Here is a 72,089-nt window from a genome sequence, read left to right as displayed (position 1 = left end):
ATTCTATAGGTCCAATGTGGTGAACAGCGCCTTCTGTGATATCCCCCTACTTTTAGCTTTATCCTGCATATTTATGAGTTTCTTACTGTAGCTCAGCTTCTTGATCAAAGTCTTGGTTTCCATAATTTTCATCATTGTAGTCAACCTAATGATTTACTGAGCTGAGAAGAAACACAATGGCTTCTTTACCTGTCCATTATGTTTTACACCTGTCAACTATTTTTAATGGAGCACTACTTATTTAAGACCCAATTCCTATTATAGGTGATCTTGGAAAGGTAGAATCTGTCATTTACAACATGATCACACCCACGATGAACTGTATTGTCTACAGTTGAAGGAACCAAGAGATGCAATGATCACTGGACAAGGTTCTATGTAAGTTCTCATAACCTCAATAATGATTAAATGCAGTTCATTGTTTGCTTATCTACTTTTAGCTCTATTCATTAAAAATGAGAGGTCAGAACCTCCATGCAGCCCATTTAACTCACTCTGGTCTATGGCCACAAACCTTGTCTTTAGTTTCTTCAGTTATTTTAACTTACACTGTATCAGTAGTACTGTATCATGTCATACAAATTTTATAGCTCCAATTAAATAAAGCAGATAATGAAGATTCTTAGCTCCAAACTACTTAAGCATCACTCTGAATAATGCTCTTAAATGTTTGCAGTTTGTTTACTTTTATAACTGTGCCACTAGAGTCTCATTTTTGGAACTCAGAATATAGACTATTAAATTATTTGAGAAGGGCAGCTTAATTACACCCCTAAATGACAGACCTTCTTAGTAATCCATCAGCAATGTATGCCAGTCTTCTTGACAAAATGCAAATCTGGTATTTTTCAGGTAAATTTTTGTAAGATGAGCAGGTAGGGTCTCAGTATGGCTATACATTGATGATGGATTTTCTATTTCTTACCACTTTGTGGATTATCCATTGGTAAAATTTTAGGATCATTTGTAGCTTTTATTCATCATTATTTGGCATTTGACACATGGAAAGAAATTATATATGACTTAATGTATATGAACACTATATAGAGCCCTGGCTAGTGATTCTTATATAGGACCTCTTCTAGTAGTACGATTGAGAAAGACAGAAGTCAGTAAAACATACTTTTTTGACAGATACATACCAATTTGCACAGAGTAAAATGACATGTGTTTTGGCCATCCTTTCTTTTTAAACTGTGTCTTAATAACTGGATATCACTTTGGATAATTTGGATTCATGAACTCTATCATAAAAAAAGGATGGGCATCTGTTTACATACAGGTGGGTTAGTTTTATTGCAGAAAACTAAAAGTGGTTTCAATAGACATTGGCCCTGCTATCTAACTATCATCAGTGATAACGGCTTTAGATCATCTACCACAAAACTAAAACCATTATTTTTAGTAGTAGTTTTCCATTATTTATTTATCTTATGTATAGCAGCCTTATATAGCACAACATGTGTTTCATTACCTTGGAGGGCATTTAAAGATATATATAGGAAGATATAGATATAAAACAAGTCAGTCATAGGAAAATTAGATTGCCTTGCTTTTGCTTTAAACTGGGTATTTTATAGTTGCTTTGTTGAAGATTTTATGACTGTAATGGGCAATTAGTAACAACCTGCTTTGCAAATTTTCCATTCTAAAATAACTACAGATATGTTCTATAACGGTAGTTTTCAAATTGCATTACATTTTTAAATTAATATGCTATTTTAAAGAGAAGTCTTAGGTTTACAGAAAAATTGAGCAGAAAGTACAGAGATACCATATATTTCATCAACCCCCATTTTTCCTTGTTATTAATATATTACATTAGAATGATGTGTTCACTATAATTGATGAGCCATTATTAATATATTTTAAACTGAAGTCCTAATTACATTAGGGTTTGCTCTTAGTGTCTTGACAAATGTATAAGAACATGTATCTACAACTGCAGTATAATACAGAACAGTTTCATTGTGCTAAAAATCCCTTGTACTCCATCTATTTTTTACTCCCTCCACCCAAGTCTTGGCAACTATTGATCATGGTACTGTCTCCATCATTTTCCCATTCCCAGAATGTTATATAGTTGAACCAATACAGTGTGTAGCCTTTGCAGACTGACTTTTCTCACTTACAATATGCATCTAAGGTTCTTCTATGTCCTTTAGTGTCTTGATAGCTCATTTCTTTCTATTGTTATTCAGCAATAGAATATTGCTGTGGTATGTATGTACCACAGTTTATCCATTTACCTGTTAAAAGGCATCTTGGTTGCTTCCAAGTTTTGGCAATTTTGAATAAAGATGCTGTAAAGATTTGTGTGCAGGCTTTTGTGTGGACGTGTTTTCATCTCATATGGATAAATACTAAGGAGTACAACTTCCAGATTGTATGGTAAGAGTATACTTAAGTTTGTAAGAAACTGCCAAACTGTCTTCCAACTGGCTATGCCATTTTGCATTCCCATTAACAATGATATTGACCTATAGTTTCCTTTTCCTATATGTCTTTGTCTGACTTTGGTATTCAGGTAATGTTAGCCTCATAGAACGAGTTAGCAAGTATTCTCTCTGCTTCTATTTTTTGGAAGAGATTGTAGAGAATTGGTGTAATTTCTTCCTTAAATGTTTGCTAGAACTCACAAATAAACTTATTTGGGCCAGGTGTTTTAGAAAGTTATTAATTATTAGTTCAATTTCTTTAATGGGTATAGATCTATTTATATTACTCATTTCTTTTTGTGTGAGTTTTGGTAGATTGTGTCTTTCAAGAAATTCTTCCATTTTATCTAGGTTATCAACTTTGTGGGCATAGAATTGTTCATAATATTCCTTTATTATCCTTTGAATGTGCATGAGATTAGTAGTTATGGTTCTCTTTCATTTCTGATATTAGTAACTTGTGTCTTCCATCTTTTTTCTTAGTTAACCTGGATAGAGGTTTATCAATACTTTTGATCTTTTCAAATAACTTGCTCTTGGCTTCACTGATTTCCTCTGTTGATTTCTTGTTTTCAATTTCATTGATTTCTGCTGTAATTTTTTCTTTTATTCTGCTTACTTTGGATTTAACTTGCTCTTCTCTTTCTAATTTTCTAAGGTGCAAGTTTAAATGATTGATTCTTAGATCTTACTTCTTTTCTAAGATATACATTCAGTGCTGTAAATTTCCTTCTAAACACTCTTTTTGTTGCATCCCACAAATTTTGATGTAGTTTTATTTTCATTTAGTTATAAATACTTAAGTTTTTCCTTGAGATTTCTTTTTTACCCTTGTGTTATTTAAAAGTATGTTTTTAAATTTCCAACTTTGGGGTTTTTCCAGCTGTCTTTCTGTTATTGATCTCTAGTTTAATTCCACTGTGGTCGGACAACATACGTTGCATGATTTCTGCTTTTAAATTTGTTGAGATGTGTTTTATGTCCCAGAATGTGTTCAATCTTGGTGAATGTTCCCAGTGAGCTTGAGAAGAATGTATATTCTGTTGTTGCTGTGTGAAATATTTTATAGATGTCAATTGTATCTGGTGATTGGTGTTGTTGTTGAGTTAAACTGTGTCCTTATTGACCTTCTGTATGCTGAATCTCTCAGTCACTGATACAGGGGTCTCCAACTGTAATACTGGATTCATCTATTTCTCTTTGTAATTCAGTACACCTTTGCCTCATGTATTTTGATGCTCTGTTGCTAGGCACATACACATTAAAGATGGTTATATCTTCCTGAGGAATTGACAATTTTTATCATTATGTAATGACCTTCTTTTTCCCTGTCCTGAAGTCTGCTTTGTATGAAGTTAATATAGTTTTTTCTTGGTTTGAAGTCTACTTTGTCTGAAATGAATACAGCTACTCTAGCTTTCTTTTGATTAGTGTTAGCATGGTTTATGTTTCTCTGCTACTCTACTTTTAACTTTTCTGTGTCTTTACATTTAAAGTAGGCATCTAATGTGAACTTACAGAAGTAGGAAAATGGTGGTTGCCTGTGGTGGGAGTGTGGGGGAAATAAGATGTTGGTCAAAGGCTACTAACTCCCAGATATATGATGAATAAGTTCTAGGGATAATGTAAAGAATGGTGACTATAATTAACTATACTGTATTAAAGGCTTTAGAGTTAAGAAAATAAACTTTAAATGCTATAATCACATACACAAACAAATGGTAATAATGTCAGGGGATAGAGGTACTAACTAACCTTATTGTGGTTATCATTTTGCAACTTATACATGCATGAAATTATCACATTGATACCTTAAATTTGCACATGTTATATGTTACTAATACCTCAATAAAACTGGAAAAAAACATAATGGGTTTTAGTACACAACATAAAGGTGGATCTTGTTTTTTATCTACTCTGACAGTTTTGTCTTTGAATTGGTACATATAAACCATTTTTGTTTAAAATAATTATTGACATACTTGGATTAATATCTATCATATATGTTACTATTTTCTGTTCTTTATTTTCTTTTTTGGTCTTTTTTTTGTCTTTCACTCTTTTTCTGCTTTTAATTGAGCTTTTGATATTATTCTACTTTTCCTTATTTCTTGGCACATCAAATATAATTCTTTTTTAAAAAAATTAGTGGTTGTCTTTGAGTTTGCAGTATACATTGTATACAACTAATCCATGTCCTCCTTTAAATAATGCTATATCACTTCACAGAGAGTGCAGGTACTATATAACAAATTAGTTCTGATTCCTTCTTCCCATCCTTTCACTTTCCATAAGCTATAAACAGTGAATATATTATTGCTGTAATTATTTTGAACACATTGTTATCTCTTAGATCAAATAAGAAAATGAAACAATATTATGTTATTTTCACTTATTTCTTCCATAGCACCCTTCCTTTCTTCATGTAGATTCAAATTTCTGATGTATATCATAGTCCTTTCTGAAAAATTTGTTTTAACATTTCTTACAAGGCAGGTATACTGGCAAAAAATTCCCTCAATTTTCGTTTTTCTGAGTATTTATTTTTCTTAACTTTTGAAGGATAATTTTGTTGAATTCTAGGAGTTTTTTTTTCTTTCAATACTTTAAATGTTTTACTGGACTCTCTTCTAGCTTGTATGGTCTCTGAAAAGAAATCCAATATAATTTTTATCCTGCCTCCTCTATAGTAAGGGGGTTTTCCCACTGTTTCTCTGGCTTCTTTCACGATTTTGTCTTTGATCTTCTGGGAGTAAATATGATATGTCTAGTTGCTGTTTTTTGACTTTATCATATTTGGTGTTCTCTGAGCCTACTGGATGTGTGATTTAGTGTCTAACATTAATTTGGAAAAATTATTAGTTATTATTCCTTCAAAGAATTACTTCATTCCTTTGACTCTTCTGTTTTTCCCCATTAAACATATATTACATGTTTTGTAATTGTCCCACACTTCTTGGATAATCTGTTATGTCTTTTTCTTTCTTTAAATTTCAGTTTTGGATGTTTCTATTATCATTTCTTTAAGCTCATTGATTTTTTCCTTGACCATGTCTATCCTATTGATGAACCAATTGAAGATATTCTTTATTTCTGATATAGCATTTTTTATTTCTAGCATTTCCTTTGACTTCTAAGAGTTTCCATCACTCTTCTTACATTACCCATCTATTCTCAAATGTTGTCTGCTTTTCCCATTAGAGTACTTATTAATCATAGTTGTTTTAAATTTCCTGTCTGATACTTTCAACATCTCTGCCATATTTGAATCTAATTCTGATGCTTGCTTTGTTTCTTCAACTTGTATTTTTTGTCTTTTAGTACACCTAGTGTTTCTTTGTTGAAAGCTGGATATGACATACTGGATAAAGGAACTAAGGTAAATGGGCTGTATATTTCTTTGGTTCTGAAATAATTATCTCGTAGGCAGCATATAGATGGGTCTTGTTTCTTTATCCATTCTGCCACTCCATGTCTTTTGATTGGTGCATTCAGTCCCTTTTTATTTAAGGTCATTATTAATAGGTATGTTCTTCTTGCCATTTTATTAATTGCCTTCTGGTTGTTTTTATAGCTCCTCTCTGTTCCTTTCTTCCTCTCATACTACTGTCTTGTTATTTGATGGTTTTCTTTAGTATTCTGATTAGATTTCTCTTAAAAAATTTTTTGTGTATCTACTGTAGGTTTTAGTTTTTGTGGTTACCAAAGGTTCAAGGATAGCTTTCTTATTATATAACAGTCTATATTAAGTTGTTGATTGCTGTATTTCAAACACAATCTAAAGGTACTTTTTCCACCTTCTTCTTCCTCCTCCACACTTTATGTATTAGATGTCATTATCTGCATTTTTTGTGTATCCCTTGACTGATTTTGTGTATAGTTGAGTTTGCTTCTTTTGATTTGTTTTAATTCCATACATGCTTGGTAACTCATTGGTCTCTTACCTTTACTGTTTGTTATTTTGCTGGTAAAAGCTATTTAGCCTTAGGGACATTTCCATCAATAGCAGTCTCTTTAAAAACAATCCTGTAAGGCTGGCTTAGTCATGGTGAATTCCTTTAACTTTTGTTTATCTGGAAATTGTCTAATCCCTGTGTCTAATTTAAATGATAATCTTACCAGGTAGAGGATTCTTGGTTGAAGGTCTTTGTCTTTCAATACACTAAGTATTTCATGCCTCTCCCTTCTGGCCTGTAAAGTTTCTGCTGAGAAGTCTACTGATAGCCTGATGGGGTTTCCTTTATAAGTATTCTTTTTTCTCTCTCTGGCTGCTTTTAGTATTCTCTCCTTATCATTGATCTTTGCCATTTTAATTATTATATGTCTTGTTGTTGTCTTCTTGAGGTTCCTTTTGTTAGGGGCTCTCTGTACTTCAATGACCTGAGTGTGTATTTCCTTTCCTAGATTGGGGAAGTTTTCAACTATCATTTCCTTAAAGAGACTTTCTATACCTTTTTTTGTTTCTTTTCCTTCTGGTACCCCTGTTATGCAAATATTGTTTCATTTGGTGTAGTCACACAGCTCTCTGATCATTCCTAGAAATACTTTTTTCTCTCTGTTCCTTGGCTTTGTAGCGTTCCTGGTCTCTAATTTCCATCTCATTGATTTTCTCCTCAACTTGAAGCAACCTATTATTCATTCCCTCCATTGTATATTCCATTTCACTTACTATATTCTTCAGCTCTGAGTGGCTCTCTTTCAGCTCTTCTGTCTCTTTGTTGAAGTCCTCTCTGAGATCCTCAATACTTTACTGCAGATCAGTGAGCATATTTATGACTGTTACTTTGAAAACTTCATCAAGAGATTGGTGATCTCTCTTTTATTTAGCCCTCTTTCTGGTGTCTACCGTGTAGTTTTGTTTGGGACATATTCCTCTGCCTCCTCATTTTGCCAGGGTTTTGTGTTTCTTCCTTTGTATTAGATGAATCTGCTATGCTTCCTGGTCTAGAGAATAATGGATTTATGAAGAAGGCATCCTGTGGTGCCCAGAAACTCAAGACTCTTTATTCTCCAGTGCCTGGTTCTCCTTTGTGGTCAACCTCAGTTGCTGTTGGGGGATAATGGGCCTGACCACCTTTCTGTCTTTCTGCCAGCAGTGGTCTGTCTCAGTCCGCTGCTGCCGGCAGTTTGCCTCAGCCAGCCCTTTGTAATCAGAATAGTGGCTTCTGCTGGGATCACTGTGGGCAGTGTCGCTCTCTGCCTGTCCTGCAGAGATGGTGGTGCTGCTGGGCTAATAGTGGGGGCAGAGCAGTCCCTAGTGTCTGGTGCAGGTTCCTGGTGAGTTGTGCTGCAGCAAATTGTGCAGGTGGATGATGGTGGCACATTGCAGGACATCAGGGTATGCAGGTGTGCAGTGGCGGCAGCGAGTATTGCAGGTGCCCCCTGGTGGCTGTGATGTACACCTCATGGGCTTGGCCACTCATGAGGAGGAAGGAGGGCTTGGAGCTGGCTCCTGTAGGTGCCACTCTAATTGGCCTGAGACAGAGCCAAGGAATATGGGAAAGCCTCCCTCTGCCTTCCAGGCAGCAAGTCTGGTCTGGTAGGCTGAGAGGGCTGGCATCCTGGCAGTGGTGTGTAGGGAAGCACCTCAAGGTTGAGCCACCAGTGAGGGGGATGCACCTAGTTCTTCGGATAGTGCCCAACTTGTTGGGCTTTGAGAGGGCTGGGGATGTATTGTGCACCTGCTTTTTTTTTGGAGTATTTTTAAATGGCTGCTTTTCTTTTCCTTTTGCCAGAAACACAAGGGAATTTTTCTCAGATATTTGTAGTGAGTACCTTGTAAGGCTCCTAGATGTAAAAATCACAAAAATGTGCGCCCCTCTCCTACAAAACTGGACTGTGCTAGATTTCTAAATGTCAAACTTGTCCACACTGAGTTTCCATCAATTCATTAATTACAACTAAGTTTGCTTGCCCTGGTATTAGTTCCCATTGAGGTTTCTGCTCCATTAAGTTGTAAATCTGTATTTGCCTAATACTCTAATTTGAAGGCATTGGTTTGCCATGTGACCTGAACTGTATGATGACTCTAAGAAGAGTTGTGGATCTTTAGTCTGTTTAGTTTTTTTTCTTGTTGGGAGGATGAGGACGATAATTTACAAGCTCCTTACATGCAGACTGGAAGCTCTAGGTCCTCAAATTCCATCATGAAGTGAGGACTAGTTTTCATTTTAGGAGTTACCACACAGAAAGAGAATGAGCTGTTAGCCTTCCTGTTTCAAGCAGAGCAAATTGGTATGTGTGTTTCTGTGTTTCTACATTAAATTTCATCTTAAAAGGAAAATTTCAATAGGCAAAGTTTAAAAACCAGTGACTGAGCCACATCTGGAATTGTGGGTTAAGGACCTCTGACAATCCACTCCTCTGTAAAAGAATACTGGCAAAAAAATAGTCAAAATCAAGTTTTTCAGAGCTTAGGAAATTAACCAAAGGCTTATTATTATCTGAGGAGAATTTATTGAATAAAGATAACAAAATATCAATAAGAACAGTAAGGTTTGTGGCATTTTAACTTACCCTAGTTTCATTTCCTTTTCTCTAATTCCTTGGTAGCCTTGAAAATCAACAGCCTCGCAATCATGGAGCTGTGAGAACCAATAGCCTAGTCTCACTGGAGAGATACAGAAAGGGTTTGGGTCTCCCTGAAAGTCTCATTCTAGGGGAAACGTCACAATTTGGCCTGTCTAGCAGCTTTCTGGAAAGCTCTACTCACAGGGATTTTCCTTATTTGACTTAACTCAGAACTCCTTCTTTGTGAACATCCCTATATCTGGTACACTTGTTGAAAACAGTCAGTAGCAATTGTTTAACATTACAGCCACCTAAGGTGATTATATCAGTTTGGACAAACAAGAAGCTATCCAAAATCTTGAATGAAAAAAGTAGGTAACAAGGTGTCCATAGAGAGATTTAAAAATCTCCAATATATTCCTGGAATTTCAGAAATTCATGTACACATGCAGGACTGTGTCCATGCACAAGAAAGACTTGAGAAGCCCTAATATCATACCTTTGGCTGACCTTGAAGCTCTGAGCTAAAGATGTGTTGTCACCTGCCTGACAGAACATATAAGAAGTGCCCCATTACACACACTGCACCCCTCTGTAAATGCCGAGAGATTTACGGGTTCAAAACCTTTAAGAAAATCTCTATCTAATCACTTGCTGACTGTATTAAAAGTTAACAACAACAAAATGATAATTATGTGAAGTGAAGGATATGTTAATTAACTTTATTGTGGTAAACATTTCACAATATATACAAGTAACACATAATCACAGTGTACATCTTTCTTTTGCGTGCTGAATAGTTTTATTTGTAACAAAATGATTTCCAATGTTCATTGCATTGAAATTTTTTGTTTAATTTGTAAAACAACATTGAATGAACGCTGGCCCTAGTGTTAGCTCTTTGCTTGATCTACATCCTGAAGGAGTGAAAAGCACAGACATGAGCAAGTAAGACTCTGTGGGAAACCTACCACCTACACCAGCAGACTGGCTGAGATGTTCACCCACATGGTAGCTGAGGGAGCAGAAATTCCAATGTTCTACAGGCCCTCAGTGCTGGGAACTGCTCTCTCCATAAGGCCTCTCCACATGGTAGAATTGACTCCCCCTTATGCAGGTCTTCTGCAACGGCATGACCAGCAACAGCTCTCTGTAGATTTAAAAGGTGACTAAAATAACCTAAAGGCTAAGAATACAGTTTTTTTCATTTTTGCATATGCTAAATAGAGATGTATACTTTCTTTTTTATTTTTATTAATGTTTTGTTAATGTGCAATCTTATGTTGGTTTCAAATGTAAATCACAGTGGTCGTGATCAACTTACATTGTGATTGCAAGTTATTGTACCCCTTTTGGTCCCTCTCCCTCCCCTGCTCCACCTGCCCCAAACCTTCCCCCTGGGTAACCACTAGTCACTTCTCAATGTCTGTGAGTCTACTGCTGTTTTGTTCCTTCTGTTTTACTTAGTTTTTATACTCCACAAATGAGTGAAGTATTTGCCTTTCTCTGCCTGAGAATGAGAATACTGCATTCTAGACCAATCAGTGTTGTTGCAAACGGCAGGATTTCTTTTCTTTTTTATGGCTCAATAATGTTCCATTGTGTATACCTACCACCTCTTCTTTATCCATTCATCTATTGATGGGCACTTGGGCTGCTTCCATATCTTAGTTACTGTAAATAATGTGGCAATAAACATAGGGGTGCATATATCTTTTTGAATCAGGGATTTTGTTTTCTTCAGGTAAACTCCTAGGAGTGAAATTCCTGGGTCAAAGGGTATTTCTATTTTTAGTTTTTTGAAGAACCTCCATACTGTTTTCCACAGTGGTTGCACCAGTTGACATTCAAACAAACAGTATAGGCAGGTTCCCATTTCTCTGTATCTTCACCATCATTTGTTGTTTATTGCCTTTTGAATAGTGGCCATTTTGAGTACTGTGAGGTGAAATCTCATTGTGGTTTTAATTTGCATTTCCCTGATGATCAGTGATGTGGAGCATCTTTTCATGTGTCTGGTGGTCATTGGTATTTCTTCTTTGGAGAAGTGTCTGTTCAGGGGCTCTGACCATTTTCTAATTGGGTTATTTGCTTTTTGGGTATTGAGGTGTATGAGTTCTTTATATATTTTTGATGTTAACCCGTTATCACATGAGTCATTTACAAATATATTCTCCCATACTATAGGTTGATTTTTTTTTCTGCTGATGGTGTTCTTTGCTGTACAGAAGCTTGTTATTTTGATGCAGTCCCACTTGTTCATTTTTTATTTTGTTTCCCTTACCCAAGGAGATGTGTCCAGGAAAAAATTTCTCATGTTTATATTCAAGAGATTTTTGCCTATATTTTCTTCTATGAGTTTTATGGTTTCATGACTTACATTCAAGCTTTGATGCACTTTGAGTTTACTTTTGTGTATGGAGTTATAGAATAACCCAGTTTAGTTCTCTTACATGTAGCTGTCCAGTTTTGACAACACCAGTTGTTGAAGAGGCTGACTTCTCCCTGTTGTATATTCATGGCTCCTTTATCATATATTAATTGACCATCTATGCATGGATTTATATCTGGGCTTTCTGTTCAATTCCACTGATCTATGGGTCTGTTCTTGTGACAATACCAAACTGTTTTAATTACTGTAGCTTTGTAGTAGAGCTGGAAGTCAGGGAGCATAATCCCCCCAGCTTTGTTCTTCTTTCTCAGGATTACTTTGGCTATTCAGGGTCTTTTGTGGTTCCATATGAACTTCAGAACTATTTTTTCTAGTTCATTGAAAAATGTAGTTGGCACTTTGATAGGGATTGCATTGAATCTGTAAATTACTTTGGGCAGGATGGCCATTTTGACAATATTGATTCTTCCTACACATGAGCATGGGATAGATTTCTATTTATTGGTGTCTTTAATTTTTCTCATGAGTGTCTTGTAGATTTCAGGGTATAGGTCTTTAACCTCATTGGTTAGGTTTATTCCTAGATAATTTTATTCTTTTTGATATCATTGTAAATGGAGTTGTTTTCATGATTTCTCTTTTTGCTACTTCCTTGTTAGTATATAGGAATGCAGCAAATTTCTGTGTATTAATTTTGTATCCTGCAACTTTGCTGAATTCAGTTATTAGTTCTTTTCTGGATTATTTAGGGTTTTCTATGTACAATATCATGTATCTTCAAATAGTGACCATTTAACTTCTTCCTTACCAGTTTGGATGCATTTTATCTTTTTGTGTTGTCTGTCATGGCTAGGACCTCCAGCACTATGTTGAATAAAAGTGGGGAGAGTGGGCATCCTTGTGTTGTACCTGGTCTTAAAGAAAAAGCTTTCAGCTTTTCACTATTAAGTATGATATTGGCTGTGGGTTCATAGCATATGGCCTTTATTATGTTGAGGGACATGGCCTTTATTATGTTGAGGTACATACTCTCTATATGCATGTTGTTGAGAATTTTTATCATAAATGGATGTTGAACTTTTTCAAATATTTCTCAGCATCAATTGAGATGATCATGTGCTTTTTATCCTTCTTTTTCTTAATGTTGTGTGTGATACTGATTTATGAATATTGTATCATCCTTCCATTCCTGGAATAACTCCTACTTGGTCATGATGGATGATATTTTCGATGTATTTTTGGATTTGGTTTGCAAATATTTTTTGAGGATTTTTAGATTTATGTTCATCAAGCATATTCATTTGTAATTTTCTTTTTTGTGGTGTCTTTGTCTGGTTTTGGTATTAGAGTGATGCTGGCCTCATAGAATGAGTTTAGAAATGTTCCCTCCTCTTATACTTTTTGGAATAATTTAAGAAGGATGGATATTTGCTCTTCTTTAAATGTTTGGTAGAATTTGGCTGTGAAGTCATCTGGACTTGGTATTTTGTTGTTCGGGAGTTTTTTGATTACCAATTCCATTTCATTTTTGGTACTTGTTCTGTTCAGATTTTCTGTTTCTTCCTGGGTCAGTCTTGGAAGGTTGTATTTTTTGAGGAAGTTGTCCATTTTCTCTAGGTTTTCCAATTTAAATTGGCATATAATTTTCATAGTATTCTCTAATAATTCTTTATAATTCTGTGATATCCATTGTGATTATTCCTTTTTTGTTTCTGTTTATATGTGTACATTCTCCTTCTTGTCTTGATAATTATGACTATGGGTTTATCTATTTTGTTTATTTTCTCAAAGAACCAATACCTGGTTTCATTGATTTTTTTCTTTTGTTTCATTCTTCTCTAATTTATTTATTTCTGCTCTGATCATTATGTCCCTCCTTCTATGGACTTTGGGCCTCATTTGTTATTCTTTTTCTAGTTTCTTTAATTGTGAGTTTAGACTTTATTTGGGATTGTTCTTGTTTCTTGAGGTAAGCCTGTATTGCTCGGTGCTTTCCTCTTAGAACTGCCTTTGCCGCCTCCCACAGGTATTGGGTTGTTGTCTTTTTGTTTTCATTGTCTCCATGTATTGCTTGATTTCTGTTTTAATTTATTCACTGATCCCTTGATTATTTAGAAGATTGTTGCTTAGCTTCTATGTGTTTGTAGGTCTTTTTGTTTTCATTGTGTAATTTATTTCTAATTTCATACTATTGCGGTCTGAGAAGCTGTTTGATAGAATTCCAATTTTTTATAATTTTTTTCCTTTGATATCATTAATGTAGAATTACTTGAACAACATTATGGTTACTAGACTTCCCCCATTATAAAGTACCCCCCATGTACCCCATTACAGTCACTGTCCATCAGTGTAGTAAAATGCTATAGAATCATTACTTGTCTTCTCTGTGCTATACTGCCTTCCCCGTGACCCCCCACCTTACATTACGTGTGCTAATCGTAATGACCGATTTTCCCCCTTATCCCTCCCTTCCCACCCACCCTACCCAATCCCTTTCCCCTTGGCAACTGCTACTCCATTCTTGGGTTCTGTGAGTCTGCTGCTGTTTTGTTCCTTCAGTTTTTGCTTTGTTCTTATACTTCACAGATAAGTGAAATCATTTAATACTTGTCTTTGTCTGGCTTATTTCACTGAGCATAATACCCTCTAGCTCCATCCATGTTGTTGCAAATGGTAGGATTTGTTTTCTTCTTATGGCTGAATAATATTACATTGTATATATGTACCACATCTTCTTTACCCATTCATCTACTGATGGACACTTAGGTTGCTTCCATTTCTTGGCTATTGTAAATAGTGCTGTGATAAACATAGGGGTGCATGTCTTTTTCAAACTGGGCTATTGCATTCTTAGGGTAAATTCCTAGGAGTGGAATTCCTGGGTCAAATGGTATTTCTATTTTTAGTTTTTAAGGAACCTCCATACTGTTTTCCACAATGGTTGAACTAGTTTACATTCCCACCAGCAGTGTAAGAGGGTTCCCCTTTCTCCACATCCTCGCCAACATTTGTTGTTGTTTGTCTTTTGGATGTTGACCATCCTAATTGGTGTGAGGTGATATCTCATTGTAATTTTAATTTGCATTTCTCTGATGATTAGCCATGTGGAGCATCTTTTCATGTGCCTGTTGGCTATCTAAATTTCTTCTTTGGAGAAGTGTCTGTTCAGCTCCTCTGCCCATTTTTTAATTGGCTTATTTGCTTTTTGTTTGTTGAGGTGCAATTTTTAAAATTTTAATGAGGCTCTTCTTGTGGCCTAGTATGTGATCTATTATGGAGAACTTTTCATGTATACTTGAGAAAAATGTGTATCCTGCTGCTTTTTGATAGGGCTTTCTATAGATATCTGCTAAGCCCATTTAATATATTATAATATATTATTTAGTGCTTCTGTTTCCTTATTTATTTTCTCTCTGGTTTATTTGTCTATTGATGTGAGTGGTGTGTTAAAGTCTTCTAAAATGAATGTGTTGCTGTTTAATTCTGTTAGTATTTGTTTTATATATTTAGGTGCTCCTATGTTGGGTGCAAAGATATTTATGATGGTTGCTTCTTCTTTTTGGACAGATCCTTTTATCATTATGTAATGTTGTTCTTTGTGTCTTGTTACTTTCTTGTTTTGAAATCAATTTTGTTTGATATGAGTATTGCTACTCCTGCTGTTTTCTCCCTATTATTTGCATGGAATATCTTTTTCTGTTCCTTCACTTTTAGTCTGTGTATGTCTTTGGGTCTGAAATAAGTTTCTTGTAGGCAGCATAAAGATGGGTCTTGTCTTCTTATCCATTCTTCCACTTTATGTTTTTTGATTGGTGCATTCAGTCCATTTACATTTAAGGTGATTATTGGTAGGTATGTACTTATTGCCATTTTATTGTTTTCTGGCTTTTTTATAGCTCCTCTATGTTGCTATTTTCATCTTTTATACTCTTCTCTTGTTTTTCTTTAGTGTTGTAATAGGATCATTACAGTTAGTAACAGTGTTGTAATAGAATTTCTCTTTTTTAAATTCATCTATTTTTGTGTGTATGTATTTATTGTAGGCTTTAGTTTTGTGGTTACCAAAGGTTCAGGGATAGTTCCTTACTATATAATAGTCTTAAATTGCTGATTACTCTACTTCAAACACAATCTAATAGTACTTTTTTCCCCTTAGTCTTCTTCTTCCACATTTTTCATATTAGATATCATAATGTGCACTTTTGTATATCCCTTGACTGATATTATTTATAGTTGATTTTGCTTCTTTTGTTTTAATTTCATACTTCCTTGGTAATTAGTTGGTCTACCACCTTTACTGTGTGTTTATTTTCACTGGTGAAAGCTACTTAACCTTAGAGTCATTTCCATGTACAGCAGACTCTTTAAGATGTCCTGTAAGGCTGGCTTAGTGGTGGCAAATTCTTTCAACTTTTATTTATCTGGAAATTGTTTAATCCATGATTCCAATTTAAATGAAAACCTTGCCAGGTAGAGGATTCTCAGTTGGAGGTCCTTCTGCTTCAGTACATTAAATATATCTTGCCACTCCCTTCTGTCCTGTAGTTTCTGTTGAGAAGTCTGCTGATAGCCTGATGGGGTTTCCTTTATAAGTAATCTTTTTTCCCTCTCTGGCTGTTTCCAACACTCTCTCCTTATCCTTGATCTTTACCGTTTTAATTAGTATATATCTTGGTGTTTTCTTCCTGAGGTTCCTCTTGTTAGGAGCTCTCTGTGCTTCCATGACCTGAGTGTATATTTCCTTCCCTAGATTGGGGGAGTTTTCAACAATTAGTTCCTTAAAGAAACTTTGTCTCTCTTTGTCTTTCTCTTCTCCTTCTGCTATCCCTATTATGCAAATATTGTTTTGTTTGGATTGGTCACATAGCTCTCTTATTCTCTCATTCCTTGACATCCTTTTTTCTCTCTGTTCCTTAGCTTCTTTGTTTTCCTGTTCACTAATTTCCATTTCATTTATCATCTCCTCTACATGTTCTAATCTACTTTTAAAGCCTTCCAGTGTATGTTTCATTTTAGATACTGTATTCTTCAGCTCTGAGTGGCTCTTTTTCATGTCTTCTATCTCTGTTGAAGTCCTCCCTGACATCTTGAATACTTTTCTGTAAATTCATGAGCATGTTTAGACTTTTATTTTGAAATCTTTGTCAAGAAGATTGGTAATCTCTGTTTCATTTAGCCCTATTTCTGGGGTTCTCTCTTGTAGTTTTGTTTGGATCAGATTCCTCTGCCTACTCATTTTGTCAGAGTTTCTGTGTTTCTTCCTTTGTCTTAGATGTCTCTGCTGTGCTTTCTGGTCTAAAGAGTAATAGCTTTATAAAGAAGCTTTATGATGCTTTACTCTCTAGTGCCAGGTTCTATTCTGTGGGGGCCTCAGCATGGCGAGGGTGGTGCCACTTTTCTTTGTGGCTTCTGTAGTATTTTAAGCCTTGATGGACAGTTTGGTTTAGCTGCTGCCTTTGTGATCAGCTCAGAAGTCTTTGTTAAGTTCGTTGTAGGTGGAGCCACCCTCTGCCTTGCTTGCAGCAATGGCAAGGTTTCAGGGTTAATGGGGTGGGTGGACTGATGTGCAGCTCTGCCCTGGTTGGACATGCAACACTAGGTTTGGACACTCACAGGGAGGAAGGATTTCTTGGGGCTGGCTCCTGCAGGCACCTCCCCAGTTGGGTTACAGTGGAGCTAAAGAAGCTGGGAGAGTCTCCCTCTGACTGCTAGGCTGCCATGTCTGATGTTGCTGCTGGACCAAATGGGTTGGCTCCTGGCAGCGTGCTCAAGGAAGGTCCTTGGGGCTGCATTGCCAGCAAGGGGGATGGAGTATCCGGGGTTCCCAAGTGTTCCAAATCTGTTCGGCTGAGTAAGGTCTGGGGAGGTATCCTCCACCTGCTCTTTCTCCTGAGGAGAGAGTTCCATCAAACCTTTGCCCCTTTGGTACCCCTCCCACTCCTGGCAAATCTATCAAGCTCCTGTCTCCACTTCGGATCTCTGTACTGTCAGAGCATGCCTGCTTTCCACACTGGCTGTAGTCTCAGCCTCCCAGTGTGTTCTGCTTGTCCCTGGTGTCCAGCCCCACAAATCATCAGAATCCAATGTAATGTGGGCTCATGCTCCTGGAGCAGATCTCCAGGGCCAGGTGTACATTGCTTCTAGGGTCCTACACCCTCCCCACTCTGTTCCTTTTTCTTCTGTCTGTAGGCTTGGATGGGGGAGGGCTTGGATTCTGCTAGATCTTAGCTTTGTCACTTTACCCTTGTCTTGGTCATCTTCTCTCTTTCCTCATGTGTAGGTGGTCTGTTCTGCAATCTTCTGGTCATTCTGAGGTTTGGTTGTATTTACTGTATTTTCTTCTTTTATGTGACTTTTTGGGGGAGGTTTCTGCCTTGCCTTCCTATTCCACCATCTTCAATTGTATTTCTTCTCACAGTGTACATCTTAAATTTACACCATGTTTATGTCAATTATATTTTAAGAAGTCTCAGGAAAAAAGATCTCAAATCAACAACTTTTTTCTTAAGAAAATACAAAAAGAATAGTATACGAAATGTGCAGTAAGCAGAAGAAAGAAAATAAAGATTACACGGAAATAAATGAAATATAAAATAAACGAGAGAAACATTAATGAAACCAAAAGTTCTTTGAAAATATCAGCAAAATTGACAAACCTTTAGTGTACAAACAAAACAAAAGAAAGCTTGAATGTCTAAAATCATGAATGAAAGGGGTGGTACTATTATTAGTATTACATAAATGTAAAAGATTACAATGAAATACTTTTAACAATATATGCCAGTAAACTATATAACCTAGATGAAATGGACAAATTCAGAGAAAAGTACAAACTACTACAACTGTCTGTCTCAAGAAGAAAGAGAAAATCTGGAGAGACTTACAACAAGTAAAAATACTGAATTAGTTATCAATAGTCTTACCACAAAGAAATCCCAGGCCCAAAGTCTTTACAGGTGAATTTTATCAATCATTTAAAGAAGAATTAGCATCAATCGTTGACAAATTCTGTGAAAAAAAGAAGAGGAAGGAACACTTTTAATTCATTTTGAGGTCAGTTTCACCCTAGTATCAAAGTAGACAATGAAAACTATCAACCAATATCTCTTATAAATATAGATGGAAAAAGTTTCAACATAATGCTAGAAAACCAAATTCAGCAATGTATATAAAGGGTTATACAACAATATTAAGTGGGGTTTATCCCAGGAATGAAAGAATGGTTCAACATATGAAAATCAATCAAGTTTTATACCATATCAAGAGAAAAAGGAAAAGAATCACAAGATGATTATCTTGATAGAAACAAATAATGTATTTGACAGAATGAACACCCTTTCGTAATAAAAACACTCAACAAAATATTAATAGGAAGGAACTTTCTTTTTTAAATAATTGGTCCTGTCATCTTCCAGTGGTTGGCCCTCTCACCAATCACCAGGATTCTCACTCCATAGGTTGAACCTAGTGATGAAAAGCAGGAGATGCTACCAAAACTAAAGTTAAAATGTCAAACTAAGAAGCCTACATGGGGAGGAAGCATGAAAGCTGTCTATGGAAACAAAGTACAGCTCTTGAAGGTGAGGTGGGAAGTGAAAACAACACATTTTTTTCTTTTAAACCTCATTTTTATTTCCAAAGGGGTGCACCATTCCTGGAGATACTGTAATACCAAGTCAATGAATGAAGTGGATAGAGCAAGCTTCTATTCTATCTTCCTGCTCCCCAAATACATTTAACATATTGTCCTCAGATAGAGAATATATCAGATATTAAACTGATAAGAAGAGATATTACACTTGATCTTAGCCAAGAGTCCAAGAAGTGATTGAAGGAAACTTTCTTAATTTGATAAAGGGCATTACAAAAAGACCCCTAGCAAACATAGTTAATGATGAAAAAATGAAAACTTTCCCCATAAGATCAGGAACAAGACAAGGATGTTTCCTCTCTGTTTTTATTCAATATTTTACTGAAGCTTCCAGCCAGGGCATTTAGGGAAGAAAGTGAAATAAAATGTCATCTAGAATGGAAAAGAAAAAGTACAACTATTTCTATTCACAGATGATATAATCTTCTATATAATACCAAGGAATGTGCCCAAAAAACCCTATTAGATCTAGTAAATATGTTCAGCAAGATTACAAGATTACAGGTCTCAAAATCAATATACAAAATCCACTGTATTCTTGTACACTATAAATGAAAATCTGAAAATGTGATAAGAAAATAATTCCATCTGCAATAGTATTAAAAGGAATAAAATACTTAGGAATAACTTTAATTGTATGTGTAAGACTTATATACTAGAAACTTCAAAATATCACTGAAAGTAATTTTGCAAGACCTAAATAAATGGTTCATGGACTGGAAAACTAATATTAAGATGAAAATACTTCCCAATGTGGTCTACAGATTCAGTGCAATCCTCATCAAAATCCCACCTGCCTTTTTTACAGAAATTGAGAAGCTAATCCTAAAACTCATGTGGGAGTACAAAGGACCCATGACAACCAAAGCAATCTGAAAAAGAATAATAAAATTGGAGAACTTACACTTCTGGGTTCCAAAACTTATTACAAAGCTACAGTAACAGTAAGATAGTGGGGTACTAGCATAAATATAGACATACAGATCAATGGTATGGAATTGAGAGTCCAGAAATAAACCTATACTTTTGCAGTCAATTTATGTTGTGACAAGTGTGCCAAGAGAAGTCAGTGGTACCCAGTGCTGGTATAACTGGATATCCACATGCAAAAAGAATGAAGTTGGACTATTATCTCACATCATCCACAAAAATTAAAAGATAAAAATGGATTGAAATGATTTCACTCATTTGGGGAGTATAGCTACAAAGCAAAATTGAAGGAACACAACAGCAAGAGACTCACAGACTCCAAGAAGGGACTAGCGCTTATGAAAGGGGAGGGGTGGGGAAGACTGGGTGCGGAGGGGGAAGGGGTTTGAGAGGCATTATGATTGGCACACATGGTGTGTGTGGGGTCATGGGGAACACAGTATAGCACAGGGAAGACAAGTAGTGACTCTGTGGCATTTTGCTTTGCTGGTAGACAGTGACTGCAATGGGTTTAGGGGGGAACTGGATAATATGGGTGAAAGTTGAAACCACAATGTTGCTCATGTCAAACCTTCATAAGATTGTATATCAATGATACCTTAATAAAAAAAAGTGCATCAACAACAGCAACAACAACAGGATGTAGATCTTCCTGACCTTGGAATATGCAATGGTTTGTTAGATATGACACCAAAAGCACAACAAAGACAACAAAAAAGGATAAATTATGCTTTGTCAAAATTGAAAATGTTTCAAAGAATGCCATCAAGAAAGTGAAAAAGTGCACAGATTTAAAGAGAATATTAGCAAATAACATATATGAGAAGGGACTTTATCCATAATATATAAAGAACTTTTGCAGTTCAATAATATAAAAACACAAATAATCCAATTAAAAATAGGCCAAAGATTTAAGTAGATATTTTTGTGAATAAGATATGCAAATGGCCAATAAGCACATTAAAATATGCTCAACATCATTTATCATTACAGAAATACAAATAAAAATCACAGTAAGAGACCACTTTGCACCTACTAGAATGGTTATAATAAAAAGACGTACAATAACATGTTGGGAAATGCAGGGAAATTCAAATCCTATGCATATCTAGTGAGAATGTAAAATGTCACATTTACTTTTGAAGGCAGTTTGACCGCTGCTCAAAATTTAACATAGTTATCATATAACATAACAATTTCACTTCTAGGTATATACTCAAGATAATTGAAAACATATGTGCACACAAACACTTGTGCATGAGTGTTCATAACAGTATTAATCATAATAGCACAGAAGTGGGAAACCTCAAACGTCCACCAAATGGTGAATGAATCAACAATATTTGGTAGATTCATTCAATGGAATATTATTCAACCATTAAAAGTAATAAAATGCTGATACATGATACAATATGGATAAATCTTGAAAACATTATACTACATGAAATAAACCAGTCAGATAACTCTATGTATTGCATGATTCAATTTATATGAAATGTCTAGAATAGACCTGTAGAGGCAGGAAGTAGATTAGTGGCTGGAGGGATGGGAAAATGGGGAATGACTGCTCTTTGGAGTGATGAAAGTGCTGTAAAATTAGATAGTGGTGATGCTCACACAACTTTGTGAATGTATTTAACACCACTTTATTGTAGAGGTTAAAAACTAAAAAATTAAAACAAAAACATTTGGTCATATCAGATAACTTTGGACCTTCTCAGCCCATTTGTTTATATTTTGGAGAATATCCAAGATACGGCCATCCATTCAGAAATGAGTATTACACTGTGCAATTTTCATAATGTAACATCTATTTGAAAACTATTTGAGCAACTATTAAAACTTAAGAGTCTGTCCTAAATTGGTAGTCCTAAAAAGGTAAAATCTTTACCTAAGTTAGTCATCAGAAAGTAAAGTCTTACCTTTCTTGTGGCTTGTATCTTATGTAAAGCTCAGTTTTGAGAAGGAAAATGATATGTATAATAGCTTAAAGGAAATATACTGCATTCATATTTCCAGAGTTGTGTTTTTGGAATCAAACTAAATCATCAGAGAGATGTATATTTAGAGCATATTATTTTGTCTTTTTATAGAATTATTTTAATGAAATTGCCCTTTGACAATACTGCTATCAGCCTGCATTGAGGTTTATCATCAAAAGTCTTGTGCGACTAACTACTTATTGTAATTTGTTGGCAGCGTGCTTTTGAGGACATTGTTTTCTACAATATATTTTCCAGTTTTATAAAGACCCACAGCACAAATTTCTCACTCCTGTGAACATTGTGACTCTTTTCACTGTATCCCCTCATTTGCTTTTGCTACTATGTAAGTCTGAGCCAAATTTGTGGGTCATTTCTTACCAGAGTACAGAGATTGTTACATACACTTTGCACATTAACCTTACTCATGGTTTTATATGTATCTTGTATTGTTTTTAGCTTTGTAACCTGCCTCAAATCACTCTTTTCCAATGATAGAATAATAAATCACTGGACAGATTTACATTAAGATAGATAAACAGATCCTGGCCCTGGCCAAAGATAGATTTATCATGCCAACTACAAATTTAATCTCAATGCATAAAAACCACTAAACAAATGCATACTGTTGCCAAAAAGAGTAAGAATAACAGACTATGACTGGCTTAGTGCAACACAACTACACAATAGAAGTTACAATTCACACATATATCCTACAATCATTCTCATACCATTAATCAGTGATGAAAAACTGGTTTCTGATGTGCTGAAAGTTAAACTCTGTTATTGCAGATCTGATTTCCATTACTATCATGAGCTTGAAATATGAAGGCAACTTAAATTGCCCAGAGGTATCAAGTGAAGTGGGGATTTGGTGACATTTATCAACTCATTTCAGCAACATTAACATTTTTATTTGAAATATGCAGTTTAATAGGAACTTGAAAGGCAATTGTTTGCTTCAATTATTAGTATTATCATACTGAAAGCTGCTGTAAGAATTCTGGTTGTCCCTTCAAGACAACAAAAGAATAGGTTACATTATGCCCAGTAAGTTGTTTGATCCTTATGGAAATGAAAGGATTGACTGATTGATTGATCAAATTTTCTACTTTTTATTAAATTGTTTGGTGTCATGGCAACCTAGGCTTTGTCTCTTGCTTAAGATGGAAGCAGATCATGACATTTTTACTACATGTCTTAAAGAATGACAGCCTCAACAAATCCTCCCTTGACATGGAAAAGTGTAATAATAGGCTCGGAGACCTGAGGTTGTGGCACTTGCTTCATTGGTGAATCAGGTGGTCAAATAAGTGTGATCCTTTGCTATATGAGAGTTCCAGGAAGAAAAGTTTTTTCCCTAAATGGTTTTTAGAGTGACCACACAATGCTTAATTTTCCTTGGCATGCTCAAAACATGGTCCACTGGATGAAATATCTGGATCAAACTTGTATGTATTTAAGGTGATGTTTTTATATAGATATATATATAGTGGAATGATTATTACAGTTAAGTTAATCAACATTTCCATTTGCTCACAGTTAATATGTGTGTGTGTGGTGAAAGCACCTGGAATCTACTCTATTAGTAGATTTCTAGTATTCAATGCAGTATTAACTATAGTCATCATGCTGTATGTCAGAACTCTAGACTTAGTCATCCTACATAACTGCACTATCTTTACCCTTTGACCAACATCTCCCCATTTCCCGCACCTCCTTACCCTTGATAACAACCATTCTATTATCTGCTTCTATATAGCTGACTTTTCAAGATTCCACATATAAGTCAGACTCTCAGCATTTTTCTGTCTGCATCTGGCCTATTTCACCTAGTGTGACATCTCCCAGGTTCAATCATGGTGAAACAAATAGCAAGATCTCCTTTTTAAAGAGTGAGTGATATTTTTTAATTGGTCATTTCTGAATGGTGGGTTCAATTTTGCATCAAAATATCTGTCATTGTTTAAGTATTCCCAGTATGGTGACTTATGACCTTCACAGCCTATGCTGGCACACAGAAATGAGAATATTGAACTACCATTTGTGAATATGGGGTCATACTTGGCCTGCCTTAACAAGATGGGGTTGAATGGGTGGATTTGATTTATGAGTGGAGGGAATGGTCAGAAGGTTAGTGCTTGATGGAACTCATAGTTTTTAATCCTGAAGCTTGTTCACAGCATAATCTTCCCTATCTCCATAAATGGAACCCTCATAAAATTGGTTATTCAGGCCAGAAAACTGGAAGTCATCATTGCACCTTCCTTTCCCTTTACCCCTTATTTGAAATTCATGAGCGTATACTGTGTACTCCATCCACAAAATTTGTCTTGTATATAGACCTGTCTCTCTATGTTCCTCTCCCACTATCATATTTTTCCTGAACCTCTGTGCAGCTCTAATTTTTCTCTTCCCTTGTCTTTGAATCTATTTTCCACTTTGCAACAAGAGCAATTTTTTAAAAACATGTAAGTCAGAATATGTCGCTGCAATGCTTACATCATATCAGTGGAGTCTTATTTAACGATGGGAAAAATACTGAAGTAAACACATGGTAAGAAGGTGTGTGTGTAAGGAGAGAAGGACACCAGACTCATTTATTCTGGATATCCATCTTGGGTGATGATGATTGGTCATGATGCCAGATGGTGTCAACAAGTTATCTTCAGAATGTTGACCCAGAACTTATGAGTATTTCTGAGAATGCACTGAGATATCCACACTATCCCACTGGGTTCTTCTTTGGAACAGAGAGGAAAAGGGTCTGAATCAGGGATTGAGATTGTGATGAACCCAGTGGCCGAAACAAAGCCTGATGGAGGTAAATTGCCACCTGGGCCACTTTCACTCTACAGCCAAACTGACTGAGGAACCTGCCCACAGCCAAGGAGCTCTGAATAGTGCAGGTGGAGCTACAGATGTCTCTCTCTCTGTGTGGTGGTGGGCAAGTGGGGAAAGAGCTGTGTCTAAGCAGATCCAAACTGTTTCATAGGGAGGCCACTCGACCTTTCCAGGAGTAGAGTACTGACAAGGCCTATGGCAATCTGGCCCAAGTGGGTTCTGGCTGTTGGCAAAATGGGTGGGCTCTGCCTGAATTGTTCACTTTCCTCTCTGAAAAGCTTCCCTCTTCCTGCAACTTGCATGTGAGTAGCACTGACTAAGTATCATCTAATTCCCTCTGCTCTTGGTGAACCTGCATCCCAAAGGGCCCAGGCCCCCAGCCCTTGAGTCTGGGAATATCATTCACTGGCATCATCCAAAGGCAGATGAGGCCATTTTAATATGTATTCTCATGACTAGGTGAGTGTAGAAACTCTGTGACAGCAAGGAAAATAATTGCATGTTTTCCCAAAGCTGCCAGAAATAATTTCTCCTTTAGTGGTGGAAATAGGATTCTTTGTATCTCTGGACATTTTACATTGCAGGCTGTAATGAGTGAGAAAATGTCTTTTTTAAATAGCTAATCATCTGATTCTTCGTGCCTGGCAAGGTAAGTTGATGTGGCACATTATCATTGTTGAAGAGACATTGAGCCAGGAACACATCCTTGCTGTGTTCACTGCGTCACTAGCTCTTGTTAGTGCAGCAAGAACACTGGCACTTGTTTGCAACAGGATGTTTTTGAAAGTGTGGTGGTCACAACACAGATGCAGGAAGAGAGGGGAGACATCCTGCCCCAACTTCTCCCAGCTGCACCACACTCTTTTAGGGGAATCCACTGGTGTCACCTCTGTTAAGTCACACTGTCCACCTCCATTCTCTTCTGGCTGTGTCCTCAGCTCTCTCCTCCCTACTCCCAGCAACTCCCAGGACTCCCCTGGAGCTGGGAGCAGTCTTTGCACTATAGTGAGCATGACCTAGGGGTTTCTCTCAAGAGCAGGGCTTTGCTAGTGAGAAAGCCCTGCACCGCGCATGAACGGGCTGGGAGAGATGGCAGAAGTACACGGGTACTCAGATCACCTGCCCAGAGTCATAATGTTCCCTGGGGTCAGTGTTGAGCACTTGCATCCTCTTCTCTTGACCCCTTCTTCCACCTCCTTCTTTTTTAGGGGCCTTCTTTTCCCTTTGTGGGTATGATATTTTCTCCCAGCATGTCAGGGTAAGGCTGGCATGCCCTCTATGCTAAAATGTCAGCCTTGTTCTTTCTTTCTTGAGTGGAAGCTGCCCTTAACCTTCTCTTTGGTTCACATTCCATATGTGTGAGGAGGTATCCACGTTTACAATGAACCTTCTGAGTTTGGGGATGTCCCTTTCCTTGGGCAGCCTTATTCACAAGTGTTTCTGAGCATCCTGGACTTGAGATACTTAACACTTTTTTAAAAATTTGATATCGTTAATGTACAATTACTTGAACAACATTATGGTCACCAGACTCCCCCCACCATCAAGTCACCCCCACAAACCCCACCACAGTCACTGTCCATCAGCGCAGTAAGATGCTATAGAATCATTACTTGTCTTCTCTGTATACTGCCTTTCCTGTTTAACACTTTTATAAGTACAGATTTATGCATTTGCTACCATATTCCCAACAGTTTTCAATGAAACCATATTCAGTTAATTTTCCACAAAGCATTCTTTTGGAATACATCCTACCAAACAATTTTTTTTTGGCTTTAATAGAACTGACTGATCTTCAGTATGGATAAATGTAATTATTTTAATTCCATCATCATTAATATGTAGTTTTTACATCATGACTTAAGCATATACAGGTTTTTTCCCTTAAGCTAGCACATTTTCTAGATTTGCTCCTTATTTTGTTCTGAGCACAGATCTCTGAGGTGGCTGTCTAAATAGAGGTGTAGGTTTATGGGTTAGAGAAACTTTCTTTTGTTTATGAATTTCATGACCTAGTGAATATATGAATACTCTAGAAAGATCTGTGTTAAATTAACCTGGGTTTAGATTACAAATGCCTATTTTGTGAGTTTTTCATAAAGCAAGAAGAAAGAAAAATGCTCTTGCCTATGCACATTTAAAACTTTGAATTAATTTGATTCTGTAGACCTTTCCTTTCTTGTGCAATAAAAAAGAAAAGATGTAAAGCCAACGTAACTGCCTGATGATATAGTTTCTTCAAATAAAGCTTGGCTTGGCATCTTGCTAGAATTTCTGCTTGACTCCGAAAGGAATATTGAACTTAATATACAACATGATATTCAAAGAACACATCTAGCTACAGGAATAGAGAATGCATGTTGAGGTCTTTTCCCTGTCACAGGTGCTGATCAGGGATAACCTAAACTCACAATCTCCTTCAATGAGATTTTTCTTTAGCTTCCTCTTACAAATAGTACAAATTGATATTAAGCATTGGCATTAGGCAATAATTTTTATCAAAAAATTCACTAAAAGAGAGTCACAGAATATTGATGCCAGGAGCAAATGTGACTATATCAAACTAAAAAGCTTCTGTACAGCAAAGGACACCATCAGTAGAACAAAAAGGCATCCTACAGTATGGGAAAATATATTCATAAATGACATATCTGATAAGGGATTGACATTCAAATTATATAAGGAGCTCACGCACCTCAACAAACAAAAAGCAAATAAGCCAGTTAAAAAATGGGCACAGGATCTGAACAGACACTTCTCCAAACAAGAACTTCAGATGGCCAACAGGCACATGAAAAGATGCTCCACATTGCTAATCATCAGAGAAATGAAAATTAAAACCACAATGAGATATCACCTCACACCAGTTAGGATGACCAACATCCAAAAAGCAAACAACAACAAATGTTGGCGAGGATGTGGCCAAAGGGCAACCCTCCTACACTGCTGGTAGGAATGTAAATTAGTTCAACCATTGTGGAAAGCAGTAAGGAGGTTCCTCAAAAAACTAAAAATAGAAATACCATTTGGCCCAGGAATTCCACTCCTAGGCATTTACCCAAAGAAAGCAAGATCCCTGGTTCAGAAAGACATATGCACCCCCATGTCTATTACAGCACTATTTACAATAGCCAAGAAATGGAAGCAACCTAAGTGTCCATCAGTAGATGAATGGATAAAGAAGATGTGGTACATATACACAATGGAATATTATTCAGCCATAAGAAGAAAATAAATCCTATACCATTTGCAACAACATGGATGGAGCTGAAGGGTATTATGCTCAGTGAAATAAGCCAGGCAGAGAAAGACAAGTACCAAATGATTTCACTCATCTGTGGAGTATAAGAACAAAGAAAAAACTGAAAGAACAAAACAGCAGCAGACTCACAGAAACCAAGAATGGACTAACAGTTATGAAAGGGAAAAGGACTGGGGAGGATGAGTGGGAAGGGAGGGATAAGGGGATTGAGAGACATTATGATTAGCACACATAATGTAGGGGGGAGCACAGGGAAGGCAGTATAACACAGAGAAGACAAGTAATGACTCTATAGCATCTTACTATGCTGATGGACAGTGACTGTAATGGGGTTTGTGGTGGGGACTGGTGATGGGGGGAGTCTAGTAACCATAATGTTGCTCATGTAATACCAAAATAAAAGAATATATAAAAAAAGAATATTAATGTCAGAAGTAACCTTTGAAAGCATCTGGTTCAACCTTTTTTTGTAAATGGGCAATGTTGAGAATAAAAATGGAAAGACACCCATGGAGACAGTGTCAGAGTCCAGACCATTGCTCCATGACAACGGGTAATTGGTCTTGTATACTCACTTATTGATTCAGCTCATGCCAGCAATTCTTATTATGGCACTCATGACTGAGTCTATTAAAATGTGTCATCAATGCCAGACCTCATTCCCCTTCCACACTGTAGTCTTACACTGCTAATAAAAAAAAATGTGCTTTCATACCTGGGTGATTTCCCACTAAGGCAGAATTTTGTATTTATTTTTTAATTTTTTAATAACTTTTTAAAACCTCATAACTTTTCTGCCTTCTATCTGAGGCAGAATTTTTAAAATGTTATACGTAGGGGATTGCATTCAGCAATTAATCTGATAGATGTATCATTTATCTATGTATTAATTTGGCACAATAGGTTTTCAAAATGTAGTTAAATGTAAATATCAATTTCCATCCAATAATTTTGCACGGCCCTTAGTTTTGAACCATATGAATTTTATAAGGATGATTTTTCAATCATGATTTAAATAAACATGCTTCTAGGATCCAAAACCTTTGGCTTATTTATATCCAGCTCATGCTGGTCATCTTTGATTCTGTCCTTTATGGACACCTCTATATCTGTGGTTCCCAACATTAACTCTCCACCAGAATCACTTTCGGAAACTTTAAAAAATGGTATGTTCTAGGTACTGTATGAATTCACTTAAATGAAAGCCTAGGACAGACAAACTAATACATAGTGATGGAAAACAGATCAGTAGCTGCTTGTTGTCAATGATGGGATGTTGATGAGATGGAGCTGGAGGGAATTTTGTGGAGTGATGTAAATGTTCTACATTTTGCTGTGGGGTGTTAGTTACAAGATACATACATTTGTTCCCTCTCACTGAATTGTACACTTAAATCAGGTACATTTTTGGATGAAAATTATACCTCAGTAAAGTCCGTTACTCTCCACACAAAAAACATATGATGAGGACCCACATGCAGAGATTCTAATTAAGTAAATCCAGCATGGGGTCCTAGTACCAGCATGCACGAGTGTGATGAGCAGACATGATTTAGTACTTCTCTTCTAGATGCTAGAGTCTAAGGTGTTCTTTCTCTGATTGGCCTGTGAGATTTCAAATCAAGAGTTTTTATCTTCACTTAAAATAACAACATAAAACATTATTTTTAGAGGCGTGTTTAAATTTATTGACCTCTGTGATAGTGTTTGTTAGCAAAGACTTATTTGACCTCTGTGAAACGCAAAGTGAACGTATATTTTCTTCTTCCTCTTAGCTTTGTGTTCCGTCCTCTCTCAGGAATGTAGGCTGATTCCCTGTCCTGGACTGTGTTCATCTCCATTGTTTTGTGTATACATTGTTTCTATCATATAAAATGCATTCAGGTGAACTTTGAGTGCTTGAGGTTGACTTTTTTTGGTGCAAATGTGCACCTTTGGAAAGTTCAAGATTTTATCAGAGGTAAACAGAGCACTGCATACAAAAGCACTGTGTGACAAGGTCTAGAGGACTGGAGAATTCCAATTCTATGGTCATCTTGAATTAGATCATTTGACTCAGAATGGTACCACTCCAAATCAATGTGAATCTCAGTTTGAACTCTTACGGAGTCTTAAGCCACTGAATCCCAAAGTCCCACACAGGGGCAGTAAATGTAGTTACTATGTATCTGGTCTCAGAGCTCAGATGGTTCCTAACATGCACTTATTATCCCACATTGTGACATTCTCCACCTCTAACCTGTGAGCCCCTTCAGGACAGGAATTTTACATTGCATATCTGTGCTACCAGAATGTAAAACATTGTGTGGCCTGGACAAAGTCTTCTGTAAATGAACGTGGAATGAATTAATGAACTTCAGAAGCCAAGTACTTGTAACAGCATATTGGAATATACAAAATACAAGTGAGTTAGAAAATGCAGTCATCTTCAGAATTAATGACTTTGCACTAAACATTACTTCCCTCTTTGGGATTATTTTTGGGTTACTTTCCCAAAAGTTGCATTACATGGCCAAAGAGTATGAAAATTTCTAAAACCATCTGCTGCATACAAAGCATTAAGCTATGTTCTAGGTAGGAGATATGAGAGGCTATGAAGTGTGCAATAGCTTTGTGTCTAAAAAACAATGTGTATACCTTAATGAAAAAATATTTCATTGTTAAAAATGCTAATAACCATCGGAGCTGTCAATGAGTTGTAATGACTGATCACAGATTACCATAACAAATATGATAATGATAGAAAAGCTTGAAATATTACAAGAGGTACCAAAATGTGGCATAGAGACAGGAAGTAAGCAATGCTGTTTGAAAAATGGTGCCAGTAGATTAGCTTGATGCAGGGTTGCCACAAATCTTCAATTTGTAAAAATTGTAATATCTGTGAAGCTCAATAAAGTGAAGTGCAATAAAACAGATATGCCTATATTGGGACAGTGGATTAATCTGGTTGATATCACATACCTGCTTTTTCCAGATAAGATCTAAAGGAGGGTCTCTGCTTTAGTCTTCCAGAAAGAATGACTTGTGCTATGGACTGAATATTTGTGTCCCTCCAAAACTTATATGTTGAAGTCTTAATCCCCAGTGTGATGGTAGTTGGCAAGGGGGTCTTTCAGAGGTAATTATGGTTAGATTAGGTTGTAACGATGAGACTTTGTTGATGAGATTGATGCCTTTATAAAAAGAGGAATAGACATGAGATCACCCCGCCTCCTCTCTCCCACGTGAAGATACGGAAAGAAGGCGGTGTATACAAATCAGTACAAGATGCCCTCACAAGATCATTGAATTTGCCAGCATCTTGATCTTGGACTTCACAGCTTCTAGAACTATGAGAAATAAGTATTTATTTTTTAAGCTACCCTGTCTATGGTAGGGTAGCCCAAACTGACTTAGACAGAAATTGGTGCTGAGAAGTGGGGTGCTGTTGTATGTAACAAATACCTAAACATGTGGAAGTGGATTTGGCACTGGGTGGTGGGTAGAGGCTGGAAGTGTTTTGAGGTGTATTCTAGAAAAAGCCTACATTGCTATGGAAGGACTGTTAAAGGTAATTCTGGTGAGAGCTCAGAAAGAGAAGAGGAGAGGTATAGAGAAATTTTCTGTATTCTTAGAGAAGACCTACGCAATCACATACAGATTGGTAGAAATATGGACATTAAGAGTGATCCTGATGAGATGTCAGATGGCGATGAGGAATGTGTCATTGGAAACTGGAAGAAGGGCTCTCATTGTTACAAAATGGCAAAGAATATTGAATCGTGTTCATGTTCTAGCATTTTGGAAAGGTGGAACTTCTGACCAACGAAAGTGGATGTTTAGCTGAGGAGATTTTTAAGCAAATTGATGAGACAGTAGGTTGGTTCTCCCTACTCTAATAGTAAAATGTGAGATGAGAGAAATGAATTGAAGAAGGAAACATTAAGCAAAATGGAAACCATGTGAAGATTTGAAAACTTCTGCTTATCCATATTGAAAAAAATGGCAATGCTTGTTCTGAAAAGAACACTAAAGGTGTGTGGCTGACTAACCATTTGATGAAGAGATTAGTGTGGGTATGAACCAGCGATTTAATCAGTTATCTCAGCAGAAGCTAGGATTACAAATGGGATTGTACCAGAAGAAACATCGCTATTTGAGACTAAAGGAAGCAGAGAAAAAGGAATGAAATGAAGAAAGGCTGCAAACATGTGCTTTCCTTCAAGAAAAGGGAAGAAGTCTTGCAAAGGTGATTCAGAGAACCTCAGGGCTGCCACCCCCACCACAGGCCTGGAGGACAGGCTTTTTGGTTTCAAAGGCTGGGTCAGACATTGTGCTGTGACGTAAATCACAGAAAGACAAATACCATAAGATCACACTTACATGTGGAAGGTAGAAAAAAAAAAAGAACTCATAAGTGGAGAACAGATTGGCTGTTGCCAGAGGTGGGGGTGGGGGTGGGGAGTGGGGGAAATAGGTGAAGGTAAATGCATACCCTTCTCCTATGCTAAATACATTCATTCCCTCCCAATAGCCCAAATAGTCTTGTCTCATTCCAGCATGAACTCTAACGTCTGAAGTCCAAAGCATCATCTAAATATTATCTAAATCAGATATGGGTGAGACTTGGGGTAGGATTCATCCTGAGACAAAATTCCCCTCTACCTGTGAACCTGTAAAACCGGACAAAGCATGTGCTTCCAGAATACAATGGTGTGACAAGCATAGGATAGACATTTCCATTCCAAAAGAGAAATGGAAAAGAGAAAAGAAAACTGTAAACAAACTTACAGTTATTATATAAATAAGACCTGGGGATGTAATGTACAGCCTAGTGACTGTAGTTAACAGTACTGCATTTTACTGCATTGAAAGTTGTTAAGAGAGTAGGTCTTAGAAGTTCTCATCACAAGGAAAAAAATTTTGTAACTGTGTGGTAATGGATGTTAAATATATTTATTGTGGTGCTCACTTCACAATATATGCTAATATTTAATCATAATGTTGTACATCTGAAACTTATATGTCAATTATATCTCAACAATATGGGTGAGATTTGGGGTAAGATTCCCCCCATCTAGAATGTCCCCACTCAGTGCCTCAAGGTCAGAGTCCCCAAAGAGAGGCAAGGTGTAAGCAGGGCCCCACCAAGCTGAGGTGAGAGCGCCCAACCTGCTGAGCTGTGGGGGTGACATTGTCACCCCAGGGTGGGTGGAGGGCCAGAGAATCGGGCCAATGAGGAGGATTCTTGAGTCTTAAGATCTCATGGAATTTGCCTTGCTAGGTTTTAGACTTGTTTGGAACCCATCACCCCTTTCTTCTTTTCCATTTCTCTTTTGGAATGGAAATGTCTATCCTATGCTTGTCACACCATTGTATTCTGGAAGCACATGCTTTGTCCGGTTTTACAGGTTCACAGGTAGAGGGGAATTTTGTCTCAGGATGAATCCTACCCCAAGTCTCACCCATATCTGATTTAGATAATATTTAGATGATGCTTTGGACTTCAGACGTTAGAGTTGATGCTGGAATGAGACAAGACTGTTTGGGCTATTGGGAGGGAATGAATGTATTTAGCATAGGAGAAGGGTATGCATTTTGGGGAGGCAGGGCCAAAGCGTTATAGACTGAAAGTGTCCCCCCAGTTCACATGTTGAAGCCTTAATCTCTAAAGTGATTATGTTTGGAGGTGGGGAATTGGAGAGATAATTAGAATTAGATTACGTCATGACGGTGGAGCCGTTAAGATGAAATTAATACTCCTATGAAAAGAGGAAGAGACAGGAGATATTTCTCTCCCTGTTTCTCACTCCCTCTCCCTCTCCCTCCTGTGGGTACAACAGGAACATAGTTGTTTGCAAACCAGGAAGAGAGCTCTTGTCAGATACTGAATCTGCAATGATCTTGATTATAGACTTCCAAGCCTCCAGAATTATGAGAAATAAATATTTGTTGTTTAAGCCACCCAGTCTATGGAATTCTGTTATATCAGCCCAAACTAAGACAGCTCGCATTCTTGCATTAAGTAGCAGTCTATAGTCTACATATCACCACAGAGTACTGTGTGACTGTATGTGTGTGTGTGTGTGTGCGTGTGTGTACAGAAATTCTATTTCTATTCTTAGTGATGGAGTATTCTTCTGCTGAACTAATAAAATGCAGCAGTTGTGACCAGGGACATACAAAAGAGTAAGTTTGCTGACAAAATTCGGTGAAGGAATTTGTTTCATCTAGAATCACATATGATTGCAATTCCGAGTGCTCACCTTTGAGCTGCTTGTCTCAGTATATATGGGCCCTTCGGTAAGAAACCTTGGCTTGCCAACCCTTATCAACATTAGTCCGATTTCCAAACTACAATGTAATTTTTCCTCTGAAGCTTATCCTTCTCAGATTTCCATTTTACCCCTACCACAGTCTCCAAGGTGCTGGTGAAATTTTTCAGAGAAAAGATCGTTTCCTTTTCCTGCTATGTGATCCAAATGCTGATATTTTCCTTCTTTGTGAGTACTCAATGTTATTTTATGTTCTAGCTTCTCTGGCCTAGGAACGTCACAGAGCAATCAGATACCCCCTGCTGTCTTGTCACCGTGCCCCAGGTTTGTTGCATCTGACTAGTGGCTGCATGCTGTGTAGTTGGAGGTATTAATGCTGTGCTTTTTAGGACGTTTTACCTTCACATTTGACTTCTGTGAGTCCAAATCATTAGCAGCTTCTTTTGTGACATTTCCGCCCTTTTGATACTCTCCTGCTCAGACACCCACATAGTTAATTACTTGTTATTTTTCATTTGGGTCTTCGTCCAGATGGTCCTTATCTCTTACGTGTTGATCGTTGCCACTCTCTTAAGGTCCCTTCAGCTATTGTCAAATTCAAAGCCTTTTTTTCTTTTTCTTCACATTTGACTGCTGCCAGTCTCTTCAGCACTTTGTATATATTACACTACTTCCTTCCTACCTGAAAATTTACTACTGAGCTATCTGCTGATAGTTTTATGAGGGTTCCCTTTCACTTAACAAGTTTTCTTTTTCTTGCTCCTTTTATTATCATCTTCTTGTCTTTAACTTTTCGTTTATAATGTGTCTTGGTGTGGGTCTCTTTGGGTTCCTCTTCTTTGGAACTTTCTGGAATTCCTGGATCTAGATGTCCGTTTCCTTCCCCAGGTTAGGGAATTTTTTAGCCATTATGTTTTCAAACAAGATTTCTGCCTCTTTCTTTCTCTCTTCTCCTTCTGGGGCCTCTGTAATGTGAAAGGTAGTCCGTTTGATGTTATACTATAAACTCGTTATGTTATTTTCACATTTTTTTCTTTTCACTTCTCTTATTGGGTGAGTTCTTCTGCCTTGTCTTTGAGTTGATTGATTGTTTCTTGTGCTCCATCTAGTCTGCTGTTGAACCCTTCCAGTGTAGTTTTCAGTTCAGCTGTTGTATCCTTCAGCTCTGTGACTTCTGTTTGGTGTTTTCTTGTATTTTCCATCTCTTTGTTGAAGTTCTCACTATGTTCATCCATTCTTCTCCTCAGTTTAGCAAGCATTCTTATAACCATGACTTTGAACTCCTTATCAGGTAAATTACTTATCTGATATTTTATTAAGGTTGTTTCCTGAGGTTTTATCTTATCCTTTCAATTGAACACATTCCTGTTTCTTCATTTTACTGGGACCTCTTTTGCTAGTTTCTATACAGTAGATGAAACAACTACCAATCCCAGTCTTCAAGAAGTGGCTTCCTATAGGAGGTGAACTTTGTTGTTCAACCCTGCCGCAGTTCTTTGTCATCTTTCAAACCTTTGTGCTTGTCCAAGCAGCCTCTGACATTTTTAATAGCTCCCAGTACTTGAAGACATGCCAAGACCTGTCGGTGTCCCCAGAGGGAGGATCTCTGAACATAGATTCAGGCTGCTTGGAAGCCAGTCCAACAGGCAACGGCTTTTGATAGTATGCAAATTTATAGTGTACTTTGGAACTGCAAGTGTAAGCCCTGCTGGCCAGTGGATCTGGCAGGAACACCTAGGCAACAGTCACAAAAACTGGGGCTTTAGAGGAGTGTATGAGATCTCTTCTAGGAGGTATCGGTGAACTGGAGCAATGCAGAGGGAGAGTGCCAAGATGGTGTACAGAGCGTCTGTTCCTTGAGAGCAGCTCCATGGTCCAAACCTGAAACCTGCCCCTCAGGCTGAACCTCCAGGATGAGCAAAGCGGCCTGCTTCACAGAAAGACTTGGGGGGGGGGTGCACTTCAGCCTTCTGTCTGTGCAGTGTCCAAGGGTGGCAGCCTGCCGGGAACTCTCTCTTCAAATGCCACAGCCCTCTGGGACCCAGGAATGCAGGTCCCTCCACCAGAGCCAAGTGAGTCAGGGGCATCTCCTGGGTGGCAGCTGCAAACATCCCCAGCCATATGTAAAGCTCCCCTCCAGGAGACACTGGTGCTCTGGAGTGCAGCAGAGGGAGAGCATGAAGATGGTACCTATGTCCCGAGGTCTCTGGAAGGGATTATCGTGAACCCCTAGATGTGTATTCAATTAGAAGCCTGGCCCTCAGGCAACAGCCATGATGAGTAGCTAATAGGCATGCTTCACAGAAAGACTGAGCCCCTGGGTCTGTTGCCTCTTGCTGTGCCCTGGGGTGGGTAGCTGTCGAACTCTTTCCCCATTAGTTACAGTCCTATGGGACCCGCAAGTATAAGCCTCACTGGCCGCCAGAGCCAGGCAATGTTGAGGTATCCCCTAGCAGTAGCCACAAAAACTGGGACACCAGACAGGGGGCATAAGCTTCTGTCTAGGAGACTTCGATGATCACAGTCCCGTGGTGCTAGGAACGCAGGCTTCCCTGGCTTACAGACTCAAGCTTACAGGAGGCGTCCTCTGGGTGGGGCACCAGATGCATGTAGAATTTCCCTCCTGGGAGAGCAAAAATATGGTGCCCACCAGTACCTGTTCCCAGAGAGTTCCAGCACGCTTCTAGATGTGCATGTTAAATTAGATGCCTGCCCCTCAGAGACCTTAATATAAGCAGGTAAGCCTCCTTCACTGTAAGTCTGGGGATGATGGGCTGCCTCTGAGCTGGGCCCTAAAGTGGGTTAAGTCTGAGTGTACTGGCCCTTGAAGAGCTGTCTCCCAGATTGCCACAATCTTGTGGCTCTCGGGACAGGAGCTCTACTGGTTTTCAAAGTTAAATGTTTTTGGAGCTTGTCTATCAGGTGCAGGTGCTTAAAGTTGAGGTGTCTGATGTGGGGTTTGACTCCTTCACTCTTTAGAGAGAAGCTCCGGGTTTTAAGTTTTCTCTCAGTTTGGGATTGTTGAGCTGGTTCTGGGTTTTATGGCAAGACTGTGTCCCAGCCTCTTCTACTTGCTTCACTGTGGTTTTCTTCTCATTTGCCTGACATGTAATCATCACTCAACCAGCCTTCAGATTTTTTAAAGAGGAAATTGTTGATATGTAGCTGCAGACTCAGTGTGTCCATGGGAGGAGGTGAGTTCAAAATCTTCCTGCATCATCATCTTGCACCAGAACCTTCAACTCCTAGATCTTAGGATGCTGGATCAAATGATAATAATTCTTTTGTTAAACCCCATTATCTATTGCTTTAGAAAAATGAAAGTGATGGATTACTTCAAAGGGCTCCTCTGTAAGGTTCAAGACCAGTCTGGGTAAGAGCTATGCAAGAAGATGCTTAAGAAGTTTCTTATTTTTCTTAATGTTTGGTACATGACTATATTACTTTGGACTAAATCTTTCCTCTGATTCTTCATAGAACTCTTTCTTCCACATCTATTTTTATTGTCAAGTTATTTTCTTTCCTTCTTTTGGAAAGCTTTTAAAATCTCTCTCACCTTTGAGGTAAACTTTCAGATGACTTGGAACAGAGTTAATGTCCTTTTGGACCTTAAGGGTCTAAACATGGAAGGAAGGAAAGAAGGAAGGAAGGAAGGAAGGAAGGAAGGAAGGAAGGAAGGAAGGAAGGAAGGAAGGAAGGAAGGAAGGAAGGAAGGAAGGAAGAAAGGAAGGAAGGAAGGAAGGAAGGAAGGAAGGAAGGAAGGAAGGAAGGAAGGAAGGAAGAAAGGAAGGAAGGAAGGAAGTTAGGGAGGGAAGAAGGTAGGGAGGGAGGGAGGCTGGAAGGAAGGAAAAATGAACATTCACATTTACTGAGCATGTATCATGTGCCAGGCACTTTATGAACATAATATTTTATTTAATCCCTGCAACAAATAACTGAGATAGGTATTATCTACCTTATTTTTCACACAAAGAAATTTGAAGACTAAATAAGGGGAATGACTTAACCGAGGTCACACACCTAAGAACTAAAGTAGCTGAGACTCAAAGCCAGAACTATTCATGCTGTGTGCATTGGTTAAAAAAAACTCTCCTTTTTCAGTAGATATTTCATTCTTTGTTGACTCAGACTATAAAAGCATCATTCATATGTCACTGCATTAAATAGTGTTTTTCCTTTTGTTATTGATTAGTCTACATCAAGATTGTTTGTCCTAGAGTACTGTAAGCTCCTGGTGGTAAGAACCATCTTCCATATCTGGCATTGAGAGCATCATGATCAGATATATATGTAATAAAGACACTGGGTTTCCTCATTTCTTCATACACAATCCCATAAGCATATCACATATATCCCCTTTTTTTGAGGCATCTCAGATCATACCTTATAAGACACTACTGACTTTACCTACAAATGAATTTATTCTGGCCATGGAATATGCAATCAGATCTGGTGAAGCTCCAGATGTTTAAGGGATCAGATGACTGATTTATCTCAAATCCCAGACTCAGGCATTATTCTGCCCCAAATCTTGGACCTATAGGCAAATTTTTATTCATTCATTTCACAAGTAGTTTTAGCACCTACTCTGTGAAAGGCACTAGGGTTGCGATTAGGGCCTCAGAGATGAATAAGACACAGTTGTGCCTTCTGGAAGCCACATGTTCCAAAAAACTACCTTTCCTCAAAAGTGGTAAAGTCAGCAAGTTATAGGTAGGGCCTTCTCTTTGATACCTCACTTGTAATTCAGACACCACAGGAGATTTTCTGTCATTTGACCAATATCTTAAACTAACCATTTGGCCTTTTCCGGCCTTAAGGTATGACCTGAGAACTGAAATCTAATTTTGTTGGTGTGTAAATGGTCCACTCTCATTACTTCCTTTTCTGTTTACTTTGTTTTTGCTGTCCCTCATCAACTTGGTGAGCATGTTTATGGGGTGGGAAGAAATTATGTATATATTTATCCTGCAACGACAATCTTGGCTAATTTGAAAGGAAAGAGAGGAGAGGTGATATTCCTCAGAGCATGGGCAACCTGTAGTCAGCAGCTGGTATATATTCTTGCTTCTTATTAGAGACTAAATTTCTATGTAAAAGCCAAGATAAGGTGAGGAGCAGACTGAACAGGCAGTTTCTTAGATCCCCTGCCTCAGCTTTAATCAAAGCAGTTTGTCTTTTGAATATGCACTAACCTCTTTCTTAACTAAATCTTGATGTAAATAACTCTCAACATTAGACACTCTCCATACTCTGTGGAAAACCCATAGTCAAATGGCCATGCCCTGATAAGTACTTGTAGCTAGCTAGCTAGTCTCCATGCCCACACAGTATGGTCCTGCCCTTTCAGTTCTGTGTTACCTTATTAAGAGGCAATTGTGTGAAAAGTAAATGGTGGTTACCATGGGGGAGAGGTTAGGTTGGGTGGGTGGGGTAGGTGAAGGAGATAAAGGGGGACAAAATCTCAATTATAATATAAGCTTGTCACAGGGATGGAAGGGCAGCATGGAGAATATAGTCAGTGGTGCTGTCACATCTTTCTATGTTGACAGATAGTAACTGCATAGTTGGGGTGAGGATTTAATAATGCATGTAACTGTTGAATCCCTGAGTTGTAGTCTTGAAACTAATATAATATTGTATATCAAATACATTTCAATAAAAAAGAAGATAATGAGGGTCACAGGCTAAGTAACGTTTCCATTATCACACTGCTAATAAAGGGTGGCATCAGGGTTCCAACCTCGGTGTCAAGCTTCCATCTCTCTACTGTTAACCAGCAAGCTTTGTGACTCTTCTGGGTAGTAAAAGGAATACTTCATTTTATTGTGTTTTACTTTACTGCACTTTGTAGATAATGCATTTTTTTTTACAAACTGAAAGTTTGTGGCAACCTGAAAAAAAAAGTTGGTTGTGTTTTTTAAGTATAAATTTTGTTAAATGTAGTATTAGCCAACACAATACGAAGGCAAAAGAAAGTTGTTTCTACAAAAACTAAGTTACACTCATTGAAAAGACTGAGTAAAAGCAGGTCACTAAAAATGTTGTTGAATTAGATGTAAAAAATTGGAGACAAAATTGAAAACTATCCAAGGAGGATTATCCACTTAGCTTGCTTTGCAAGTGTCTTTAAGTTATTGCTTCACTTTAAAGAAACTGAAACTGGAAGTCGAAGATGGTGCATTAAGGGTGAAGTTTATGCAAGAATGGTAACACAGAACCCAATCAGTCAACCCATAGTCAGAGAAAGGGTCTTGGCCAAACATCAAAAGTTTAGCTAAGACTGGTGGATACCAAGGGTCAGGGGTTGGGGCGGGTGGGGGTGGAGGGGGAAGGGGATAAAGGGGCACAATAATTTGCAAGCACAATATAGGTTGGTCATGGGGATGATAGTACAGCATGGAGAATACAGTCAGTGATTCTGTAACATCATTCTATGCTGATAGATAGTACCCACGCTAGAGGGGGTGAGGATTTAATAATATGAGTAAACTGTTGAATCACTGTGTTGTACATTTGAAACCAGCATAAGATTATATATTAACAATACCTCAAAAAAAAGATTAGCCAAGGAATATATCTTTACATGGATTAAGTCAAAATAGTATTATGAAAAATAAAGTGTTAAGGGCATGTGTGTGCGTGTTTAATGTCTCTTGGCTTTAGTTGACTTTTTAAATTAACAAATCAGTAGCAGATCCTGATTGCACTGGCTGAAAAGGTATTCATTATACAGAGCCCTGCTTAAGATTTTAAGTTGAGGAAGAAGACAAAAGATGAGGAGGGGAAGGAGGGGGAGTAGCAGGAGAAGAGGAAGAAAAGGAAGAAGGAGAAGGAGGAGGAGAAGTAGACAAAGCAGCAGAAGGAGAAGAGTCTGCTACTTCTAGTTTTATAACTTCCAAATTTTTGTAGACTGATAGTTTTGTAAAATAAAATAAAACTTTCAGGGCACTGTGAAATTGTTCTGTTTCTAAATGTTCACTTCAGTTTCTAAACTTATCTCACCTCAGTCTCTCTGCTGATGAGTAATGGTTCTGTGATTAGCATTGATCTGCAAACTCCCTTTTGATTAGCACTGACTAGACTACTGTGGTTCCTCCGTGACAACAGAGCCACAAACTCAGCCCTGAAGATGTCATGAAACAGAGTGTGGTTCATTCAAGGTAGACAGTACAACTCTGTGGGATACATTTTAGCAGCACTAGGTGCAAGAAAAGCCTGAAATTTCCTCCATGATGAAATGTTAAGATATTATACAGATAAAGCATAAAAGGGCCCAAGCATTATGTCTTAGCTTCAATACCCATTGTAACTCAAGCCATCATATGCACGTGTATGTTTCATACCTGATTTTCTTTATGTTTCTCTTGATTTGTTTTAGACTCCTGGCACCTACCTGGTATGGTACTTTCACAGCCTTCTACCTCAAAATGTTTTAACTTCAAACATATCCTGTATTGTCCATGGGGGTAGCAAAGAGGCAGAAGTTAGTATATTGTTTCATGGATTGTATCAGTGGGACACTAAGGCTCAAAAGATTAATTGATACATCTAGTATCACCCAACAAATGAGCAAATATAAACTAAAAGTGAATTTTTTGTTTTGAAAGATGACAACTCCTTTAAGCAATTCGATTTACTGAACACCTACTCTGTTCCAGGTATTATACCATGCTAGAGCTATAAAGACTAACAAAACATAGTCCCTGTGCTCCTCAAAGAGACAAGATCATCTTGTATAACATTAACAAATAGCCTGATAGTTATAATTCTTTGCAATAAGTGATACAATAGCCAAATAAAGTGCTACAGAAACCTAGAGGACAGATGGGAATAATTTTACCTAAAGAGTTGAGAGAATTATGAAATAATTCACAGAGAATATAAGACCTGAGATGGAGCCTTAGAACAGTGTCCAATATCTGTATTAAGAGAGAGTGGAACAGATATTCCAGGGAGAAGATGTAAAATGTACAAAGGTAAGAGTCATGCAAAGCCATAAACTGCTCAAAGAATAACTAAGTGTTCAGTGTTGCTGGAGTATACGGTGTTCTGAGGATGGCAGGTGGGTAGTGAATGATAGTTCATACTTCTGGAAATGTGGATGAGTGAGTACTGGTAGTAGATCATCTTAAATGCTCAAGAACTTTTGTGGGGAGCCTCTATAGCGCTCAGAGGAGGACAAGTGATACGATTGTTTCTCTTAGTTTGTTTTTCTTTTGCTAGTACATCTCTTTTCTTGCCTAGTTCATGAGAATGATATAGCACTTACTTAAAAGGATTATGGTCAGAATCAAGTTGTTGTTCAGAAGTTGTGAATTTTAACATATTTAATGATATTCTCTATAATTGAGCTGTTGTCAACTTTGTCCTTTCCTCTTTCCCTTCCTCCCTTCCTTCCTATCAATGATCTGGCATGTAAGGTTTGGTAGAAGGGAAAAGGAAACACAATCCCCAAATTAGAGAAAAATTAGTAAGTACTGGCTTTACATCTGTGAGCTTATTTAGGGAAAACTGTGCATGTAAGTGGTGAAGGACTGTGGGATAAAGCAGCATTTTTGTTTGGTTTTGTTACTATGTTTTTTTTTTATGGAGAGATGAGTATGATATAGAATCTTGCACCTGGATTGGGAGCAGGAAATGGATGGGAAAGAAACTGCCAAGGTAGCACAGTAGCCTGAGGCTTTGGGTTCTCTATATGCTCATCCAAGCCTAAGAAGTTGATACAGGTGTGCCTTATGGGGGAGCGCACCATCTCCAGAGAAAGTCTTTTCTGCTGAGTAGTCTCCTCAGTGCTCTTTTCATGTCCTTGTTCCTGAGACTATAGATGAAGGGGTTCATCATGGGGGTTATCACTGTATACATGATGGCAGCCAACTTATTCTTTCTGCTGAGTAGTCAGAAGAGGGGAGGAAGTTGACTCCAACAATGGATTCATAGAAGAGGGATACAGCTGAGAGATGGGAGACACAAGTGGAGAAAGTTTCCCACTTCCTTTTTATTGAAGGAACCCCAAGTACAGTGCAACCAATAAGGACATCTGAGATAAGAATGAAGGTAAAGGGGATGACTATAGCTGCTCCCTCAGGGACTAGGATCAAGTCATTGATTTGGGTGTCTGAGCAAGCAAGCCTTAAAATGGGTTCCAGGTCACAGAAGAAATGTGGAATTTCTCTCTGATCACAGATAGTCAAAAGGCCCAGAAGACTGAGATGCAGTTTTGAGACAAGGTTGGAGATGACCCATGGAATTACTACCAGATGGGCACAGTGCTTGGGACTCAGTAATGCAGCATAGTGTAATGGGTGACAGATGGCAATGTACCAGTCACATGCCATGGCTACTAAGGGGAAGTTGCCCAGGTCAACTAGCATAAAAAGGTACATCTGTGTAAGGCATCCTGCAGATGAGATGGTTGCACTCTTGCTTTGGATATCTGCCAACATTTTGGGGACTGTAATGGTTGTGAAGCAGATGTCAGTGAAGGGTAGATTGGCAAGAAAGAAGTCTCCACATGGGACTGTGGAGGTGAGTGTCATTGATAATAGCCAGGATGATGATAATGATTAAGTTTCCTGCCATAGTGATTAGATACATGCACAGAAACATCATAAAGATGAGCTGCTGTTGTTCAGACCCCACGGTGAAGCCCAGGATAAAGAATGCAGAGATAGTCTGATTTCCTTGGTGCATGGTTCTGCTGTTCCTCAAAAAGGGAAAAATTCAACTTCACGGTGAAATGGTAACATGATACAAAAACAAGTCAGAGGACATAGTACTAGATTATAGAACTGAATCAGGCCTTGGAACAAGATAGTCCTGGGTCATATTCTCTGCCTACTAAAACACAAGTTCCACAAGGGCATGAATTTTATCTATTATGTTAAATGCTATATACCAGTGTTAAAGACAAAGCCTGGCACACAGAAGGTGCTCAATAAATATTGGTTGAATTTTTACAAGAATAAATATATAAATGAAAAAATGAATATTCCGAATTTACCCCTCAGTATCCTCCTGACCTTATTATTTGTGTTTTTCTAAGTCTATTTCATCAATTTTAAATGTGGACAATAACCACTTTACAGGGTTTTTGTGAGGATTGTAGGGACACGTATAAAGTGCCCATTTCTGTATTTTAGCTATGGCTGCACACATTGTAGCTGCTATCATTTACTAATTTGGAAAAATCACAGACTCTAAAGATAAAAAAAACCTTCAGAGAACATCTAACTCAGGCTCTGTCTTTGGGCAGTTGAATTTTTAACACACATGATGGTTTAGCTGATCACGTTTTAGTATTCCAGAGACAAAGATGCCACAATCCCCTTCCAGCACCTGATCCAAAATGTTATCCTTTATTAAGTCTTCCAAACATCTTCCCAGTTTCCACATTTCAACAAGGAGAAATTAGTCATCTATATTAAAGGCTGCTGGCAAGTCACGTAGAGATGTCCACTGAATTCAGTGACACAGAGGTAATGTTTACTGTCCTTAACAAGACCATTTATAGTGGAGTTGATTGGATATAAGCCAATATGAAGAACGTTTAGGGGGAACACTTTAAGAGCTAGTGTTTATTGAGGGCTTACTATGTGGCAGGCACTCTGCTAAGTGTTTTTAGATGAAGAAATTTATAGGTGAAGAAATCAGGGATTATAAAGAGGTTAAATAACTTGAAAAAATGATACATGGTGTAATGAAGTCAGGATTCTGAGCTCAGTCTGATTTCAGGGCCCTCTTGCTTAACAACTATGCTATATTGACACTATATTGCTTATGTCTTCACGTCTGTGAAGAACATCACCTGTATTCTAGGCACATAGGAACTTGCTCATCCAAAGTCACAAAGCTGGTTAACTGGTAGAGCTGGACTTTGAATCGAGATACCAAAGTGTTTTTGCCCTATCTGTGTAAGTCCAAATGAAAGCAAGTGGGCTTACAAGTGGGAGGATTTTCCTTTGCTTATTCCAATTTGCACCTTATCTATGCTGCTGTGGGATCAGTTTTATACACTTACTACTAACTCAAAGATCTGCCTTATCTTTATACCACCTTTCCAGTCTAATGCAACTAGACTGCCATTGTATAAATTCACATGCTTCCTCTGGTTTGTTTTTTAGCTTTGTGCTCTCTGAAAGGAGAGGTTGGCAACACTAATGAATAGTTGGAGCAAAATTGCAGGAGGAATGTTGGACTTACTTAACAACAAAATTTTCCCAAGTACTATAGCAGTACTCATTTGCATACTAACAAATAAGTGTGCTAATTATAAATCAGGCAGGATCAGGTCTGGTGGGACCTCTGCTAGGCAACATCTAGCCATTTCATAGGCACAGAATGTACTGAAAATAATAAAGTTGGCATATTATTATGTACGTGTAATCTAGGCTTTTCATTAATGCAAATTGTATTGGCAACATTTGACAGTCCATCTTTCTGATTTGACCTTCTAGGCACCATATCAGCTAGTTTCATTTAATTGCTTGTTGTTAGCTACTGTCCTCAACCTGGTATATATAAGTATATAAGTATATAACCCAACATATAAGTATCCTTAGTGTTTTAACCTTCACATCCAACTCTGAAATTTGGCACAATACTCTTGCAGTGAATTTGGGGAGCAAATGTTTGAATATTTGGGTTGGGGTCCCCCTCCTATGGAATTTACCCATGTTTTGTGACTCTTTTCAAAGCATGTCCAGAAAGAATCAGTTGCACTGCTTCTACTTAAAAGAAATGGGTGAGTTTTCTAGCCGTGGATCTGACTGAACCTTCCCTCCTCCTAAAATAGTAAAGGAGAAGACTAGAATAAAACTAAAAACCTCAACTAGTGATGTTGTCTTTGCTGCTATATTTAGAAAAGGGCTAGGGCTCAGGACAGTCCTCTAGCTAGGATCCTTATTAGAAACTATTCCCAATTGATTCTCTATGGACCAAGTTCTCCCTGATGAGATATATTGGTATTCACTGAATACTTGGAATCAAATATATATGTATATGAATAGAAGCAAACTTTATGTCCCTGTTGTATTTTTACTTTAGTCAGAAAACTAAAATATCAACTCTTGGAGAAAAAACTTCATACCTAATAGTTGCCTTTTGCATCTCCACATAATTCAATAACTGACTCAGGTGATATTTGGAGGGCATTAAAAATGAAAGTAACACTACAGAGTACTTATTATTTGTCAGGCACTGTTCTAAGACCTTCATGTATATTAATTCAGTTAATTTATTTTCATAATTAAATTATGAGGTAGGTAAAACATGATCCCCTTTTCACAGAGGAGGGAAGTGAAAACAAAAAAGTCAAGTAATTTGCCTAAGGTCATACAACTAATTGATGGTAGAGCCAAGGTTCATACCAGGAACTCTTGCTCCTGATCCTGTTTTCTTAACCACTGCATTACACTATCCCTTAGGAACCTTGGGGGAGCTATAGAAGAAAAAACTTGACTACAAATTATATTCTTAGACTTCTCCAGCCATTCTCCCTCCCCCAAATCCCAGCAAAGGTTCTCACCACCTAGTCAACTCTACCTCAAAGCATCGAGACAATTCTACCTTCAAACCTAAAGACCATGGACAATTCAACTATCCTCTTCTTTCTTAACATTACTAAGGAGGGCCATTCTTCCTTTTGTTAAAGGCCATCTCTGTATTCTGGGTCCCTTCTGCTTTTGTCTTCGTGGGAGATGTATGCCATCAGTTAACTTCATTCCTATAATTTCAACCAATTCTTCTCTACTGGATTCTTCTTCTGGTTTTTAAACATGTTACAGTCTTTCCTATGTTCAGACAAGTAGACAGGGAAAACCCCCTGGGTGCCTTAGCCTCTTCAGTTACTGAACAATCTCACTCCTACTGTTAAACACAAATTTCTTGAATTGTCTGCATTTCTATCTCTGCTTCTTCACTTCAACCCACTCCAATCTGTCTTCTGCCCCACGTAACTCCTCTGAAATAGCTCTTGATAAGGTCACAATAACACCTATGTTTATACATTCACCCTTCTTGGCAACTCAACAGCATTCACCTCAGATGATTGCCCTCTTCCTTGATGTACCCTCTTTCCTTTGATTTTGAGAACATTCACTCCCTTCTTTCTCCTTCTAGCTCTCTGGAGACCATTCTTTCTTTAACTCCTTTTGTTGCTCCTCCACATAACCTTGAAATATTTGTTGTGATGTCACGGAGCTTTTCTTTGCCACTTTACTGTCTCCTTTGAATAAAATTATCCATTTTCATAACTTCAATTACCACATTTATGCTGATGATTCTGTTTGTTATCTTTAATTTGGCTCTCTCTTCCGAGCTTCAGAACCATATACTTATTTGTTATATTCATGTGTATAGCTAATGAGCACTTCATATGCAGTATTTTCAAAACCAAATTCATTGTCTACCTACCCCACTGCCTGAAACCAGTTTTGGCCTTCTTCCATCATTCCTTACCTCAATAAAATACAGGCATAACTTGTTTAATTGCATTTCATTTCATTACCCTTTGCAGATACTGCATTTTTTTTTTTACAAGTTGAAGGTTTATGGCAACCCTGTGTCAAGCAAGTCTATTGGCACCATTTTTCCAAAGCATTTGCTCACTTGGAGTCTCTGTGTCACATTTTGGTAATTCTCACAATATTACAAATGTTCTCCTTACTATTATATTTGTTATGGTGACTTGTGATCAGTGATTTGTGATGTTGCCATTGTAATTGTCTTGGGGCTCCATGAGCCACACCCATATAAGAGAGCAAACTTAATTGATACATCGTGCGTGTGTTCCTACTGCTCCACTGATCTGCAATTCCCCCATCTTTCTCCCTGTCCTTGGGCCTCCCTAACAGACAACAATTTTGAAATTAGTCCAATTAATAGCTCCACAGTGGCCTCTAAGTGTTCAAGACAGAGGAAGAATTGCGTGTCTTTCATTTTAAATCAAAAGCTAGAAATGATTAACAGCTTAATAAGGAAGTCATGTCTAAAGTCACAACAGCCTGAAAGTTTGTCCTCTTGCATCAGTTAGACAAGTTGTGAATGCAACGGAAAAGTTCTTGAAGGAAATTAAAAGTGCTACTCCAAGGACACATGAATAATAAGAAAGCAAAACAGCCTTATTGCTGACATGACGGAAGTTCTACTGGTCTGTATAAGAACCAAAGCAGCTACAACTTTCCCTTAAGCCAAAGCTGAATCTGGAGCAACGCCCTAACTCCAATTTTGCAAAGGCTGAGAGAGGTGAGGAAACTCTCTCAGAAGAAAAGTGTGAAGTTAGCAGAGGTTAGTTTATGAGATTTAAGGAAAGAAGTCATCTTTATAACATCAAAGTGCAAGGTGAAGCTGCAAGTGCTGATGAATAGGCTGCAGCAAGTTATCCAGAGGATCTAACTAAGGTCATTAATCAAGGTAGCTACACTAAAAAACAGATTTTCAGTGTAGACGGAACAGCCTTCTGTTGAAGGAAGACGATATGCAGGACTTTCATAGCTAAAGAGAAGTCAATGACTGGCTTCAAACCTTCAAGGACAGGCTGACTTTCTCATTAGGGTCTAATGCAGCTGGTGACCTTAAGTTGAAGCCAGTGTTCACTTACCATTCGGAAAATCCTAGCGCTCTTGAGAATTATGCTGAACGTACACTGTCTGTATTCTGTAAATGGTACAACAAAACCTGGTTGACAACGCATCTGTCTGCAACATGGTTTGCTGTTGCGACTTATTGCTCAGAAAGAAAGTATTTCCCTTAAAAATACTACTGCTCATTGGCAATGCACCAGTCACCCAGGAGCTCTGATGGAGATGGACAATGAGATGAATGTTGTTTTCATGCCTGCTAACACAACATCCATTCTGCAGCCCATGGATCAAGGAGTCATTTTGACTTTTAGGTCTTATCATTGAAGAAATACATTTTGTAAGGTTATTTGCTGCCATAGATAGTGGTTACTTTGATGGATCTGGGAAAATAAATTGAAAACCTTCTAGGTGCCATTAAGAGCATTCTTGATTTATTGGAAGAGGTCAAGATATCAACATTAACTGTGTTTTGGAGGAAGTTGATTTTAACCCTCATGGATGACTTGGAAGGGTTCATGACCTCAGTGGAGGTGGTAACTGCAGATGTGGTGCGAATAACAAGAGAATTAGAATTGGAAGTGGAGCCTGAAGATGTGACTGGATTACTGCAAACTCATGATAAAACTTCAATGAATGAGGAGTTGCTTCTTATGGGTAAGCAAAGACAGTGGTTTCTTGAGATGGAATCCACTCCCAGTGAAGATGCCTTGAAGATTGTTGACAAGGAAACAAAGGATTTAGAATATTACATACATTTAGTTGATAGAACAGTGGTAAGGTTTGAGAGGACTGACTCCAATTTTGAAAGAAGTTGTGCTGTGGGAAAAATGCTATCACACAGCATCACATGCTACAGAGAAATCATTCATGAAAGGAGGAGTCTGTCAATGCGGCAAACTTCATTGTTATCTTAAGAAATTGCCACAGACAGCCCAACCTTCAGCAATCACCACCCTGTTTAGTCAGCACCAATCAACATGGAGTCAAGAACCTCCACAAGGAAAAATATTACGACTGGCAGAAATCTCAAAGTCAAATTCATTTGACTTGTTTTATTGCGATATTCACTTTATTGAGGTGGTCTGGAACTGAACCTGAAATATCTCTGACATATATGCCTGTATTGCCCTATCAATTTTTGTCATATTTGAGACCTTCCATCTTTCTTTCTTAAGATACCATTATTTAGGTTCTATAGATTCCTCATCTTAAATATCTCTCAAATGTATCCACTTCTCTTCATCACTCTATTTCAAGCCATCATCATGTCTCTGCATCTATTTTTGTTCCTTCCAAATAGTCTCCAGGCTAATACTTTTTGGTGACTTCCTATTCCTCTTAGTTTAAGATTCAGAATTATTAATGTAGCCTTAATGCCTGGCCTTCTTCTGAATTCTCCTGTTGTGTTACTCCCCCTTTCTTTCAGTTCCTTGCAGCCCCAAGTTCCTTCTTGCCTCATTGTTTTTTCATATGCTTATATTCTCTGTCTGGAAGGCAATGCTTTCTTGGCTAACTCATGTTCTGTCTTCTCAATTTAAGTGCTCATTCTTCATGAAGACTTTCTCTGACCTCTCAAGACTAAGTCAGATCCTTGCAGTGACATCCAATAGCCACCTATACTTCTCCTATGAAAAATATGTATTGCAACTAGTTATCTTCCCTATTATCCTATAAATTCTATGAGGACAAGAACCATATCTCTCTTGTGATAAATTCTCAATGCTTAGCAAAGTGCCTGACATATAACTAGTACTCAATAATTTGGATGCTTGAATTAATTGAAGAACAGAAATTATATATAGAACAATTCATTTGGAGTGACAATAGGAATCATGGAAGACTCTAAACAGAAAATTCCTGAAGAATGAAAAGGGAAATAGAGGCATTCTAGCAATTTAAAACACCATTTATAAATACATAAGAGGAAAAGTGTGAGGCCTCAAAGTAAAAGATGTGTGCAAATAGTTTAGAATTGTCCAGTGTGGCTGTGGCACAGAAGAGTGGTAGCAGGTGAGATTAGAAGGTGGTAGGTTGAGTATGATTGTGAAAGTCTGCATGTGCCATCTGATTAATGATATTAGGCAGCATCTTAGAGAAACAGCAAACATGATTTTATGTGGTGGAAAATTCAGAGTTCAGAGCAGACTTTCAGGTATCATGGAAGTACTAACAGCAGAAATACAAAGTGTAATGACTATGAATAATCACTTCTTTCCTTTGTGATTCCACTTCTCTGTTTTGAGGCTCCCTAAAGACCTGACTCCCTATTTTTAGTGACCAGAGCACATATGTGGGACTCGCCTGACTTCCTAAAGTCCTAGAGAAATGGCTAAGTATAAAGATAGAGGAATGAGGAGTCATGTCACCCTCTTGCAGATCCATCACCACAATCCCCAGGCCACAACCCCCAGGTGTCTCTTCATGTCCCATTTGTGTTCCTTTTTCCATTTGGTAAATCACATCACAACTTTCATTGGCTTTTCCATTTTTCAGGAGTCTTGGACTTTCCTAGAGGAGATTTGTAAGTCTTCAGGCAATTGGTATTCAGTATTGCAATGTCTGATTTTTTTAAGGGGCATGTTTGGAAACATGTACACTGACACTGACCTTTTCTCTGAGTGGCTGCCTCTATAAACGTTTAGCAAATGTGTTTGGGAATTGTTCATTCATGGGGGCTGTTCAGAGGCAAGGAAAGTGAAACATCTTGTAATTGACAACAGTATAGAAAAGAGCAGGGACATTCAGACATGATGAATGGGGTCGTTTTTGCTTTGAAGAGATTGATGCTTCTTCATTTGGAGGATGGATACATATACCCTTAAATTCTTGGTTGAATAGTTGTTTGTTTTGGTACAGAGGATCATAAACATGGTCTTGGTCTCACTTTTATTCTCAACCACCTAAGTGACCTTTAGAAAGTCCTCTGTCTGGGTATTGTTAGTTTTATCCTCTATAAAATAAGGGGGGTAGACTACATTATCTCTACATTTCCTTCCCACTCTGACATTTGAGAAGTCTATGATTTCTAATTGGGTACATTTATGCATGTTGTGGTGGAAATGTGAACATATATGACTAGAAGGTGGGTAGTAGAAATAGTACAATTTCTTTTCAACTAACACAGTGGGTTTTATGTATGTGTTTTGATGTATAATTCATGAAGTTTCCAGATTTCCAGCTTAGAGAGAGTTTGTGACAATAAAATTACACTCTGACTAATCGGTTAGCCTATGTTGTATGTGTGGGTCAGGGATTTATTACAGAAGAGTGTGTTATCTAAGAGGGGTCATCTGAAGGTGGTGGTAAAGGTAGGTTCCTGTTTGAGATGGGGAAACAGAAGCAAGGAGAGAAAAAGATTTAGCATAGCTTTAAGTAATCTTAATGAAAGTTTTTGGAAAACACTAGGAACAGTTATCAGCTTGTCAACTAAATTGGAGCCAAACTCTACTTATACCTCGTTGGCAACCTCTTCGAGGTGGACTGCCAAACTATCCATTTATTCATTGGTTCACTAATGGGAGGAGGCCATATTAAAGCTCTTCTTTAGGACTAAAGCAGAGGAAATGAAGTTGGAGAAGTAGCCAATAGGAATCCTCTCTACTCTTTCATTTAGTTGGTAGAGGGGAAGTAGGGATCTAGTGATTCACCTTCTTCTCTTCCTTGCTCACAAACATCTTTAACAGGAAAAAAAATGATAATATTGGGAGGAGTGGGAGAGCAAGGGCTAGATTACCTACAGTATCTCTACTTCATCCAGTATCAGCTTTTCAAGGTTTTGTTGGCAGTTACACAAGGGAGACACTGGAACACAGGGGGACTATTAAAGGGAAGGCAGAGGAAATAATCTGGGCATCAAAGTTAAACCACTTAACTCTAATTGTTGCAGAGAATCATAGCAGATGGTATCACATTTTACTATTTAGCATTCTATATTTGGTACATGAGCCATATTTTGTCAACCTATAGCTTTTACGCTTCCCTATACATTAGGTCATTGTATCAGTGAGAAGAAATACAAGGAAGTGAAATTTATAACACATTAAAAAAATACAGGTAATCAAGACCATACTCAGAAACAGTTCTATAGAATACACAAGTTAGGGAGAGCACACACTTGCACAGTGATGATTCTGTATCCCAAAGTAGTGTTTTCAAAGCAACAACTAAACAAAAGAAAACAATAGAATAAAAAAATGGAGTAATTGAGTAGCCAGAGTTAGGTGGGTTTTTATCCTAAAAGGTTTCCTGAAGAACATAAGTTTTAGGAAAGTGATAGTTCCCATACCAATAAATGCTTCATAATCGGGAGATCATTCGGACTTTTTTGTAGTCAATTCTTCAAACTCAGTAGTAGTATTGATATTTTCAACTGTAGTATAGAATTATTAGTCTGTGGTCAGCAATATTTATTGTCAAGTGGGACTTAGGGAGCACACTGTCCTTGCTGGTAGGGGGACAAGGTGCTTGCAGCTTCTAATTCGCCTGGGAAAGGATGGAATTCACCACCTAAAGTACCAAGGGAACAAGTGAACCACCATGTACTTCTTCCCTAATGAGATTGAAGGTTGATGGAGTAGGGGGTTCTTCCTGATTTTTAAGTTACTTCGGTAGAGTGTCCAGAAAGATGGAATTGAACAGTGAAGTACAGAATAAGGATCACAGTGGCACAGCATCTTAGTAGCCCTTAAATCTCTATTGAATTCTCTCAGAACCAACCTGAGGTGTGCATCTCTTCAGACAATAGCCAGCAGCTCAGAAGGAAAAGCTTTTGCTGGGAAACAATAACTCAGTGTCCCAAGTCTGGCTTGAAACCTTATTTTCAGTGTGACTTTGAATATATTAATTCCCTAATGTGGATATTGGATGTATTATCTATTAAACACAAAAGGATTCCTTTCCTGGGTATGTAACTTGATCCCATCAGATGACTTCAGAATACAACAATCTTTATATTTACCACATGGTGGTCTGGAAGGGTAGTAGGGTGGAGAGGGGAGTGCTGGGAGTTGGATAATTGGAAATGTAGGAGTGCTTTGATGAACTCCACAGTGAGATAAATCTTGGAGGGGAATGTGATTATAGACTATTCATTCAACCATAGCATCTAGCAGGCCTGCCTGACACTTTGCTTATTTTCTCAGCATCTAGAACAGTACATTGAATGTCATATGTGCTCAAAAATATTGTTCGAATTAATTTATTAATGGATTAACCACCAAGAGTTCATAGTCCTTAACACAGTAACAGAATAGAGTTGCAGATACACATGGTGACACAGTGGCCATATATTATGGAATTCCATATGTTGAATCCCTAACCCCCAGTATGATGGAATTTGGAGATGTGGCCATTGGGAGGTAATAAGGGTTAGATGAGTCATGAGGGTGGGGCCCTCATGATGGGATTAGTGCCCTTATATGAAGAGAAAAACCAGAGAGCTCATTCTTTTTCTCTGCCATGTGAGGACACAGTGAGAAGGTCAGTGATAAATAATAAAGGAAAATTCATTTTTTGCCTGGATAATGCTTACATTCCAGTGGGGGAAGATAGATAATAAATATATAGAGAAATTAATTTAAAACATAATTTCAGTGACTGCTTTAGATAAATTGATTAGAAATTTCTTTCTGAGGAAGTAACAGATGAGCTGAGACCTAAGTGATGAATGATGAGAAATGGCTAGAAACTGTGCAAAAGCCCTAAATTGGAAATGTACTGGGCATATAGATAGAATATAAAGAGAATCAGTGTGGCTGGAAGTAGTAAGAGATACAGATGATGGTGTCAAAAGATATTCAGGGGCCATATTATGTGGGGGTGGGGCCCAAAATGTTATGGTGAAGAGTTGGGATTTAATTCTGAAAGCCTTTGGGAGGATTAAGAATGGAAGGAAAGGGGTCTGATTTACACTTTTCCAAGATGTTTCTGGGTGCTATCTGGACGATGGACTATAGGGGTGAAGGCAGAAAGCCCACTTATAGGCTATTCCAGTACTCCAAGAGAAAGATAATAGTGGATTGAGCTACAAGAGAAAGATAACAGTGGATTGGGCTAAGATGGTACAGTGGAGGTAGAGCAGTCTTTGGATATTGGATATTTTAGAATAGAGTAGGCAGAGTTTGATGAATTGGGTATAGTGTTTGCATGCAGCGCCACGAGTATGATCATCTTGTGGCTGTTGTTCATTTTTGCTTTCCTACTCAACTTCTGTCATTGAAATTTAATCTTCTTTTGGTCTCCATTGTTCTTATATTTCAATATAGTGTGCTTTAGTGTGGGTCTACTTTCATCAGTTTTGCTGGGTACTCAGTTGTCCCTTTTAATATGGAAACTACTTTTTTCAGATCTGCTAATTTTCCTTAAATAATATCTTTTATAATTTCCTCTCCTCCATTTTTTCTGTTCTCTTTCAGGAAAATCTATCATTCCTGTGATAGACCTCCTGGTTTGATCTTCTAAATAAAAAAAAATCTTATTTCTTATTCTTTCTTTCTTTGGTCTAGTTTTTGTGAGAATTTCTCAACTTCATTTTCCATTACTTTTACTAAAGTTTTATTTCTGCTGTCACTTAAAATATCCAAGAGCTCTTTTATTTAATGTTCATTTTTATAATATTCTGTTCTTGTTTAATGACTAAATATCTTCTTTTATATTTCTGATGGTCATAATATTTTTTAAGTTCTCATCTCCTGGGAATCTTTCTCCTGAGTTGTTTCTTTCCCCTTGTTTGTTTTGATCTCTTTCTTTTATGATAAAACTTTATAAAATCATGTTCTGGGATCCTTGGATATTTGGTTCTACTTGAGTGTGCCACACACACAAAAAAGCTGATTAAAAGCTTCTGCATTGGTGGGTCCTACTATAAGATGATTTGGCTGGATTCCTTCTGTTGGTGAACCCCTAATTATTTTTAGATAATTTTCTATAAGGCTGGTCAGATTCTCTTAAATCACTCTCCAACCTTCTGCCTGGGGGATATAAGCCTTGGCTGCAGGTTTCTGGGAACCAAATGGGAGAAGAGGGCTAGTGGTCTCAACATGTAGTATATACCTAGATTTTTACAGAATCTCACACTTAGTTCTATTTGAGACACCCAGTCCAAACACCTTCTATTTTAATTATCGGAGAATAAGTTTCTAATCTTATGTGGGAGGGAAATAAGTATGGGAATACCCGACAGTGAAGAACAAAGGTGGGGATCGGAGGCCTAATTGTTTCTTAAACTATCTCTCAAACAATTCCCATATTTTTGGCTCTACTTTCACCCTCACTACAGAAGTACCTGATGCTGCCACTTTCTGAGCCTTCTGGGAGGTCACTGGTGCAAATTGTGTTCACTTTCTCACTGTTGATTTAGGATTCAGATTTCGTGGGCCTGCTAATCAGTTAATATTTGCTCTTTTCCTTTCTTTTTCCTAAAATGCTGTTTTCATACTCTTTCTTGTTTTTCTTTTTCCTCATGGATTTATGTCTCTAAAACAGTTCTTTTATGTTGTTCATAGATAAACATGAACATCTAATCCACTGCACTTAATGGAAACCCTTCTTTATTTTTTCATCATGACGTTTAATATTTATTGTAGCACTTTCATTATGTTTATATGTATGTTTTTTGTTTTATGTTTCTGTCCACAACTATGCATGCTTTATGAAAAGAAGGATATTGCCTATCTTATGCACTATATGTCCTTAGTGCCTAGGACATAATAGACACTCAGCAAATATTTGTTGAATAATTTAATATGACATATTTTATTATTTGGAAAAGTGGTATTTGTAGTCATAACTTCTAATAGTGTTTTTGAGAAAAAAATAAATGTAGTTATATAGCCAATGAGTCAAGTAAAATTGAGATAGTCACTCAAGAAAAAAAGGTGTGTAAGACAAGATATATAATATTAACATAAATTTTCACTTTTTCAATACATATTCCAGTTTTCATTTAAAAAGGCCCACTGGCTGTGCATAATAGATTTATTTCAGAGGAGTAAGAAAAGCCAAATGAAGACCAGTTAGCAAATTTTTGCAGTAGTCCAGAGAGAGAAGATTATGACCTAGGAGAGGGGATAGAAAGAATTGAACATAGTCAAGAGGAATTTAGAAGATAGAGTTAGGACTTGGTTACTTTTGGATATGGGAGGGTGGAGAAAGGAGGAGGTATCAGGTATAAAGGGTGGTTCCTGGGTTTCTGGCTAAATGCACAACCTTCACTCAGAAGTTCAGGCTAGCTAGCAGAGGACAAGAGGAGATACTGGGAGATAAACCCTGCTATTCATTTGCCCTGCTTCTACAACTGCCCAAGTGTTCTCATTTGGCTATTTTACCTCAATATTTAGAAACAGGTATTAGCCTGATTTACTCAGATTTCCAGTATTCTATTCTGTAGTTTCTGTATAGTCTTAGCTAAATGATAGAGTAAATGAAAATAATTATTACTGTTTTTTGCCTGACACTACAAACTGCTAATAGCAGCATAGCCTAGTCTAAAGTGTATCAGTTGGGTGATTAAAATCTACTGACTTGGGAATGAGATGACCTGAGTTCTATGTTCAGTTTTGTCATTAAGTCACTGTGTGACTTTGGACAGTCATATAAATTCAGTTTCCTTATTTGTAAAATTACGTTGCTAATATAGTAACTATACTCTTGCTAATCTATTCTTTGGGAAAGTAGAGAAGACAGCTAGAGAGATATAGTATTTATAAATAAGTAATGTGTAAATATGTTCTGAAGAGAAAGTTACAGTGTTAGATGGTGTATATATATATATATATATATATAATGGCTACTATTTATTGAGAGGTTATCATGTGCCTTGTGCGTTACCTATGTTTTCTTATTTAATCATTACAATAACCATATGAGGTTAATGTTACTATCTCCTTTTTATAGGCAAGAAAGGTGAAGCTTAGAGAGGGCAACTTGGCCAAAGTAACACCTCTAGTTAGTGGTAAATCCAAGATTCAGACTTAAGTTTGTTTTACTGCAAACTCAATAAAACTTTCAACTTTACAATACTAACTTTTGTGCAGAGTGGGCTGCCTCTGAAACATGCCTGTGAACTTAAACTCATTGAATCTTACAAGTAGAATAAAGCCTGTAAATTGTCCAGTCCAATATCTTATTTTACAGATAAGGAAATTGAGGGCCAGAAAGGGGGAGATATTAGCCAAAGATCAGACACCTCATTAATGGCAAAGTTAAGGCCAGGGACCATCTCTTCAGACAATATGCCCATTGCTCTTTTTCATTTGGGGCCTGAAGATAGGGCCTGATCCTAATCAGTCCAGATGTCTAAGTGTCTAAGACCATCACTGATTTACTAATCTCACAGAGGTGTTAGGACAATAAAAGTGTAGTGATAGATCTGAATGGGATTTGGATGAAAAAAAGAGTGGCATTAGTTTTTTTTTCATTGTTTTTCATTTTTTATTTTGGTATCATTAATCTACAATTACATGAGGAATATTATGTTTACTAGACTCCCCCCATCACAGTTTTTTTAAACATTTACTCAAACATAAGATGCAATGAAGGAAAAGAGCCTATTACATAGTAGCCTTTCAATTAGCCTCAGATTCCCTCAGGGGAGAATGATTCTGTGTTATGTAATGTATGTTGCTTGTGTTGAACACCACACAGTTGGCCCATGATTAGCTATTTATATGGATAGAAGTCTAAGGGACTAAAAACTTCAGTCTTTCCAAAAGGAACAACTGGGGAGATGGGTGAAATGCTGAAGGTGTCCTAGATAAAAACAATAAGACATTGTAGGTAAGTTTAGTAGTATTGTGCATTTTGTTGAAATCCCCCCACTTGGAGTGAAAGGGACTGAACAATGAGGAAGTCTACTTCCCTGTCAGTAGACTTGGTAAAACAAGATAGATGCCCAACTCCTCCTAACTCTTGTCCCATTACTCAGAGAATTTGGAGTCTGGAGTCTAGGCATGGCAACTGTTTTGTTGAATTAGAAGAGGATTTCGTGGGTTAGGATGTGAGAAGGAGAGAGGGTAAGGGGCAGAGGGGCACATCAAGCAGATGGCTTGTGTTCATAGGAGATGTGAACGTGGAGGAAGCACAGAATCCAGCCCCCTGCAGTAACCACAAGCAAATACCATGCTTCCTTTCCTGAAGACACTGCAGGAACCCAATGTTCACAAGCTCCCCTGAGCCTCAGAGTTTAATCGCAGAGAAGGATCAGAGCAAATGCTTGTTGGTTTGCCTTAGCACTTATATTTATATAATATTGTTGACTTTTTAAAATGCTGGAACATGAGAAACTTTATTGCATCAAACATTGTGGATGTCCAGCACTCTGAGTGCCTGTCTGACTTCTTCCAGGAACAGTCATGGTTTTATGTTGCTTGAGGTTGTTTCTCAAATGTATTTCTTTCGGTTGTTTCCAGGATTATATAGCCATCCAGCCTATTAATATCCAGTAGTGTGTTTAGCCATCCCCCATTTATTGAACATTTGGAATCTTTCATGGAGTGTCTTCCAACCACTCCACTCTTGTACCAAATTCTTCTCACCTTTCAAGGTCCATGTTCAATAGTACCTCCTTCATGAGACCTTTCATTTCCCCACCCCCCACCCCACTCTTTCCCCATGGAATGAAACAGGTGTGTTTTCTTTGCTCCTATTGCTCTTTGTCTTTATGACTGTGATAGAACATGTTATACATACAGCTGCCTTCTGTACTCTATTATGGGCTCCTCAAGGGCAGGGATGCACATAACTGAATCCCCTAAGCATATACCTTAGTGATTTACAAATATACATATACAGTAGATGAAAACTTAAACAGCAATACAGTGAGCATTTTTGCATAAATTATTTTCATTTCTTTTAAATTATATCCCTGGGGGTATATTTCTGTAAGTGGAATTACTTTGGCAAAGAGTAATTACACACTGTTATAGTGTGTTCCAAAAGTTTCACCAGCAGTTTACAAGGTGAGACAGTTAATAAACATTGCCACCAGAAATTTACATAGTGACCTACTTCCTGGCGGTGGTCTTTATTATATACATACCTACTCAGATGGGGGAAAATGTGTTTTGATTTATATTATAGTGAGGTCACATGTTTTGTCATGTGATGATATACTCAGTATGTTCTCTACTGTGCATGTCCATTTTCTCTGACCATTCATCTAGAAAGCTTCTTGCAGTGATTGCATGTTTCATTGTTTATTTATGTGTTCTGACCGGTGTGTTTAATTTCTGCTCAGTTGCATTGTATTTTCCCTTTTGGTTGCTTCCATTTTGATCTTCTCTTTATTATAGTACAGTAGGCACAAAATTTTTAGTCATATATTTGAACACATCATCCTGGCTTTGATGATACGCTGCATTTTTTCAGTGGTTGCAATAGCTAAGCAGTGCTGTTCTGGTTTTTTTTTCCAACTTTTACAGTGTAGATTTTTATTTCTAACTTTTGGATTCATCTGAAATGTACAGAGGCATATGATGTGAAGTACACATCCAAATGGATTTCTTTTCTTATGGATACAGTTTCCCAACAAAGTTTATTTGTTAGTGCTCCCTTTCATGTGTGTGTGTGTATATGTCTGTGTGTGCTTTCTAGCCAAATGGAGATGTTTTTATGAGTTTGGCTGCCTTTCTCTAAATATGCTATTTTATTAATCATTCTTTTTAATCAATCAATTAATCAATCAATTTTAACACAATGCCGAAAGGTCTTTTATATATTTATGGCTTTATAGTAGGGTTTAAAACCTGAGAGGCCATCTACCACATTACTTAAAATAATATTTTTGTTATCGTATTTTTCCAGGTAATTCACCAAAATTTTGTCATGGTCTATAAACTATCGTGTCAAATTTTTAACAGTATTGCATTAAATCTATGCATTAACTTAAAGAGTCTCATCATTCTTATATTTTAGCCTTGCAGTTGGGAGCAAGGCATCTCTTTCCATTTATTCATCTCTTTTTTGATTTCTCTTATGATTTTATAATTTCCTTTAAATACATTTCTTTTGTCACTGTTAACTTTTTCAGAGCACTCTTAAATTGATGATTTCATTCAGTGCTTACCAAGACTCACAGAAGGATTTAGATGCAGCCAAGGATGGCTGATCTATAATGGACTTTTTCTCCTCAGTATTCATCAGAATTACCTTTTTTCTGGTAACATCTTTATTGAGAAATAAATTGCATACCATACAATTCACACATATAAATGTGGGTGCATTCAATTGTTTTCAGCATTTTCAGAATTGTGCAGTCTTCACCACCATCAATTTTAGAACATTTTCATTACACACACACACACACACACACACACACACACACACACACACACAAATGCAAGAGTGAGAAAGTAAATACATGGAATATCAAATCATGGTAGACATTGAACTAAAGGAATGTGTTAAGTTCTTTGTCAGCCTAAGTGTGAAAAGTTTTAGATATATTAGAAGTGTAAGTCCATAATTTTTAATTAAATCAGATAGGTAATAAAAATATCCAGAAAAAAACCCTGCATACCTACCATCATTCGTGCACTACTCCTCAAAATCCTGGCAACCACTAATCTACTTTCTATATACTGCTTTTTCTATAGATTTGCCTATTCTGGACATTTCATATATATGGAATCATAAAACAAAAAAAGGACTTTTAAGGAGAAGCAAAAGCAACATTTATTGTGCATCTAAATACCTGTTAAGCACTTCATATATTTATTTCTTTTTTAATCTTTAAAACAGTCCTTTAAGTTAGGTAATACTACTTCCAATTTAGGTAAGTGAATTGATGGCAAAGAGCGTGAGTGATTTGTCCACTATCATAGCATTAGTATGTGGTATAACCTGGAGGTTTTGACCAGATCTCCGACGAAGCTCCTTCTACCTTAAGGTAGTTAGGATGTTTGGAAAATGTCCATCTGATATTCTTGCTTCAGTAGTCCTCAGTGGCTTGCACAGAGAGCAAACACCAGTATGACATTTCTAACACTGTGAGGGCTGAAAGAGCAGAGTGGAGTGGAGTGGTTTGTATAGCACAGACTCATGGAAATATAAAAATTTGATTTTTCAGCTTCCTTTCATCTGATATGGAGAATGACCAATGATCTGTGTACAGTTTGACTCACAGAGCTGTGGGAAATTTGAGCTCAAAGCTGGAAAGAGCCTCCGAGACTGCCTAGACTGACTGCATCATTTTATTGATGAAGAAACTCAGATCCAAAAGAAGAAGACTGTTTGCTTAAGATGATGCAGCTCAAATATAGTGACGGAGAATGACCTCTCATCTGTTTTTGGAAGAATAAATGTACCAAAGGTGAAAGTCCCAACCAGAAGAACTGCAGAAAACAAGTTAAAGGGAAAGCAAGATAGTGATGTGGAAAGGTCACAGAATTAGGCCAGGAGATCTGGGTTCCAATATTGGCTTTGCCACTCATTCACTGTGCGACATTAGACAAGTCACAAGCTCTTTGAACTTCTGTTTCTTCATCTGGAAATGGGGGTGGAGTTTGGAATATATCATCTTTTGGAAGACTGCATTTATTACACACTTGATATTTTGTTGAATAAGTAAATAAGGGAACTTTCATTTAAATTCTAAGTGTTATGCTATTTTTGGAAGATTCCCAGTGAACTACATAAATGGAGAAATGAAAAGAGAGGAAACTAAAAAATTTTTTAAAAGAACTGGTACTGTAAATGTACCTGCCTCTAGGGAGAAATACAACAATGCATTTTTTTCAGCATGAAAGGTTAATTCTTCAACAAATAACACGAGTGCCTGATTATGTCCAATAAGCAAATATCCACAACACATTAGCCAAGTTAATAATGCACCCATTCTGGCTGCTATATTGAGACGAGTTAATGCTGTGGCATGTGTGGATAGGGTATATAAAATCATTCCCTTAATAAAGGCCTAATTTTGTATGTTTATTTCCTTTGGGAAGAAAAAGCAATTCAATCTTATTTTAAGGAAAAAAGATTTCACCATGTTCTAAAGACTAATAGAGAGTCACTCATTCATTCAACTAATATTTATTGAATGCCTACAATGCATACAGACATCAAGGAATAGAGTTATTCTAAAATGGGGAATTTAAAAAGTGATACAATAATGTGAAAATAACATTGAAAACCTGCCTTTTTATGATTGAAGATACGTGAACCGCCAAGAGCTGTTTGTTTAAACCTTCACATGTTGAAACTTTCACAGCGGAGAGGCAGAGCAGATGATGTATGTGTAGGGGATGAGTGGGAGGGTAAATAGTGCAGCTATGTAAGCAGGAGCTGAGGCAGGCAGCAGAAAATGATCACATTGACGCATTCCTCCTCCCTCTCCCATCTTCCATGATGGAATAATAATAGGGATCTGTTCCATGTGTACTGTATCACCCTTCAAAGTTTACAGAGTGCTTTCACAGGCATTATCTTATTTGATCCTCATGCCAGCCCTAAAAGAGAGGCCTAGAGGATATTGTCTTTTCCGTTTTTGAGAAGAGAAAATACGGGGCTCAAAGAGGTTAAGTGGCCTTTCCACTGCAGGACAATACAAATTAGTGCCAGGACTAGAACTCATGTCTTTTGTCTCTGAAAGCAGTGTTCTTTCCATTATCTCCATTCAGTCCATATTTTCCCCTCCAACCTCCCCATTGGAAGTATAAGTTGTTAAATGTTCCCCTGGGTGGGATACTGGGCTTCAGCAGCAGCAGGAGTTAACACGACAGTATGAGTAGAGCAACAACGTGTGCATGTTTATGTGTGTGTGCGTGTATGTGTCTGAAGGATGGTTAGGGAGGGGACATGGAGAAGTTACTTTAGGCAATCTAAGGTTCACTTCTGTTGGTTTAAAATGATGAGTATACATATGCAATACGTCTGCTTGCATTGGTGAAATGGAGAGAAAAAAAAGTAATGAATACAGAAACAGGAGTAGTCATAAAGGAATGAAGAAAATAGAATTCAGGAGCACCTAATATGCACCAAGTGTACTTACAATATTTCATTTAATCTGTGCTATTGTCCCATGACATGGGTCCTATTAGCATCCTTTCACAAATTAGTAAACTAAAGCTTAGGTAGGTTAAGTCCTAAGTCACAGAACCAGTGATTTCCTAAGCTAGGATTCAAATAGGTCCATTTAGCTCCTGATTTGGACATCTTAACTACTACACCAAATAAAGAACCTATGTTTTCTGGTGAGTTTCTTTTTAATCAAAGTTTGGAGAATCCTCTGAGTTCCCTTGTCTAGCTTCTCACCAAATATAAGAATCACTTCTAGACACCCCTTCACTGATGGCTGTGCAGTGAACCATAGGGGCTCTGATTTAATTTGTATTTTATAAATGGAAATGGATCTGCATGAATTTATACTTCTCTTGTCTAGTGCTTCATTCAAGGCAAAACCCAAGCTTTTGTATGATGCAGCAGGCCAGCATTAGAGGGAGCCTTTGACCACAAGAAGGAGGGACAGAGTTCATGCAATTAGCCTTAGGACCACCTGACTCCAGCCATTTTGTGACCTGGTCCTTTGCTCAGATGGATCTGACCAATGAGCTCTAGAGGAATTCACAGAATTCACAGTTTTCCACAGCAGCATTGCCTTTGCCTTAGCATGGTTAAAGGGACTCAGTCAGTTGATGATCAGCTATGTGACTCCTTTGGTTGCTCTTTCACAGGATCCAAATGATACCCTCAGGCTTGAGTCCAGTTTCTGATGGCCATTTAGGGGCATTCTGATTCTGAAAAAAATCTACCAAGGAAGAGATGATCAAGGTCCAGAGAAACCCTCTACCAACCAAGCAGAATGATAAGTATTGGTGACTTCTACTATTTCATAAATATCAGCACGAATATGAAATCAATTGACATATTTGCCCTACTATTACTTCATCTGCAATAATTCCTTGGCCTTGATTTGGAAAAGTGAGAAAGAATGAGATGGAATTCCATACCTAAGTTTTCTAAGAATTTGTAGACCTGTATCAGCAAAGAACACTTCTTGATAACACCTGTTATCCTTCTCCCTCAATTACTCATTCCTTCAACAAGTTTTAAGTGTCTTTTGCATCCTAGGCATTTATTCTCTTCTTTATCTGTGTTCATTTTTCTATAGAAAAAGCATTTTTCTTTATCTCCTGTTTGCCTTCTCTTTTACCTCCCCATATTCAGTCTCAGTGTTATGTTTAAGAAATGGTGCTGCAATTTGAGAAGGTGTTTAAAGTGGGAATATAGATGAGGAGAACGGTTGGAGAGTGTTGTGGATTTATGTATTTTGAGTGAGACCCATATCATCCATTTTCTTTTATTTCCTCACTTAAAGCCTGTCTAAAGAGCTCTTAACTAGTCAAGAATAATACCCAGCTTGTGTCAATGGAGAATTCATCTATAGAGACTGACTTCACCCTTCTTGGCATGAGAGATAACCCGCAGTTTGGGTTTCTGCTATTGGAGTCTTCTTCATTGTTTATATTGTCACTGTGTGTAGTAATCTGGGCTTGATAGTCCTGATCAGAGTCAGTCTCTACCTCCACACCCCATGTATTTTTTCCCTCTATTTGTCCTTTCTTGGTGTCTGTTTCTCTTCCCTCATAATCCCAAAAACTTTAGCAAGTTTGTTATCTAAGTTGCAGTCTGTTTCTTTCCTTGGATGTATGACTCAGATGGGCTTGTTCATAATCTTTGATTCTGCTGAATGCAACCTTTTGGCTTCTATGGCCCGTGACTGCTACATTGCCATCTGTCACCCACTGCTTTACCATGTCAGCAGGTCTAGAGTCTGTTGTCTGTCTCCTCTTGGTAGCAGGATGCAGTCTTGGTGGATTAGTTAACAGGGTTTCTGTGACAACTTCCATTACTATCGTTCCACCTCCTACATGTCCTTCCCCTTTTCTGTGACATCCCTTCACTGTTGGCACTGGCTTGCTCAGACCCCTGGGTCACTCAGATATTGCTTATTGGCTGCAGGGGAGTCACCCTGGAGGTCCTAGTCTCTTACATGTTTGTCCTCATGACTATCCTGGGAATTCCTTCAGCTTCCAGCAAACAAAAAGCTTTCTTTGGCTGTACTTCCCACTTGGCTGCTGTTGGCCTGTATTATGGAACAACAGTGAACCCTTACTTGCAGCCCCTCTCAGTGTGGATCTCAGGCAGGGAAACAGATGGTTTCAGTGTTTTATACAATGGTGATTCCCCTGTTAAATCCTTTCGTCTATAGTTTGAGAAACTAGGAAGTGAAAGTTGCTCTATAGAAAATATTGAGACAGAATCCCTAATTTTTCATTCCGTGTCTCAAGAATGTAATATGTTCTATGAAGATTTGCTCACAGTTTTTTACACAGTGTTTTTTTTGCCTGCAAATGAAACCTTGTTAAGAATAATAAGTGTTTAGAAGTAGTTATTTAGATAAATAGCAACACAATAGGAGGCAATTGTGTAGACAAAATAATGTGTATTTTCTGAAACAACTGTCTGATGAGAAATATTTTAAGAGAGGGAAATATGTATGTGGCTCTGAATATGTCAATCTGAGCTGTGAACTGGTATAATACTAATCATGAGTTAAAATAATTCCAAGATAAGAAGGTTAGAAAACAATATAATTGGACTATAAGTTATTGAAGAGAACATGGATGGCAACTGAGGTGCAAATTCCTTTGCTTATAGTGAGGATTTACTTAGGCTGGATTAAGTTCAGTCTACATCTTTCATAAGGATTCAGAACACTCCTAGATGTGTGTTACCCAAATGCTATTATTCACTGCTTCTGTGAGGCTGTAAAATGTGAGTCTATATATGAATTCATATGCAGTTATTGATATTTGTAGGGGTAGACCTTATTAAAGAGAGTGATACTTGGCCAAACAAGAGATTAAGTTCACTAATGAGAGTAGAATTTGAAGATTGTTTGTAAGGGACCATTGATCATTGATTAGTGGAAATGCCAGGCCTGATGTACAGCAATGATTTTTTGTAAGCAAATTCTGACTGGTCTTGAGCCAAGTCCATTACCATTTCTGAATATACTTTCAACAGGCAACATAAGAAAAAGTAGAACCCTAATTAATGTATGAGTCTCTGATCAATCCTTAGAATTTGTAAAAATGCATGAAATTTGTGGATATTGCTGTCTTGTCTAAAATTGAACAACAGGCTATCCATAGAAGTACACAACCTTACATCTGGAGATTGTAAAACCTTAATATCTTCCTTTTATAGATGAGGAAAACAAGGCTAAGAAACAAGAGAAAGTGACGAGTAGCAAACAACCTACTTGAGGAAAAATAATTTAATTGGTTCAGGCTGCAAAGAAAAACAAAGCAGTATTTAATCTAGGTCAGATGCAATCCTGGGCCCCTAAGAATATAGTTTTGCTTCTGTCTCTATTCCCAGAAACTGTCTAGCCTTAGTAGCCATCTGCCATTGACTTCTAAGCTCCAGTTGTGAGGGACTGTGGTTTACCTGGTAGCCATGCGAAAAACCAATTCCCTTCGAGCTCCAGATCCATCCAGCCATCAGCTGGAATCTCCACGTGAAAGTTCCTCAGGCACTTCAAATTTAATGTTCAAAAATGGAACTCTTCTGCACCTGCCCCTCCTTTTCCCTTGTCCCCTATCTAAGTGAATGGCATCGCCCAGTCTCTTAAGCCCAAGACTGAAGTCAGTCCTTGATGCGTCCCTTTCTCTCAACTCTTTACATTTAATCAGTTACCAAATCCTGTCAATACTCCCTCCCAAATACCTCTGGAATTAGTTTCTTTACCACCGCCACTGGCACTGTTCTAGATGATGGCACGCTCCTTTCTTGCCTGGATTAGCAAAATAGTATTTTATCCCTTCTCTCTGAATCCACCCTGGATCCTATTAAATCTGCTTTTCACATAACAACCACAGTGGTTTAAATGCAAATCCGACCAGATCAGCCTTCCACTACCCTCCACACCGCTTAAAACTTTTTCATATTTCTCTGCCTATAAGGCAAATTCCAAACTCCTAAATTTGGCATGCAAAGCAGTCCATGTCTTGTCTGTCCAAGTCCTATTCATTTTTTAAAGTCCAAACTTAAATCCCATCTTCTTTTCCAGGCAGATTTTCTGGACTTTTCAAATGGAAGTGAGTATTCATACCCTGTTTTCCCACTGTACTTTGCATCCTTATTGTAGCATTATAACACTTGGCCTTATACTAAAACACTCTGCATTTTTCAGAATTTCTGTTTTGCTCACCTACCCTGAAAACCTTTGTAAAGATGGAGCCATATTTGATTAATTTTTTCATCTCCACCCAAGTTCTAACAGAGGGCCTAGGACCATAGGTTTTGTGAGACTGAACTGCAAATACTAACTTAGCATCTATCTCCTTGGCAGGTAGAAGTGTCCCCTATCCTCTAAAGAGCCCCAGTAAGACTACAGACAGCTACAACCTCATCAGCTTTTATCATTTCTATATGAGAAGCGGTGGGTCTCAGGGGATACCAAAATACTTCAGTAATAGACAGTCCTTAGTGTCAGGACTGGCTACATAATTTGTAGGCCCACTGCAAAATGTAAATATGAAGTCCCTTGCTCAAAAAGCAGGCAAAAGTGCCATTAAAGGCATTCCAATATAAATGTTTCCCTTTCTACTGAAGTCTCTCTTTCGAATTGTCACTGTTTTAAATTAGCTATTTAATGTCATACCCTCTCAGGCAGAGGGATACTTGTGGGGCAAGGACAGACCCTCATAGCTGCCCAGTAACCCCACCCTGTAACTCGCTGCATGTGTGTGTGCTCCACTGGCTGCTGGGTTCCTCATCCCACCAACTGCTGAACAGATGCATTATACCCTGGCCAGGTGACCACCCAGGGTATTGCCCCCTCTGTACCAGGGTGCACTAGGTACCTGGATCAGAGTGGGCATTAAACCCCACTGTGCCCTGAGTCTCAAATGAACCATGGCACTACTACCCTGGAGCCAGTATGGCCATCACCACATCCAACCCTAAGATATTGCGGGGCACATGGGCCTGACCCCAATTCTCCTGGGCCTGCCTAGGCCCCTGAGGGTGGAGGATTGCATCGGTCACTGGATGGGATCGGTAGGAAAAGGGTGGGTAGGGCCTCGGGTATTAAGGAGCAGGAGAGTAGGCATCCAAGAATCTGTCCCAGGGAGGTAGACAGCAGTGAAAGGTGGGACTGCATGCTAGCAGAGACTCCAAGCTCCCAGTGTATACTCAATTGTGCTGTCACACTTTGGATTTCACTTATAAAGCACAAATTCAGATTATTAAAAGTTTAGGACGGTGGCATTAAACCCTAAGTGCAAGGCCCTTCTGAGTTCAGGGCCCTTTACCCCTCCACTGAACACATATCCATAAAGCCAGTTCTACTTAGAGAGATTTCTTTTATCTTTATCAGGCAGTATAGTGTATAGTGGTTAAGAATACAAGTTCTGAATCAGACTGCCAGACTTTGAGACACACCTCTCTTACTTCCTGATTTTTTGAACTTAGATAAATATAAGTTACATAACTTTTCTATTTCTCAGTTTCTTTATATGTAAAATAGGGATACTAAGATTATCTACCTGCTAAGGTTTCTGTGAGATTTAAATGAGGTGATGCATGTACTTGGTTAGAATAGTGTCCAGACATGCTCAATATATGCTCAATAACTTTTTTATTATCATTTTTGTTTCTAGGATTCTACACTTCAGATATCCAATACAGGCATCAAGCACTGTTTACTCTGGCTCTCCAAATGGTGTTTACCCAGCTTACACAGCATCCAGCCAGACTTCAGTCTCCAGTGGCCTCTCAGGCTTACGGGCAGCTCCGCTGGATCTGTATTGACTAAGTGAGCCCAGTCAGGTGTTACTGGTAGAGTTTAGTTTTTTCTTTCACAGACTAAGGACCCATCTAAGTCAGTGTGCGGCCTTACCGTACTGGTCTCAAGATTGCCAAATTCAGCCTGGGGACCTCACATCCAGTTCTGCTGCTTCTCCACAAGGCTCTCAAGAAGAGGATATCCTTATTGTCTTATAAATAGTGGCTCCTGGTTATTGGGTTAATGGGAAAAACTATACAAGGCAGTCGGCTGTCCCCATGTCGGTCCTGCTGCCCCAGAGCAGCCCATAGGTGCGTGCACAGTCAAGAGCACTTGGACTCAGAACAAGCTTTGAAACCAGTGGAGTCTAGGCCAGCCCCTCCCAGTGATGGGATGAGGGACGGGGGGTGAAGGGGAACCTCTCTAAGTTGAGGCAGCAATTCTGTGTGCTCAGGCATTACAAGAGAATAACTACTGGTCTTGATCTGTATCTGCCTCTCCTTTGCAGGAGAGGCTGAGCCTTGCTATCCAGGGAGCTCTCGGCATATCTCCACACCCTCCATGCTGCCGCACACACACTCAGGCTGGGCTGAGTCAGCCTCACTCGGGGCTGGGCTTCACCAGCTGCTGTGGCCGGGGCACCCCTCCTGAGCGCTGGTCTAGGTGGTGCTCAGGGCAGCATGGCTCTTGGGCTCCCTGACTGGAGGATCCTGCTGAGGTAGTCCTGCTGAGCTCGGCCACAGCCAGTCCTCGGGCTGCATCTGGGGGCCTGAGCGAGTGTGCAGATATGGGGGAGGTGTAGTTCGGGGGGGGCCCTGTGACAAGATCCTATAGCCCCAAAGGCTGAGGAGCAGAGTCCAGCTGGCTGTGTGGTTCCCTGCTATGGTCCAAGGCAAGCACAGCTTAGGATCCCTTGGCCCAGAGCTGACACTTCTGTGAGCCACTGGGGCTTCTCGCAGGGATCTGCTCAGGGGCATCCCGTTCACGGAGGAATGTCCCAGTCTGGCCTCCTGGATATTGAATGGCCTGCTCACCAAACCCCCACGGCTGAGAAGAACAGGTGGAAATAAACCTGCAATATCTGCAAAGCTCCTGGGGCTGAACTAGCAGATGTCTAACTCACATTGCACAAGTGGAGTTCTGGGACCCAGAGTAGTAAGCAAGGGTGGTAGGGAAAGACACTAGGCTTCTGAAGAGACAGAGTCCATTTTGTATAACTTTGAGAATATGGCTAGCCTGGGGTGAATGGAAAACAGAAATAAGCAAGTCCATCAATAAGTATTTTCTGAGTGTGCATGTCATGTACAAACCTTGACAATATAGAAGTATAGAGAAGAAAATTGGGAGAGAGGTGGGAGATACCAAAGGGAAACAGGAGACATGGCCCTTTCTCTTGGGAGGCATAAAATATGGGCCCCAGAAAAGAAAATGCTTAAGCACTTGAAGAAAAGTTTAAATAGAAGTTGGTTTTACTTTATGTTTTTCCTGAAAAGATTTGTAAAATGACCCTTTCAAACTCAGTAAGTTCCCGCTGACTTCCATTTTAATTTTAGAAATATGGTGCTACTTAAAAAATTGTAACCTCAATTCAAAACAATTAAACACCTTTCCACACAAGCTGGTTAACCCTGATAGCGAAATTAATTATCTAAAGTTACTTTTTTCCTGATTATAAAAGAATGATATGCTCATTACTGAGAAACTGGAAAATATATAGAAGTAAGAAAATATACAAATCAGCACCTAGAGAAAACCATTACCACTTTGATATATGTCCTTTTAGCTTGTTTTTTAATACATACATATGTATTAAAATAAACATATTTGTAGCAAAATAATAATATATTATTTTTTACCATGTTCTTTTCATTTAAAAATAGATTAGAAAACCTGTGCATGTCAATAAGCATTCTTTTTCTTGAGTTTAATGATTACATAATACCCTGGTATGTGGATGAACCCTCATGACTAATTGTTTTTTTTAAATTTTGTATTAAGGTATGATTGATATACACTCTTATGAAGGTTTCACATGAAAAAGCAATGTGGTTACTACATTTACCCATATTATCAAGTCCCCACCCATACCCCAATGCAGTCACTGTCCATCAGTGTAGGAAGATCTCTTGACTAACTGCTAACAAAGAACTTTGAGAATACTGATAGAACATACATCTAACAGTAGCTTCTATCAATGCACTCAAAGCAACAGATGAAATACACAATTTGCAATGTGACTGCATTTTGTCAAATGCGTAAATATGAACCTAGGCTAAATGAAGTTACTAGGAAGAAGAATTATCTTCTATGATCAAATCTTGTATGAACACAAAGGTTTTAAGTGAAACTTTCACTTGAACAGGTGGAAAAGAGAAAAGGCTGATATCCTGAAAGATTTTACCAGATATTTTCTCTCAGATTGTAGAGTTGAATGTGCATATTATCTTGGT

The 72,089-nt window shown here is 38.0% G+C and overlaps 1 non-coding gene and 2 pseudogenes across 1 annotated transcript; 1 reads left to right on the top strand and 2 right to left on the bottom strand.

The window, feature by feature from the left end:
* Window positions 1-18,978: 18,978 nt before the first annotated feature.
* On the bottom strand, window positions 18,979-19,169 carry LOC118935171 (U2 spliceosomal RNA). The gene has a single exon (XR_005033702.1). It is a non-coding gene; the product is annotated as a U2 spliceosomal RNA (small nuclear RNA).
* Window positions 19,170-43,002: 23,833 nt separating this feature from the next.
* Window positions 43,003-44,015, bottom strand: LOC118935121 (olfactory receptor 1468-like; annotated as a pseudogene).
* A 1,948-nt stretch (window positions 44,016-45,963) lies between these two features.
* On the top strand, window positions 45,964-69,665 carry LOC130681819 (tigger transposable element-derived protein 1-like; annotated as a pseudogene).
* The last annotated feature ends 2,424 nt before the right edge of the window (window positions 69,666-72,089 follow it).

This window comes from Manis pentadactyla, chromosome X, assembly GCF_030020395.1.
Source record: "Manis pentadactyla isolate mManPen7 chromosome X, mManPen7.hap1, whole genome shotgun sequence".
Classification (NCBI taxonomy): Eukaryota; Metazoa; Chordata; class Mammalia; order Pholidota; family Manidae; genus Manis; species Manis pentadactyla.
This window is presented reverse-complemented; position numbering and strand designations above follow the sequence as displayed.